The 72,089-nt window shown below is 41.0% G+C and overlaps 2 pseudogenes; both read right to left on the bottom strand.

The window, feature by feature from the left end:
* Window positions 1-45,725: 45,725 nt before the first annotated feature.
* On the bottom strand, window positions 45,726-47,058 carry LOC127430623 (transmembrane protein 17A-like; annotated as a pseudogene).
* Window positions 47,059-47,933: 875 nt separating this feature from the next.
* Window positions 47,934-52,047, bottom strand: LOC127430674 (selenoprotein M-like; annotated as a pseudogene).
* Window positions 52,048-72,089: the final 20,042 nt, after the last annotated feature.

Genomic DNA, 72,089 nt, shown 5'->3' with positions numbered 1-72,089 from the left:
TCTACCGTCTCTATGCCTTCACTAAAATACTGGGGAAAAAAACAGTATTTATTTATTTTGAAGAATTTGATCATTTTCCATGGCACACCTGGCAGTCTTTCACGGCACACTAGTGGGCACAGTGTTTGGGAAACACTGGTTTATGTAGCTAAATTGTATTACAGAAGATTTGACTGACATCTCTCAGACAGCCACAGTTTCTTCTCCTGTCTCCCGCATTCACTTTCTTGGAGTGCGTGTGAAGGGGGGCAGGGAGGGGTGACAGCCGTTAACAGTAAAAAAAAATTGAAATTAGAAATGAGTCAAGTTATTGCTTGAATCTGAAGCAGGAAGTTTTACATCCAATCACAGTAATGATGTTAACAAATAAATCAGACAATGCACAGGCAATTTAGTGATATCACCACAGTTGTGGTCTTGACCGGTCTTGAAATAAAATCCTGAGTCATCTTTGTCTTAGACAGAGTAAAAATGCGGTTGGTACCGAGACGAGATCGAGACATTCAAAAAGTCACGAGACCAAGACCGATCTCGAGTACTACCACACTGCCTCAACCTCCTAAAACCATGGAGAGAGGTGGTCCCCGTGACATTGGTGATGGTGGTTCCAGAGAGGGAGGAGCTCAGACCGGAGGTGAATTTAAAAGCCAATCAAATCACCCCAAATCACTTGTGGAGACCACCTCTCTCCGCCCCCAACTCGTGGACGTTGGTAGGTTGAAAAAATAATTAACTGACGTGTTCTCGCCTCTCCCCGGTCGTACAAATCTCATAGAACACCACATCAAGACAACCCCAGGGCTAGTGGTATGCAGTTATCCCTACCGCTTACCCAAACACAAAAAAACAGGTAGCACAGGAAGAATTAAAGGCCATGCTCGATATCAGAGTAATCAGTCCTCAGACCACACTCTGCTTAAGCCGTTGCCTATCTGGATGACATCATTGTATACAGTAATGACTGGCAGTGGCACATGTGGCATCTGAGGGCTATTCTCACAGCAAACCCTAAGAAGTGCGCAATTGGACAGGTGGAAGTACGGTATTTGGGCCACGGGCAGGTGCGTCTCCAAATTGACAAGACCACAGCGATTGCGGCCTGCCAGAGACCTAAGACCAAAAAGGAGGTGAGACAGTTCCTGGAGCTGGCTGGCTACTATAGAAGGTTTGTGCCTAATTATTCAGACGTTACCAGCCCTCCGACTGATCTCACTAGAAAGGGAGCCCCAGACCCAGTCCAGTGGATGGAGCCATGCCAACAGGCTTTTATGCAGGTGAAAGCTGCGCTTTGTGGCAGACCGTTGTTACATTCTCCTGATTTTGCTCTCTCTTTTGTTTTACAGACGACATGTTGGACAGGGGGTTGGGAGCCGTGTTGTCCCAGGTGGTCAAAGGGGAGGTGCGCCAAGTGCTGTACATCAGCCAGAAGCTTTCGGCGAGAGAGGCGAGGTACAGCACTACTGAGAAGGAGTGTCTGGCCATCAAGCAGGTGGTCCTCACCCTTCAGTACTACCTCCTGGGATGGGCTTTCTCCGTCTGTTTGGACGACGCCCCACTCCAGTGACTCCATCGCATGAAGTATGCCAATGCGTGGATCACCCGCTGGTATCTGGCTCTTCAGCCATTTAAGTTCGAGGTGGTCCAAAGGCCGGGGGCGCAGATGGCTGTTGTGGACTTCCTCTACAGAAATTGGGGGGGGGGGGGATACTGGGCAGGCTGGATGGAGGTATTTGGTGGTGGGGGCATGGTCGAGCGCCGGCTTGTGATTGAAGAGCAAGATCGGTAGATGAGAGTGGGAAGTATCATCACCTGTGAGTGATTGTCTCTATCAGCTGTTTGTCATTACAGTGAAAGTTGGATACGGATTTAAGAGTGAGCCAGACTCCAGTGGGGGGAGAGAGAGACACGAAACTGACTGTGTGTGTGTGCGTAAGCATGTTTGTTTATGGTTGTAAAATAAAATACCTTTTTGAGTTGGATTTCGCCATCTCCCACTTCCTCCTTACACCTTCACCTCGAACTTGTTACACAGCATAAACCAGCATAAACACTGCGACGTGTCCACCTGGAGTCATTATACTGATGCACATACCACAAACACACACAGCAGTGCTTTAGTGTCAGTGATAAAGTGATCGGGAACATAGCTCTTAATGCTAATTGTTGTAAAAATAGACATGCCTAGATGGAACTTGTGATAGAAATCAAGTATTTTTTTTAGCCTATGTAAGTCGCATTTTAATTACCACAGAAGCACGGCAAATCTTAACTATTATAAAAATGCAGAATGAGACGTTTTTGTCTGCAAGCGCTTTGCATGTGGAGTTCAAAGTGGTGCTTGACGCTGACGCTGATACCCTGATGCGAATCATGAACAATTGCTGTAACAAAGTGGATAGCCACAGTCTGCCGACTGATTAATATTGTGGAGGATGAAAGTTTAAGAGATTTAATGCCCATTGCATTGATATGCAACCTATGTGGGGACTAGTTCTTTTAATTAGTCAAACTCCCACTTAGATTTTGGAAAAGGTTTAATGTTACTTGAATTGGTAATATTTTAGTGTATTTCTATTAGAGTCCGACCGATATGGAATTTTTGAGACTGATACCAATTTTAGAGAGGGAAAATTCACTGATTACCGATATGGTGGCTGATATATTTCATTTTTGAGCTATGTGGATTTTTCACCGATTTTTCACCGATATGACTATGCAAAGGTACTCAGAAGGCTGCTTTCTTAAACATTTTATCAAAGAATATTTGACATTATTATTATACATTGTCAACAAATTTTAGAAATGAACACTGAGAAAATAAAGAATAAATAAAAATACAATAAATAGCATATAAACATCAGTACTGTATGTTTAGTATCAGTCAAATGCTGACAGTTTAAATAAAGAATAAATAAAAATAAAATAAATAGCTAAATAAACATCAGTACTGTTTAGTATCAATCGAATGCTTACCATTAAAATAAATAATAAATAAAAATAAAATAAATAGCTAAATAAACATCAGTACTGTTTAGTATCAGTCAAATGCTGACCATTATAATAAAGAATAAATAAAAATAAAATAAATAGCTAAATAAACATCAGTACTGTTTAGTATCAGTCAAATGCTGACTATATTAATACTTCTGAGTCAAGATAAACAGATAAGCAGCGGTGTTACACTGTATTTTGCTATACAAGTTCAGGGGAAACTTTCAACGGTGGAAAACCAGACTTTTAAATATTACATTTTATAAATGACACGACTGGAATTGTTCGGTTGAAGAGGGTACCAAATTGTGAATCCTGAACAAAACAGTTTGGTGAATACATGTTTAGTCATTAGCTTCCACTCAGCTGACAACAATGAAAGTAGCTATGTGATTAGCTAGTTAGCTATAAGCTCATTGTTACGGAGAGTAAAAGACAGACATTGTTTATTTTACTTTCCAGCACTGTGTCTCACCAACTAGGTAACAACATAGCATGAAATCAACACTCATTAGACACAATCCACCACCGCACCATTGTCTGTTGAGCTGCAAAAAGATGCTCTGATGTTTACCTTTCAATCTGCTACATTACATATTGCACTGACAAATTATAGCTGGCTAACAGCAAACAGACATGAGTGACATGGTTGTCAGGGACAAGGTTAATGTTATATTAGTTATATTGAAAAGAGAAAATGATGGGGTCATTGTTTAATAAGTTTCCAGTATGTATTTCACAAACTAGTTAACTTACCAAGACACCACTCAGCTCCGCCCTGTCTGCAGAGCCACCGTCAACTCAGAGTCAGCTCTGTAAACAATGGAGTCGGAGCGTGCTCTGCTGGACAAACTACGTAATGACACCAATTCTAAAGCATTGTTTTCTGCATTATATGTTCTGAAAAAAAGTTTTCATATCGGCGTATATTTTACCGATATGCGCCGATATGAAAACCTTTTTTCACCGATACCAATATATCGGCTAATATCGGCCGATAATATCAGCCAGCTGATATATCGGTCGGGCACCAATTTCTATATTTATACTGTGGAAGGCTTTGTTTGGAAAATGTTAATAAATCTATATTGTTACATATTGTTTTGTTTTAATTCCTAAGAAGGAAATAAATGCATTTTGACAGGAAAAGAAGTGTGTTTAGAGTCAAATTACATCACTTTTGAAATCTGTGATTAATCACAATTAACTGCGAAAAAAAAAAAAAGAATTAATCGACTGACAGCATTACATTTTATGAATAGTCCCACCCAGTTTTATGTGAAAAGAGACGTGGGGGCAGGGGGAGGGTGGTGGAACCAAACCCGGGTTCAGACCAAGCAATCGAACCAAATGTAAAAAAAAAAATAAACTAAAAACCACAGAATGTTATTTTCATCACAATTCTTGACATGGTTGAAACACACTTCAACATCTTGAAAATACTCCTCTTCATATGGAGGGTTGTGTTGCCTCCTACTGTAAGTGTGATAAATTATCCTGAGAGAAAAGCCCTTCATGGAGAATTTCAGTATCACCAGGATACTTAATGCATGAAGTCTGATGCTTGGCATTATGGTTGTTCTATCATGGTACTTATGTCAACAAAAATCTGAGCTGTTCATTCTGCAAATACAAGAGTCTGGTGTTTCAGGACTCAACTGGCACACAGGTTTCTCCATATGGGTCTGTAAATGGATATTTGCTCTTGTCTGCTGTCAAGCTAACATGTGTAGAGAGGACCATCTGAGGTTACCACCTGATCACGTATTAGCTTTTCAGAAGGAAAGTGCTTTTTTATTCCAGTATACTGCTGTGTGGGTTGTATGTAGACATCCAAGAATCACAATTCCTCGCTCTTGTGGAAATATCTTTTATTTTTATTTATTTTATTTTTTTTGTTACTCACCCTTATGATGTTCCAAACCCGTATTCTTCAGTGGAACACAAAAGGAGATGTTAGGCAGAATGTTAGCCTCAGTTACCTTTCACTTTCATTGCATTTTTTTTTCCATACAATGAAAGTGAATAATATGAAAGTGTAACAAGCTTCGTTGTTGTAGTGTGTGTTGGCCTTTATTAAAAAAATAAAATAAAAAAATAATGCCATGGATGCCTATGTTTTAATTAGGACTCTAACAACTTTATTCATTCAATACAGGTATGAATGGTGTCAGTTCAAAAGCCTTTGTCTGACAACTCCATAATTAGACTTCAATAAAGGCATTAATTGAGCTATGGAACTATAATAATGTATTGCTAATATTTAATATATCATTATGTCATAGCAGTCTCACTACTGACAGTCCCAATTATGATAACATTGTAAGTGTCACACTGTCAGCTTGTGTTAAATGGTTCAATATCTTTGATGCATTTAAACATAATCTCTAAAATAGCAGATTAACTGGGGTCCTGACTCTTTCTTCAGTTGTGTCCGTTTCTCAAACAACATCCTTCCCCCTTCCACAAACGCTTTTTCAGAAGTTTTTACGTGTATGAATGAGCCAGAGGACATTGTGACATTGTCTGTTAAAAAGTCAGTACTTCATCACCAGCGCACAGCAAAGTATGAAAAAAATTATAATTGCAGTTGAACATTTGTCAAGTATGGTTATCTGACTTGAATGTAGATAACATTTGTGAAAGAGATGGTGGGATTAGTTTAATGTATGATAATGCTCTGAGGTGTAATTATGGAGTCGTCTTTGCCCTTTATATTTGTCTCTTGCTTTCTCTCTTTCTTATGCTTCAATTGATTGCAGTGCATGAATTTGCTATGGAGTGGAGATGTTCCCCATGTAAAGCAGGCTACGTGTGTTTATGTATGTGAGCTCATTTGTGCACATGTGTGTAAGTGAAACATTTTTGAAGTCGATCTGACTCCAAAAGGTCCCCAGAGCATTGAATAATTAAATTTCTCGTACTCTGAATTATATTTTACTCCCTAAGCCCCCAAGAACACTTACCTGGCCACAATAAAAAAAGCCAATACCACTGGATTGCGCAAAATGTATGATTGATGATTTAGGCCTATCTATAGTAAACTAAAATCAATGATAAATGCTGAATTAATGTAAGCCTTCCCCAAATGTCAAATATAGAGAAGGGAAGTATACCTAATGTCCTGGTTACTTGCGTAACCTCCGTTCCCTGATGGAGGGTTTGGAGGAAGTCAACCAGGGAACATAGTTTGTGAACACTACTGGAAATTAATAGCGCATGTCTTCAGCTCAGAGGAGGTGAAAGGCACTATGTGCAAGCGATACACCCGGCTGGCTATCCCGGGCTTATCCGCTTGTATTGCGTGCCACTACCCGGGATGAAACCGGTTTCACCCGGAGGTTGTAGAACTTCGCAAAGGTGTTGGGTGTTGCCCAGCCCGATGCTCTGCAAATGTCTGTTAGAGAGGCACCCCTGGCCAGGGCCCAGGAGGCCGCTACAGCCCTGGTAGAATGGGTTCGTAGCCCTAACGGGGGTGGCACGTCCTGGGTGTGATATACCATAGCTATGGTGTCAATGAGCCAGTGGGCAATCCTCTGCTTGGAGACAGCACTTCCTTTCCACTGTGCACCAAAGCAGACAAAGAGCTTCTCAGAGATCCTAAAGCTCCTGTCCAAATCGACTCTAAATCAGCTGGACCACCTGAGGGTGGAGTCTCCACTCTCCCCTGAGGGTAACCTGCCGTGACAGCACATCCGCTGTAGTATTGAGGTCGCCCGGGATGTGAGTGGCTCGCAGTGACTTGAAGTGCTGCTTACTCCAGAGGAGGAGACGGCGGGCGAGTTGTGACATATAACGAGAGCGCAGACCGCCTTGGCGGTTGAAATATGCTACCGTTGCTGTGTTGTCTGTCCGAACTAACACGTGCTTGCCCTGGATGAATGGCCGGAACCTCCGCAGGGTGAGCAGAATTGCCAACAACTCGAGGCAGTTGATGTGCCAACGCAGCCGTGGGCCCGTCCATAAGCCGGCAGCTGTGTGCCCCTTGCAAACAGCACTCCAGCCTGTTTTGGAGGCGTCTGTCATGATCACGATGCACCTGGAGACCTGCTCTAGGGGAACACCTGTCCATAGAAATGAGAGGTTGGTCCAAGGGTTGAAGAGACGGTGACAGACCGGCGTGATGACCACGCGATGTGTCCTGCGGTGCCATGCCCATCTTGGGACTCGAGTCTGAAGCCAGTGCTGAAGCGGTCTCATATGCATCAACCTGAGCGGGGTGGCCACCGCTGAGGATGCCATATGCCCCAGGAGCCTCTGAAAGAGTTTCAGTGGAACCGCTGTTTTCTGTTTGAATGCCTTCAAACAGGCCAGCAAAGACTGTGCATGCTCTTTCGTGAGGCGCGCTGTCAAAGAGACTGAGTCCAACTCCAAACTGAGAAAAGAGATGCTCTGAATCGGGAGGAGCTTGCTCTTTTCCCAGTTGACCCGAAGCCCTAATCGGCTGAGATGTGAGAGCACCAAGTCCCTGTGTGCACACAACATGTACCGAGAGTGAGCTAGGATTAGCCAATTGTCGAAATAGTTGAGAATGCGAATGCTCACTTCCCTTAACGGGGCAAGGGCTGCCTCTGCGACCTTCGTGAAGACGCGAGGGGACAAGGACAGGCCGAAAGGGAGGACCTTGTACTGATACACCTGACCCTCGAATGCAAACTGCAAGGAGGGTCTGTGTCGAGGTAGAATTGAGATGTGAAAGTACGCGTCCTTCAGGTCTACCGCCGCGAACCAATCTTGATGCCGGATGCTCGCCAGAATGCGTTTTTGCGTCAGCATCTGGAACGGGAGTCTGTGTAAAGCCCGGTTCAGTCCTCGCAGGTCCAAGATTGGCTGCAACCCACTGCCTTTTTTCAGTACGATGAAGAAGGGGCTGTAAAACCCCTTCTTCATCTCAGCCGGAGGGACAGGTTCTATCGCACCCTTCCGTAGGAGGGTAGCGATCTCCACGCGCAAGGTAGCAGCATTTTCGTCCTTCACCAAGGTGAAGTGGACACCGCTGAACCTGGGCGGATGCCTGGTGAACTGAATCGCGTAGCCGAGTCGGACGGTCCAGACCAGCCATCGCGACAGATTGCAAAGCGCAAGCCATGCATCCAAGTTCCGCGCAAGGGGGACCAAAGGGACAACGTCGTCGGATGTACCGGCAGGTGGGGCCTCGTGGTGGGGTGGAGCTCGAGGTGCCACACCATGTCGTGGCCGTGTTGAGTCTAGGGACATCGAAGCACTTTCCTGGCTCTTTGTGACCACCCCCGGAACAGCCTGGGATGGGGGAGGAAGGGGCCTGTCCTCGCAACCTGTGGAGACTGTCACATCAGGGGCGGATGTGTGCCACAGCTGGGCGCGCAGGGGCAGGGAGACCGCCACTGGAGCACCCATCCTGTAAGGAAAAACCCATGGTCAGTGGTCATTATGATGACCGTGCACACTGGGTATGTGACCCAGGGAAGGAGGAAACCACTCTTTTGCTGAACTGTTGGGTACCGCAGCCACTTGGGCATGCGGCGAAATCAAATAAAAATACAACAAAAGATTCTCCACCCCGCCCTCCACCGGGGGATGGAGTGGACTTACTACCAGCTCCAATGCAGTGGGTTTCATCGACCCATGGTCGCTCGTCTCAGGGTCACTTTGATGACCTTTGTGGGTTCTTAGCGGCCGGTCATGAGATGGGTGGCTTCTGCTTCCTGTGGTGGGCTCCACGCTGGGGCCGGGCCAAAAGGGCGGGCTGCGGTGGAGCTGGTGCAGTCACCGCAGGGGGACGCCCTTGGTGACGAGTAGATGGGGTGCGGGATCTGAATAGGCCAGCCTGGGAGATGGGAGCAGCAAGGAACCGTGTCTTTTCGGCCTCACCCATCTCGACCAGGTTGAGCCAAAAGTTGCGCTCCTGGACCACTAATGTGGACATCGACATCGTTCGCTCGGAGAGCGAGGTCGGTCGCCAAGTGCAGTTCCTGCATCAGATCTGGGGTGGAACTAACCTCGTGCAGTTCTTTTAGCACCTTGGCTTGGTGGAACTGCAGGAGAGCCATGGCATGCAGGGCAGAGGCGGCTTGTCCAGCAGCGCTGTAGGCTTTGGCCGTCAGGGACGACGTGAACCTACAGGGCTTGGACAGGAGCATTGGGCATCCGCACCAGGTGGCAGCGCTCTGTGGGCATAGGTGCACCGCGAGCACCTTATCTACCAGGGAATCGCCGTATAGCCCCTGGCCGCCCCGCCATCGAGGGTAGTGAGGGCGGGGGAACTGAGAAATCGGGACCGGGCAGTAAAAGGTGCCTCCCACGATTTTGTCAGCTCCTTGTGCACTTCCGGGAAGGAAGGCACTGGAGCGGGGCGTGGCTGATTTGAGTGGGTTCAGGGGATAGCGGAGGGTTCCACTCTAGCCCGACGCTCACGGCCACCCAGGAAAGCATCTCTGTCATCTCTGCATCAGCCTGTGACTGGGCAATTGACCCCAAATGGGGAAGCCCAGCTGAGGCTTCTGCGTCCGACTGGACAAGCCCGCTCTCCGATGCTGCGTTCGAGAGCTCATGAGCTTTGCAGGCTCTGAACAAGAGGTCGAACTCACCGTGAGACGAGCCGGCAGACTCATCTGGAAGCACGATCGGGGCAGACGAGCATGCTGGGGAATGGAAGGTCCGCGGGAGGATACCCGGCAGAGGCAGTCCCATTGGAGTCCCCAAATTGCCCCCAGTGCTAGCCACGCTGGCCTTAAACCTGTAGGTAGAAGGACTGAGGCGGGGAGCTGCTGGGGTGGCTTGCTTTCTTACGAAAGCAAGTCACGACTGCAACGTTGCCATGGTCATGTTCTCGCAGTGAGAACATGAACCATCCACGAACACTGCCTATGTGTGGGTCGTGCCCAGACACGAAAGACAGCGATCATGACCATCTGAAGTTGAGAGGTAATGACCACAACCAGGAATAACACACAATTGGAAAGCATATTTAAAAAGACGCGTCTTTAAAAAGACGTTCCGTGTGTGCCGCTCTTTTAGAGAAATATACTCTTTCAGAAAAATATACTCTCTTTTTTCTGCCGAAGCGCCCAGGGGCATTCTCTGCAGTGCACCAGTGCAGAGGAGGGAGAAGCTGCTGAAATGCACCGTCAGATCCAGTAGAGGTAAATGAACAGTCGTGAGAATTCAGCTCAATGAGCATGACCGTTCGGCTCCGAAGAGAAAATCTGAATGAGTGGTTGCATACCAGCTTCTTTTATACCCATATGTCCGGGGGAGTGGCATGAAAATACCACTCTCTAATTTTCATTGGCCTTTTATCAAAGACCAGAGGTGTTTTGGGCTCCCAAGAGTGACCCCCTAGTGTCACTACATCGACACAACGTCGAGTGAGTGACAGATAGGGAACTAGATTTTTACAAAGAAATGTGCCATGATGCTAGGGGCAGTTGGCGTTTACCTCGGGGCAGCAGCTAAGGAATTTAACCTTAACAGTATAAGAATGATACAAATGGACCATTTGATTAATCAGAAATATGTAAAGTGGAGGGATTTGGCCATCTGAATAATCTTAAGGATTTCCTGAAATTCTGCTTAACCTTTAGAGCCTCTAACTTTATTATCAATACAAGGAAGACAATAAATTTTAATTACAAAAAGATAAAAAAGAATAACTAACTACAACTACAAAAAATGGAACTTATATGTTAACGAATGCTATGAATGGTGATGAAAATAAAGTGCATAGAATAGAAAGATGCAAGTTGTTGAGTTGGATGTAGTTATGGCAGAGTATGGCTACTATTGTTATCTTATGGAAATATAAACATCCTGGTTACTTTCGTAACCTCCGTTCCCTGATGGAGGGAATGAGACATTGTGTCAATGTAGTGACACTAGGGGTCACTCTTGGGAGCCCCAAACACATGGGAATTGGCAAGTGGAATTTGCATGCCACTCCCCCGGACATACGGGTATAAAAGGAGCTGGTATGCAACCACTCATTCAGGTTTTGTGCTGAGGAGCCGAGACCAGGTCCCGAACATTTCAGCGGTTAGTTCAGTGTTGTGGCAAGAGGGACACAATGCCTCATTCCCTCCATCAGGGAATTAGTCTACTTGACATTGTGTCTATGTAGTGACACTAGGGGTCTCCCAAGGGGAAGACACCGCGGAGACCACACCCCACTCAGAGAAGGGGGGGGGGGGTATTTTGAGTGAAATTACACCACATGGTCTTACCGAGTCTTGTTGGAAGTATGTCATGTGGAGAAGTCCCATGGTAGGTCCTACCCGAGAGGGGAGGAACTCTACAAACACGGTGACCGGGGCAGAGGAACCTCTGCCCAAGGAAGATGTAGTTTACCAACAGGGAAATGATTTAGCGGCAAATATACATCACATGGGGTCACCTATGTGGAACCAGCATATGTGGAGCACCTACCCCAGTACAGGGCTTAGTTAGCACATGTACTGGACCGGCATCGAGTTTCTCTGCACACTCGTCTGTCACAGGGCTAAGGAGGAAAGTCATCCAGGGATCACCACTTTGTGAACACTACTGGGAGTCAACAGCGCACATCTTCACCTCAAGGGAGGGAAAGGCACTATGTGCAAGCTGTACATCCGGCCAGCTGTCCCGGAACTTACCTGTTCGTACCTGACAAAACACGGGACGAAACTGGCTCAACCTGGAGATTGTAGAACAAAGGTGTTGGGTGTTGCCCAGCCCGCTTCTCATCAGATGTCTGCTAGAGTGGCGCCATTGGTCAGGGCCCAGGAGGCCGCCACACCCATGGTAGAATGGGCTCGTAGCGTGATATGCAGTCACGATGGCGTCAATGACCCAATAGGCGATCCTCTGTTTGGAGACAGCGCTTCCTTTCTGCTGTCCGCCAAAGCAGACAAAGAGCTGCTCGGAGTTTCTAAAGCTCTGCGTGTGATCCAGATAGATGCGTAAAGCATGCACCAGACACAGCAATGCCAAGGCTGGGTCTGCCTCCTCCTGAGGCAGTACTTGCAGGTTCACCACCTGATCCCTAAATGGGGTCGTGGGAACTTTGGGCACATAGCCCATTCAGGGTCTCAGGATCACGTGTGAGTAGCCCGGGCCATACTCCAGGCACGTTTCGCTGACAGAGAACGCCTGCAGGTCCCCTACCCTCTTGATAGAAGTGAGTGCAGTCAGGAGGGCAGTCTTCAGAGAGAGTGCATTTAGCTCAGCTGACTCCAATGGCTCAAAGGGAGCTCCCCGTAGTCCCCGAAGGACTACAGAGAGATCCCATGAGGGAATGAGGTGCAGTCTGTGGGGGTTCAACCTCCTAGCGCCTCTCAGGAACCTGATGATCAAGTTGTGCTTCCCCAAATACTTACCATCCACTGAATCATGATGTGCCGAAATGGCGGCTACATACACCTTCAAGGTGGAGGGGGACAGCCGCCCCTCCAACCTCTCCTGCAGGAAGGAAAGCACTGAACCGACTGCGCATCTCTGGGGGTCTTCGTTTTGGGAAGAACACCACTTAGCGAACAGACGCCACTTAAAGGCATACAGGCGCCTCGTAGAGGGAGCCCTAGCCTGAGTGATCGTGTCTACCACCGCGGGTGGTAGGCCACTTAGGTCTTCCGCGTCCCATCCAGGGGCCAGACATGGAAATTCCAGAGGTCTGGTCGCGGGTGCCAGATGGTGCCCCATCCCTGAGAAAGAAGGTCCTTCCTCAGGGGAATTCGCGGGGGGGGGCTGTCGTGAGGATCGTGAGGTCTGAGAACCATATCTGGGTGGGCCAGTAGGGTGCTACCAGGACGTCCTGCTCCTCGTCCTCCCTGACCTTGCACAGGGTTTATTTGCATAGTCCTGGGGGCCAGCTCTGTGCCAGCGTGTCTATACTGAGGGGTGCCTCGGTCAGGGCATACCAAAGCGGGCAGTGGGAGGACTCCTTGGAAGTAAACAGGTCTATCTGTGCTCGACTGAATTGACTCCATATCAGCTGGACCACCTGGGGGTGGAGTCTTCACTCTCCCCTGAGCGTAACCTGTCGTGACAGCATGTCCGCTGTGGTGTGAGGTCGCTCGGGATGTGAGTGGCTCGCAGCAACTTGAGGTGCTGCTGACTCCTGAGGAGGAGACGGCGGGCGATTTGAGACATGCAATGGGAGCGTAGGCCGCCTTGGCGGTTGATGTATGCCACCGTTGCCATGTTGTCTGTCCAAACCAACACATGCTTGCCCTGGATCAACGGCCGAAGCCTCCGCAGGGCGAGCAGTACTGCCAACAACTCGAGGCAGTTGATGTGCCAACATAGCCGCAGGCCCGTTGCATATGGCACCCCAGCCCATCTTGGAGGTGTCCGTTGTAACCACGACATTCCTGGAGACCTGTTCTAGGGGAGCCCCTGCCCGTAGAAATGTCAGGTCGGTCCAAGGGCTGAAGAGGTGGCGACAGATCGGCGTGACGACCACACGATGTGTCCTGCAGCACCATGCCCATCTGGGGACTCGAGTCTGTAGCCAGTGCTGAAGTGATCTCATATGCATCAACCCAAGCGGTGTGGCCACTACTGAGGATGCCATATGCCCCAGGAGCCTCTGAAAAATTTTGGGACCGCTGTCTTCCATCTGAACACCTTCAGACTGTTCAGCACCGACTGTGCATGCTCATTCATGAGGCACGCCATCATCGAGAATGAGTCCAACTCTAAGCCGAGAAAAGAGATGCTCTGAACTGGGGAGAGCTTGCTCTTTTCCCAGGTGACCCGAAGCCCCAGCCGGCTGAGGTGTGTGAGCACCAGGTCCCTGTGCGCACACAACACATCCCGAGAGTGAGCTAGGGTTAGCCAGTTATTGAGATAGTTGAGGATGTGAACGCCCACTTCCCTTTGTGGGTCAAGGGCTGCCTCTGTGACCTTTGTGAAGACGTGAGGGGACAAGGACAGGCCGAAGGGGAGGACCTTGTACTGGTACGCCCGGCCCTCAAAAGTAAACTGCAGGAAGGGTCTGTGTCGAGGTAAAACCGAGATGTGGAAGTACGCGTCCTTCAGGTCTACTGCCGCGTACCAATCTTGATCCCGGACACTCGCTAGGTCGTGGCGTTCTTGCCCTTCACGGAGGTGAAGCAGATTCCGCTGAACCTGGGCGGACGCCTGGTGAACTGAATCCCATTTGGCCATCGCGACCGGTTGGAAAGCACGAGCCATGCGTCCAAGCTCCGTTTGAGGGGGACCAAGGGGACAATCTCATAGGACATACCAGCGGGTGGGGTCCATCCTCACTCTGATTTTGAGAGCACATTATTTCTCGGTTTCAGCATAAATTAATGTGCCTCTCATCTGCATTGGTAATTGGTTTGTCTGAGTTCCTGATTGGATCGTGCCTGGTCGATTGTGTTGCCTTTCAAAGTATACTCATTTGACTGGGAGCAAATATGCATTCGACAATGTGCACAGACGAGGACTGCCTGTGTGTAGAGAAAATGTAGGCCAGTGTGGACAGTCCATGCAGACTGTGCTGATGGCGAAATTTGTTCCATGCATACTGTGCACGAAGTGATTAGCAACCCGGACAACCGAAGTATACTTTGGCCTTTAGTGCATCTCTGGATGGGAGACCAAGAAATTGGTTGATCTGTTTCTGCCTCCTACCTTTCCAGCCAGAGACCAGGTGTGCCTGTTGGAAGGATACTTTTATCCCTTTCTCATCAGGAAAGACATAATAATTACGTATAATGTTAACAATTTTCAGATTTGATGGACCCTGTTACAGCTGTCTTTAGCGTCATCCCGTTTCAAACAGATTGCCCAAAATACATCTTAGAATTACTATAACTAAATTCATTCTCAAACGCGCACCAGTTTTTGGCACTGATTTACACCGAAAGAGAAAAAATATATAAGAAATACAGCTGAAAATAAAAAAGACAGCGGGTATTATTATTATTTTTTGTCTACTGCTTCACAATACCTTGCTCTTCTCTTGCACTCTCTCTATATATCATTGGCTTTGGCTCACTGTAGGTCTCTTGCTTGCTCGCTGTCCACAGTGCGTACACCTGACGATAAAATGTCATCAAGCTGATTTCAAGCTGGTTCGAAATCTGTCATAGCATCTGCGACTGTGCGGGGCGTGTTGCAGGAGTGCGCACACTACACGACTGTTGGGCGAGAGATCTGAGACTTCTCGTCGCAGACCAGTTGCTGACTCGAAACATTGAAGGAAATGAGTTTGAGTCATGTAGTGTGCACTAGGCCTTAGGGTTGATGGTCAAGAGTGAACAAAGGGTGATCCAGTGATGGGGATCAGCTTTTCTGCAGGCCCCTTTGGCCCCAAAAGGTGCCTGGAAATTGTCTTTTTAGTCTTATCTGACAGCAAAAGGCATTTGTTTATTTAAGGCCTGATGGCATCAGAAACCTGATCACATCAACATGAATTTTCATCCTCTGTAGTGGATGAAAAAGCTTTGGAATGTCTTTGCCTCCTTGCTGTCTGCTACACCGCCCTCAAAGTCTCTGTAATATTCTCTACCTGGTCTCATAAACACTACTGTATCAATATTTTTGCTAAATGTTTTTTTACCTGGCTCGTTGTACATATCATGGCAGTTTCCTGGCAGTTTCCTAGTGTTTATCTGAAAAGTAATGGAAATTAATTGGTCAAAAAGAATAGGAACACTGTATATTTAAAAAATAAAAAAAATAAGCACCAAGCACTATAACAGCACTTTTTTCTAATATTTTGAAGTTGTTCTCTTCTCTTATCTCAAGAACGAATCATTAAACACAGGAATTTACCTTTTCATTCCTTAAAAAAAACATACTAGCCCCACAGCAAACACTTACCACAAGAACAATGACTTTTATTCACTTTCACACAAATCACAAGTAAAATGGCAGATTATCAGTTCATAAAAATTCTCCCTAATTTGGAATGCCCAATTCCCAATGTGCTTTTAATTCCTTGTGGTCGTGAAGTGATTTGCCTCAATCCAGGTGGCGGAGGACGAATCCCAGTTGCCTCCGCATCTGAGACCGCCAACCCACTCATCTTATCACGTGGCTTGTTGAGTGCGTTGCCACAGAGACATAGCATGTGTGGAGGCTTCACGCCATCCACCGCAGCATCCACACTCAACTCACCACGCGCCCCACCGAGAGCGAACCACATTATAGCGACCACAAGGAGGTTACCCCATGTGACTCTACCCTCCCTAGTAACCGGGCCAATTTGTTTGCTTAGGAAGCCTGGCTGGAGTCACTCAGCACGCCCTGGGATTCAAACTAGCGAACTAGCAAACTCCAGGGGTGGTAGCCAATGTATTTTACCACTGAGCTACCCAGGCCCCCTCACAATGCTATCTTATGATATCAAAACACTTTTACTGTAGTGCATTACTTGTAAGGTTATTCATTTAAACAGTGGACATTTAACCCCGGAACTGCCGTGATACATGTACAGTTACCACATAATACAGTTTTTCAAAAATTTCGCCACAGTCATGTAATTTTCATGAGAAAAGGTGGTGAATTGCGGTCTGGCACATTAAAGAGCACAATGAAGAAGTTTACATAGCAAGATGTGTTCACGGTCATGACGTTTCGTGCCATAGTGCAGGGTCGAATATTAACAGGCATGACCATCCTGACTCTGATTTTGAGAGCACATTATTTCTCGGTTTCAGCATAAATTAATGTGCCTCTCATCTGCATTGGTAATAAGCCAACCGTATGGTGAGAAATCAAGCTCTGGCCTTCATTAATGATTCATACAGAACCTCTCCAAATTTTACCATGACTCAATTAGTTTTTGAAAAGCCTTCTGCTGGGCCAGGCAACAGGAATCTATAATTAAGTATGCTGAGCGTATCCATGATGTGACTTATTTAAGTAATTACTGAAGGGAAGAACATGTCCGGATGATTATAGTTTCAAATATACACATTTGGGGTATGCCGACTTTTATATTGAAACAAATGACAGCTAGTCTGAAGGAGATGTTAGGCAGAATTTTAGCCTGAGTCACCTTTCAATTTCAGTGTATGGAAAAAAAGATGCAACAAAAGTGAATTGTGACTGAGGCTAACATTCTGCCTAACATCTCCTTTTGTGTTCCATGGAAGAAAGAAAGTCAAAAAAGAGAAAGAGAGAGAAGGCGAGAGAGACTATCTACAACTTGACATTAAGAATGTAACCTTTCAATGATTTCCTTCCCTATTTCACTGAGCAGCACACCTCTGAACTTTTGTCACGGTTCCCCGAGTGCTCTCACATGGATAAAAATCTGCTTCAAAACAAACTTGTTAGTGTGTCTGGAAAAGGTGTAGATTGAGACTCGGTGTGACCTGTAGGTCATGAGTGGACAGATGCTGTATGGAACTAGAAAGGTATGATGGCATTGTGGGCATTCATCATTGTCGGATCGTCTGACCGGGGGGGCTCAGAAAAAAAAGCAAGCCCTTCTGAATGCCCCCCCCACACACACACCTCACAAACACCCTTTTATAACACTAACTATTAATTTTCCAAAAATAACAGGAACATATCAAATAAAACATTTGCAGTAAGCTATATTTATATATTACATTTATGCAATAATAGAAAAATGTTTAAAGTGCACATTGTAATACAAAAATAAAAATAAAAAATACATTCAAAGTGCACTCAGGACTCCTTTTTCACTATTTCACAGCATCACTTGACACTTAGCCATAGTACGGGTCATCTGATTTTATTAAAGAAATCTGACTGCCTTCTGTTGTGGTGATGCTGCTAAAGAGTGGTGTGGGCTCTTTCTCTTTATGAGGTGTTGATGTGATGGAAGTACCTGCTGTTGTGGTACTGCTGATGGCACTGCTGGATGTGTGAAGATCCTCTTCATCATGAGCAGAGCAAGAGGCTGCACTGGAAGTCCATGGAACTGCTAAATAATTAAAGTCAATAATTAGATAAATTCAGATATCAGTAAATAATTATATACATTCAGACATTCAGATATTAGATACATTTAGCTTGGATATTCTCATTCAGCATGGATATTCTCATTGTAACAATTTTTGAGAGAAGGCCGTATCGATTTCAGTAATACCACATTGTGATACATTGAATGCACATGCAATATATGCTTGTCTGTGGTGTTGTAAAGACTTCAGTGATGATCTTAGAAAGAAAAGAAAGCATGGAGCATTTAAGCTACTATCTTTCACTAACAAGCATTATTTTTTGTAACATACAGTGCATCCAGAAAGTATTCACAGCGCTTCACTTTTTCCACATTTTGTTATGTTACAGCCTTATTCCAAAATGGATTAAATTCATTATTTTCCTCAAAATTCTACAAACAATACCCCATAATGACAATGTGAAAGAAGTTTGTTTGAAATCTTTGCAAATTTATAAAAAAAAAAAAAAAAAAAAAAAAATGAAAAAAATCACATGTACATAAGTATTCACAGCCTTTGCCATGACACTCAAAATTGAGCTCAGGTGCATCCTGTTTCCACTGATCATCCTTGAGATGTTTCTACAACTTGATTGGAGTCCACCTGTGATAAATTCAGTTGATTGGACATGATTTGGAAAGGCACACACCTGTCTATATAAGGTCCCACAGTTAACAATGCATGTCAGAGCACAAACCAAGCCATGAAGTCCAAGGAATTGTCTGTAGACCTCCGAGACAGGATTGTATCGAGGCACAGATCTGGGGAAGGGTACAGAAAAATTTCTGCAGCATTGAAGGTCCCAGTGAGCACAGTGGCCTCCATCATCTGTAAATGGAAGAAGTTTGGAACCACCAGGACTCTTCCTAGAGCTGGCCACCTGGCCAAACTGAGCGATCGGGGGAGAAGGGCCTTAGTCAGGGAGGTGACCAAGAACCCGATGGTCACTCTGACAGAGCTCCAGCATTTCTTTGTGGAGAGAGGAGAAACTTCCAGAAGAACAACCATCTCTGCAGCACTCCACCAATCAGGCCTGTATGGTAGAGTGGCCAGACGGAAGCCAGTCCTCAGTAAAAGGCACATGACAGCCCACCTGGAGTTTGCCAAAAGGCACCTGAAGGACTCTCAGACCATGAGAAACAAAGACTGAACTCTTTGGCCTGAATGGCAAGCGTCATGTCTGGAGGAAACCAGGCACCACTCATCACCTGACCAATACCAATACCAACCGTGGGGATGTTTTTCAGCAGCAGGAACTGGGAGACTAGTCAGGATCGAGGGAAAGATGAATGCAGCAAGGTACAGAGACATCCTTGATGAAAACCTGCTCCAGAGCACTCTGGACCTCAGACTGGGGCGAAGGTTCATCTTCCAACAGGACAACGACCCTAAGCACACAGCCAAGATAACAAAGGAGTGGCTCCAGGACAACTCTGTGAATGTCCTTGAGTGGCCCAGCCAGAGCCCAGACTTGGAACCCGATTGAACATTTCTGAAGCTCTGAAAATGGCTGTGCACCGACGCTCCCCATCCAACCTGATGGAGCTTGAGAGGTCCTACAAAGAAGAATGGGAGAAACTGCCCAAAAATAGGCGTGCCAAGCTTGTAGCATCATACTCAAAAAGACTTGAGGCTGTAATTGGTGCCAAAGGTGCTTCAACAAAGTATTGAGCAAAGGCTGTGAATACTTATGTACATGTGATTTTTAATAAATTTGTAAAGATTTCAAACAAACTTCTTTCACGTTGTCATTATGGGGTATTTTTTTAGAATTTTGAGGAAAATAATGAATTTAATCCATTTTGGAATAAGGCTGTAACATAACAAAATGTGGAAAAAGTGAAGTGCTGTGAATACTTTCCGGATGCACTGTACAGTATAGTTTCAAAAGCTGGCAATGTCATTTCACAACCACTTTTTTCGTGATCTAATCCATAGTAGAAGTTGCTTATCTAAACTTGACAGAACAAATAAACTAGCTGTGATGTAGTAACTCTCTTCTATATGTACCTCTCTCTTCTGTACATATGCAACACACCATGAGAGTCACATAATTTAGAGGGAAACTGAATGAAAATCCAATCTTTTATAAAGAAATGTAAAGTAAACATATGAGAATCCATAAAATTGTCTCTAAATGCACACATATTTGGACTACAGCTTCTAATGGACGTTGTTTACTGAAGCCTCGCAATGACAAAAAGACGAGAGCTTTAATGGATGTGTGTCTTTATTACATGTTTATGTCCGTAACTCATTTTAATTTTGCATGTCAGATGTGAACTGCTTATATAACTTAAGGAATTACTCTGACTGTAAAATTTATATCATAATACAGTGGTGAAATATCAAATCTGAAGATTACGCCTTTCTAATGATGTATAGTTTTTTGTGATTAAATAAGAATTGTATGTTGAATAACATGAAGTGAATGTAAACAATACCAATCGCGAATCGTGCAGCCGTTGGCAATCTTTTCATGAGAAGGGATAATTCAATAAACATTACAGATTCTGTCCCAGTCAGCACTGTCATGCTGCTTCTCCTCCTCCTCTTTCTTTTTCCCTCTTCTGACTCCCAGATTGATACATTGGATATCCACTTCATAATTCCTGCATCCCGCTCTTACTTGAATTAGTAGTTAAAGGGATGGGGGCCCTTCTAATGGGGTGTCACAGAATTTTGAACATTCAAAACATGCAGCCTAATCTCATGAAAATGTTGTGACTGTCGCAACATTTTAAATTCAGCTCTTACTTGAATTTGTAGCTAAATGGATGGGGGCCCCTCTAGGGTTTTCTTTTTTTTTTTTTTTTAAATGTTATTCTAGTCTGCTAAGCATTGCCAGTCATTGGTTTCAAGTGTCGTTGCACATTCTGTGTGTTCAAAGACATGCGGTAAGAAATATGGGGCTGAGCGTGTTCAGTGCTCACGCACTCTGCTGATGGCGAGATTGGCGATGGCGATGATCACTGTATACAGGCTCTCAGCGTTCGCGTGAGCCCTGGCAACCACCTAGAACACCCTAGCAATGTGGCGGTAAGTTTTGTCCAGGCAAGCACCACTCACATTTTCTTCAGGAAATGCTAAATTCTGGTTTATTGTGATATTGTATATTGATCAATTAACAAATTAAATATAATTTAGAATTATATTATTATTATTTTATTTTTTTTTGTTCTTGTGTCCAATTCATTTTAGTTTTCAGGGTTATATAGAGTGTGATTGGCAAACTGTTTTGTATTAGATTAAATTTTTCACTAACCTTACTGCTGGGCAGACCCTTGCTCATTTGTGTGCAATTTGTCTTTGAGAGTGTATGTATTGGTCAAGATAAGTTGTAGTGCTGTATGTGCTTGGTAGAGCAAAAGACGATGAAACAAAAGCCAGTTTGCAAGGCATGTGTAATATTTTGCTAATTAAGAAATGCATGTAACTGAGTAATGACCTGTGGTTGTGTGCTTCACAGAAACCATTAATGTCATATTTTGAGAGATGCAAATAGCCTTGCTTTTAAAAAAATAAGAACCTGCATTAATATGTCTTCACCTCTCTTACCAAACATGTATTTGTCAAATAATTTCTAGCACATGACCCATTTTCTCTCAAACATGTTTGTAGACATTAGATGAATAGATGCAAATTTTCTTTGGGAAAAAAGATCTTCAGGAACCCAAATATGTCAGAGGGGTGAACCTGGGATATTACACCACTCAAAAGAAAAATGCAGTCCTCAAAATATTTCTATGAATTTATGTATTTAAAACTAATGCACAAATGGCACCTCATAATAAAATACATGGAATGAGCAGACAGAGAGACAGAGAGACAGGCAGGCAGACAGCCAGACAGACAAATAGATAGATAGATAGATAGATAGATAGATAGATAGATAGATAGATAGATAGATAGATAGATACTTGTACTCACATATATTATTTGTAGCTTACATATGTATGCAAATAATTCATACAAATAATTTAATATTTCCGGTTTCTCATTTTCAGTCTAATGCTCTCCTAAAGGCAGCCACTGAATGACACCTGAATGCTTTAGGGACATTTTTCATTTTTCATCAAATGTAGTCTTTTATTCAGCTGCTCGTCAACACTGAGGCTAAAGTCATTAACCGTGGCGCGAGTTCACTAACAGGGCCCGGCACTCAAGGCTGTCACAAAATCCTGATATTAAACGTGAAACGGTAAGCCAAATTCATCAACGTCTTGAATAGCCGCTTATACCACCTGTAGGGCTCAGTTATTTCACAATTGCCTCTGACACAAATGGCCAGACAAATTGAAAATTAGATTTTCTTAATTGGTGTCTGGGCAGGGAGGCTATGTGGATGTAGCTAGCTAAATGAGACTCAATTCTCATGCCAGAGTTGAGCTCTGCTCGGTTTGGAGGGAAACACTTCTACCTTACATTGTTGTGACAATGGCTAGTTTAAAATCACACATTGCCTTGCCAGGTGCTGTTACTCTGTTGTGAATATGAATGTTTAGAATGGAATATTAGTTTACTGCTTACTACATACTGTCTGCTATTTTTTAAAACTAGTATTTGAAACAGAAAAAAGTATGATAGTATGACATACTGAACATATTGTATATCTTGAGACATGGTCTTACATCAACACTTTACCACACTTCACAACATTACTTTTTTCACAACTTTACGATATTTACATTTACATTTATGTAATTTGGCAGATGCTTTTATCCAAGGTGACTTACAGTGCACTTATTTCAAGGAAAATCTCCCCGGAGCAACTTGGAGTTAAGTGCCTTGCTCAAAGACAATGGTGGTGGGTGTAGGGATCGAACCAGCAACCTTCTACTGTGCTTTAGCCCACTACGCCACCACCACTCCTCAGTGATCACAGCAGTGCTGATTTAGGGCCATATAGCACGATTGCGAGTGTGATATTGCTTATGTACAACAGTTTAATGAACAAGAAAATAAAAAAAAAATTAGGAAGAACTGAGTACGGTCATAAAAAATATTTTTTTGCATGGAACTACTTTCTTTCGCCACGGATCAGAATCTGCTGTTGCTGGTTCAAAACAAATGATGTGTCCAAGCCTCTCAAAAGCAAAACTTTAGAACTACTAGTATCACGGCTTGGGCTGTTTCTAACATTTTATTGGAGAAACAAGGATGTTTGTGTGTGTGTGTGTGTGTGTGTGAGAGAGAGAGAGAAAGAGAGAGAGAGAGAGAGAGAGAGATGGAGCGTGTGCGATCACCTGTTGATGATGCTGTAGTACAGTGGTTCTCAACCTTTTTGACTCCAAGGCCCCCCATTGTCAGAGAAAATATCCGAAAGACCCCCATGTAGGCTATTAGATATTTATATTATAATATATATCTATTATAAGATATTTCCTTAAAACCTGTGATTCTAGAAATGTCTAGAACTGTATATTCTTCATAAAAAGCAAGCTGTTGAAGAGAGTTATTACATTTTTAGCATTTTCAGTAAGTTGAATTATAATAATTATATAAAAATTATAATAATCTATCATATTTTAAATAATTTTAAGAGATCTTTAGACCACCCTGGAAGTGTGCTGAGGCACCCCAGTGGTTCCCGAGCCCCTGGTTGTGAACCACTTCTGTTGTCTGTTAGTCAGCTTTCTGAAGATAATGTAATTTTGGTGAAATTCATCTTATTTTCTCAGTGAAAAAATAGCCGTCCAAGCAGGGATATTCCTCCCTATTTCGTGGTAGCTGGTGAGTCTTTCACTATATAAACTGCAATCTCCTCTGCCATTTTGAACAGTATGTCCTCTCCAATGTGGAAACTCTGGTAAGAGGTAAGCACCTTGAGTTTGAACAATTAATCAGTCTGTTGTGTCTCTCAGCTATGATGAGCCTTAATGCTGAAGTTGTTAGTTTAAAGCCGTTTAAAGCTATTTCCTAGCTTTAGTAGTGTAGTATTAATACAAGTGATCATGGAGTGCTTTTGAATATAAACACTGAGTGATGCTGACTCACTTCACTTCACCAACAGGCTTATATTACACACAAAAATGGTCTTTTGCCTCCATCTGCTGGCTAAAATATGTAATGTCAAAAAATGTAATGTAAAGAGACAGACAGCTCTTAACACATCTGCACCTGCTCTTACACTTTAGTTTAGAACGGCACGAACACAAGCGGTGTGATACACATAGTGAAGCGTTCGAGTGCTGATGGTATGAGACCTTCAGTACTCATGGAATGTCTCTCGTCCAATCAGATTCGAGGACCGGAACAAACTGTTTTGTGTGTGTGTGTGTGTGTGTGTGTGTGTGTGTGTGTGTATATATATATATATATATATATATATATATATATATATATAATACTGTATATATTGAGGATCGGTGGTGGCGTAGTGGTTTGTTCATCCCATGTTTTGTGCAATTCTAGAAATAGATGCTTCTATTATATTATATTTCCACAACTGTAAATAAAATCTATCAATCTTGTACAGAACAGTCCAAATGCAGTCCTCAAAGGACATTCTATCTGGGAAGTGTCAACATGTAATGAAGCCTTCCACCCAATGGCATCCATCACTTTCCCATTATTGCTTTTATTTTACACATCATATAGCCATAGATGGCAGAAAAAGTGCTGCATTCCCCAAAGATCTGCTAAATAGAATAGGTAGAACTCCCTGTTGCCTGATTTTCCCATTCAGCAACAACAGTTTCATTCTGTTCACTCACGGGAATACTAATGCAAAAATACAATGAACTTTGTGCCATTGCAATAAAAGTTTATCTTTAAAGATTAAGTATGTAATTTTTGCTGATGTTAAAATACTTTCTCCTATCCAAGCTGAATATGCAGAGACAACTATAAGTAAGCCATTCATAGGTTGATTCCTCTGAAAAGCAGAGGTGTGTTGTCCCAGCAGCCCAGCAATAAAACATGACTTAACCATTCATAGACTTGTCAACAGTTGCACCATACAGGACAGCCACAAATCTTGGGATTGGCTATGACGATCAGCTGAACTTCACGGACCACATCACACAGTCTTGTGTCTGGGGAAAGATATTGTATGGGGCAGTCTAACTGAACCATTTTTATATTTCTTTAAATGTGAGGATCTACCAACAACAAACAAAAGCAAAATTTATGCCACAACAGTGCAGCATACTGTTTGCTATAGTTAAATGGGCTGACTGACAAATAATGGAAGTATTTGTTCTCATTATGAACAGCTGACAACTCTATAATAACTCTATGGGCTTATTAGTCATTTTAAACTTTCCATGTCATGCCAGAGATGGTGCCATCTCTGAATTACTTTCACAAAATATTACAAACTTTCCATTCGTTTACAGTTTTTCTCGATCGATTTTACGCATATCTCCAAACTCAGGTCACTGCTCCCAAAACAATTAACACAGCCATCTGAAAATGTTGTAATTGTCCTAAACAAATCATGCATGTTTCTTGATTTTCCTCATTTTCTCGAAACACTGCATACAAATTTCTCTGATCCAAAACTCATGCTTTCAAAACAGTTAACAGGGACAACTATATTAAAGTCATATTCTCAAATGCACATGTCAGGTTGCCAAATCCCTTCAGATTAATATCGGCTGTGTTAGTAATGCACACAGCAAAGAAAATGCAATTTACTAAACTTTTCACATAACTATCATGACTCTGCTATCTATAAAAGGCGTAAACTATGAAAATTCAGAGCAAACAAACAATGAGGAAGAAGAAGATGAGGTAGAGTGGGTAAAGAAAGACAAAATCTGAGGAACAAGTGATGAGAAAAGGGGAAAGTTTTCTCAACTCTTTCAGGTGCGTGCATGGAAAGACTTCAGGAAAGACCAAATGGAGATGGTGTAATGATGGTGAACAGAAAGAGGACATCAGGGTGGAAGATTAGAGTAAAGAAGGCTCAAATGATCGGCAAGTCCCTCCAACTGATCATGTTATGAATTATGGTCTCTCTAAGACACACAGAGTGTTCGGCCTAATGTGAGCAGATCTACAGTGACTTCAATCTCAACAAAAAAGAAGAAGAGGGAGGAATGGCATTGGAAGATAAATTTTATGAGAACACATGGAAAAAGGTCTTTACTGTGGATTTTTATGATAAATGTGTTAATTCAATAGTAGAGTTGTGTGTCTATAGCTGAACATGTTATGAATTTAATAGAGAACACATCTATTGTTTTGATATTAGTATTTAGTTTTAATAAACACGTTATCAGAAAAGAATACATTGCTTCATTATGCAGTGAAATGTAATTGTTCTGCAAATTTGAGTGTCTGTTTCTACGGCTGTGTGAATTGTTTTGAGAGCACTGATTATAGTTTGGAGAAATGTATCAAATCGACTGAGAAAAACTGTATTATGCAAGGCTGGTAAGGCTGGGACTGCAGTGCACCTCATTGACCACTGCCTGCATCATCTTGATCTTAGTATGGACTATGAAGCAAAAAACTGCTATTGACTGCAATCCAATCAAACAGCAAGTTTCACTTCTCTTAAAATGGAATACATAGAAAATAAATTACCAACTAAAACCTTTATCAGCAAAATAACAAACAACACTGCATCTACATGCACTTCCGTGGTCAATTCGGAATGGATTTCAAAGACACTTAATCATTACAGTTTTTCTCAATCGCTTTGGCACAATCGTTGAATGACTATTAAACTACTCTCAAATGCAATTATACACAAGTTCATTGTGTAAATCCCACAGCCAACAAACACAATAACCTGTCACACATATATTAGATACATAATAGTTATGTGGTATTGTAGTAATAGTTGTCAGATGGATAGACTTAGGCTAGATGGGGCACAATTCAATTTCCTCACAATTTAGAGCAATGTATGTACAGGTTAGAATTCATCACTGTACAATACACAGTGCTGTAATCTCCTTGTCTTTCAGTATTGACATGTACAACCTGTATATGCAGAATATGTTACACAATGTGGGATATGTGTAACTGTATGATTTATAATATCTACTGTAAATTATTTCCTAAATTGCTTAATTGTTATACTATCTTTTATAGAGAGTGATGGAGCTGGAGGCTGATGAATCCCCACACATTTTGATGAGGCAGGATTCAACTTGACCAAAGTCAGGAGACGTGGCCATAATTTTATTGGTCACCAAGCCACTGTTGATGTGCCAGGCCAACATAGAGGGAACATTACAATGTGTGCTGCCATATGTGGGAATGGCTTACTCAGCCACATTCCCATCATTGGGCCCTATAACACACAATGTCTCCTCAATTTCCTGGAAACTCTTTACAGTGATCTCATTCCTGAGAATGAAAGGGGGTTGGTAAGAAATGACTTGCCAACGTATGCTATAGTTTGGGACAACGTAAATTTCCATCGTTCAAATACAGTCAGGGAATGGTTTGTTGCCCACCCACATTTTTTGATGGAGTGTCTCCCACCATACTCCCAATTCCTAAATCCCATTGAGGAGTTCTTTTCTGCATGGAGATGGAAGGTCTATGATCACCATCCTCACGGCCAGTTGTCATTACTGGGTGAAATGGATGCTACTTGTGAGGATATCACAGCAGATTGTTGTAGGGGGTGGCTGCGTCATGCCAAAAGATTTTTCCCTCGTTGTATTGCAAGGGAGGATATCAGGTGTGATGTAGATTAAATGTTGTGGCCAGACAGAGAGGAGAGATTGGAAGACCCATGAGGTTGACGGACTTGCAGCATATTTTTGCACATATTGTAGTTCCTGAATTTTGCTGTTCCCCTGCTGTCACTCACTCGACGTTGTGTCGATGTAGTGACACTAGGGGTCGCTCCTGGGAGTCCCAAACACCTTTAATCTTTGTGAAAAGGCCAATGAGAATTGGTGAGTGGAATTTGCATGCCACTCCCCCGGACATACGGGTATAAAAGGAGCTGGCTCGCAACCACTCATTCAGATTTTTCTTTGGAGCCGAGCGGTTGTGTGTCAGCGAGCTGAATTCCACTGCCGGTCCATTCACCACAGATAGAAGCGTATGCTGTTGGATATATGCCGCATTTCAGTGGCTTTCTCTCCATCTGCATGCTTAGTGCAGACTACGCCCCTGGGTGCGTCGACAGCGCTACTAAGAGAGTATATATTTCTGTAAAGAGTATATTTTCCACTATCAGAGCAACACATTGATGTGAACGTCTTTTTAAAGACGCATCTTTTTAAAGATGCCTTTCTGTCTTTGTGTGATTCCTGGATGCGGTCGTTAGCTCTCCGCCTCCAACGGCCACGGGCACTGCCTCACGTGTCTGGACCATGCTCACACTGAGGCAGCGTTCGTGGATGGTTCGTGTTCTCATTGCGAGAACATGACCATGGCAACGTTGCGGTCGTGGCTTTCCTTCCTCCGAGGGAAAGCCATTCCAGCCGCCCCCCGCGCTGAGCCTTCTACCTATGTGCATGAGGCCAGCCCAACTGGTGCTGGAGGTGATTTGTGAATTTCAATGGGCGTGGTCTCACCGGGTAATTCCCCGCGGACCTCCTGTTCCCCAGCATGCTCGTCTGCCCCTGTCGAGTTCCGAGATGAGACCAGTTCACCTCACGGCCAGCCTAACATCTCTCTCGGGGCTTGTGAGCAGGATGAGTCCTTGATCGCTGCGTCGGAGAGTGCACTGGCGATTTCGAATGCCAACACGGCAACGGTAGCATATTTCAACCGTCAAGGCGGTCTGCGCTTCCGTTGTATGTCACAACTCACCCACCATCTCCTCCTCTGGAGTCAGAAGCACCTCAGGTCGCTGCAAGCCACTCATATCCCAGGCGACCTCAACACTGCAGCGGACGTACTGTCACGGCAGGTTACCCTCAAGGGAGAGTGGGACTCCACCCTCAGGTGGTCCAGCTGATTTGGAGTCAATTCGGACAGGCACAGGTAGACCTGTTCGCCTCCCAAGAATCCTCTCACTGCCTGGTCTGGTACGCCCTGACCGAGGCACCTCTCGGTATAGATGCACTGGCACACAGCTGGCCCCCTGGACTTCGCAAATATGTGTTTCCCCCAGTGAGACTACTTGCACAGACCCTGTGCAAGGTCAGGGAGAACAAGGAGCAGGTTGTCCTGGTAGCACCCTACTGGCCCACCCAGACGTGGTTCTTGGACCTCATGCTCCTCACGACAGCTCCCCCCTGGCAAATTCCCCTGAGGATGGACCTTCTTTCTCAGGGATGGGGCACCATCTGGCACCCGTGACTAGACCTCTGGAATCTCCATGTTTGGCCCCTGGACGGGATGTGGAAGACCTAAGTGGTCTACCACCCGCGGTGGTAGACACGATAACTCAGGCTATGGCCCCCTCTATGAGGCGCCTGTATGCCTTTAAGTGGCGTCTGTTCGCTAAGTGGTGTTCTTCCCGATGCGAAGACCCCAGAGATGCGCAGTCGGTTGGGTGCTTTCCTTCCTGCAGGAGAGGTTGGAAGGGCAGCTGTCCCCTTCCACCTTGAAGGCGTATGTAGCCGCTATAGTGGCACACCATGACACAGTGGATGGTAAGTCCTTAGGGAAGCACAACCTGATCATCAGGTTCCTGAGAGGCACCAGGAGGTTGAATCCCTTCATACCATGCCTTGTTCCCTCATGGGACCTCTCTGTAGTTCTTCAGGGTCTTCAGGATTTGAGCCTTTGCAGTCAGCTGAGCTTTAGGCACTCTCCTTGAAGACTGCCCTCCTGACTGCGCTCACTTCCATCAAGAGAGTAGGAGACCTGCAAGCTTTCTCTGTCAGTGAAATGTGCCTGGAGTTAGGTCCGGGCTACTCTCACGTGATCCTGAGACCCCGACTGGGCTATGTGCCCAAGGTTCCCACGACCCCCTTTTAGGGACCAGGTGGTGAACCTGCAAGCGCTGCCCTAGGAGGAGGCAGACCCAGCCATGATGTTGCTGTGTCCAGTGCGTGCTTTACGCATCTATTTGGATCACACGCAAAGTTTTAGAATCTCTGAGCAGCTCTTTGTCTGCTTTGGTGGACAGCGGAAAGGAAGCGCTGTCTCCAAGCAGAGGATCGCCCACTAGCTCATTGACGCCATAACTATGGTATATCACGCCCAGGACGTGCAGCTCCTGGTAGGGCTACAGGCCCATTCTACCAGAGGTGTAGCGGCCTCCTGGGCCTTGACCAGGGGCACCTCTCTAACAGACATTTGCAGAGCAGTGGGCTGGGCAACACCCAACACCTTTGCGAGGTTCTACAATCTCCGGGTGGAACCGGTTTCATCCCGTGTAGTGGCACGCACAAGCAGGTAAGTCCGGGACAGCCAGCCGGGTGTATCACTTGCACATAGCGCATTTCACCTCCCCTGAGCTGAAGACGTGCACCGTTAACTCCCAGTAGTGTTCACATACTGTGTTCCCTGGTTGATTTCCTCCGAGCCCTGTGGCAGATGAGTTTGCGGAGAGACTCGCTGACAGCTCAGTACACGTGCTAACAAAGCCCTGTTCTGGGGTAGGTGCTCCGCATGTGGTGGTTCCCCGTAGGTAACCCCATGTGACGTATATCTTCCGCTAATTTGTTTCCCTGTTCCCATCTTCCTTTGGCAGAGGCCCCTCTGCCCTAGTCACCATGCTTGAAGTAACTCCTCCCCCATAGGGCAGGACCTACCTTGGGACTCCCCCACATGGCATACTTCCAACATAGCTCGGCAAGACCATGTGATGTATCCCCCTCCCCCCCCCCCCCCCCCGGGCGGGGTGTGGTCTCCACGGTGTCTTCCCCTTGCGAGGGACACTCCCCCGATTAGACCTGGTGGGACCAGTCAGTTAATCCACCCTTTTTTAGGGAGTGGGGTAAAAGGGGATAAGAGGCCACGACTGGGCTAGCCCGTCTCTATCTTTTGGGTAGCCGACTTGTCCCCAAAGGGCTGTTTGACACTCATAACTGTGTCGAGGTTACGTGTTGGCCTGGTGCGCTGGCTACGATTAATTCAAAACACTGCTACCAAAATGTTTAGAATAGGTTTTCAGATAAATAATTTGGAACTTTGTAAAATCACAGCACTGACTATCCAAATAACCCTTTCAGGAACACCCTGGTGAGAGAAATTCAAAACAGGATTGTAATACTGTAAATACCTCTCACATTAGTGGATTAGGGAATACTACTGTATATGCTGTTTTGGTCAAAAACCTGACCTTTGAAATGTCACACTAACAAAACATTTAAGGAAGAGTCCATGCACAGTAGAATACCCAATTTCCAAAAGCTTTATTTCCAAATGCAGTAAGTGTAGAAGTTACTCAACATCAGCATTCACATCAGCTCATCTCAGGTCTGGGTCAGGCCATAATATCTCATCAGCATCACACATTATGTTTGCTCTTGCCAGGTAGCATGGGAAAATGCCCTGGTGTGCCTTAGATAACCCTGGATAGACTCCACAGACACATCACCACAGGCGTCCACCTTTGCCTCCAGGAGGTTTTGCTGTGCGTAGGGGTTGCGGTCATACACTCTCCACTGCCATGCTGAGAAAAATTCCTCAATCGGTTTCAGAAATTGGGAATATGCTGGTAAAAAAAAGAACGGTGAACATGGGGTGGTCATTGAACCAGGTGTGAAACAGAGAAGCGCAGCGGAAACTCACGTTGTCCCAAATGACAATATATTGGGCTTGCTCTGGTTGACCTGGCTCCCCTTCCTGTTTAAGAATGTTATTGTGCAGCTGATCTAGAAATTGAAGGAATTGTGCTGTGTTTTATGAACCCACTTTGACATGACTGTGGAGGACGCCATGATTGCTGATGGCTGCACACAGGGTGACGTTGCCTCCCCTCTGGCCAGGTGTGATAGCACGGTGACCAAGGATGTTGCGCCCCCTATTACGCCTTTTTGTTAGGTTGAACCCTGCCTTGATGAAGATGTACTCATTTGGGACAGCCATGGCATCCAGCTCAAATATTCTCTACAGAAGTAAAAAAACAAAAAACACACATTTTACTCTACTACAAATACAGTACTGTACTACTGTACTGGAATGAAAGATTGTGTACTGCAGTTACTGTAACATTACTATACAGTACTGTATTGATATGCTGGAGAGATGGGCCATACTCTACATACTGTAAAAATTATGTACAGTATAGCAATTACCTGCACATATTGGTATCGTTCATCCTTATCTCTGTTTGAATTCCTTTCAAAAGGCACATGGTACAGCTGCTTTGTCCTTATGTGGTTCTTCTGAACAATCCGGTCAATGGTGGAAATACTGATGTTGTCAGTTCCTTGGAAGACTACCTGGTCTTCAACTGTTTGGGTTTGAATTTCCCTCAAATGGATGGCATTATTGGCAATCACCATATTCACCATGGCAGTCTCCTGCTCGGCTGTGAGAAGTCTCCACCTACCTCCAATAGATGGCTGCCTCTCAGTTCTGCAAAAATGAAATTTGATCATTATTGACCTATGGCCATCCATTACTGTGGTAAAAACTACACTAAGAACAAAGTCCAGCTTCTTTCATAGTCCTCCCATTTATGAGCACATGATGAACTAGAGTGGCACGGATTTCATCTGAGATTACTTGTCTTTGTCCTCGTCCTCGTCCTCTTCCTCTACCTTTCTGTTGTCTTGCAACTTCGGCATTGTTAGAATCCATTGTTCCAAAGCACATGGACATGCCTTTAAGCTCTATTTATTGACCCTACAGTTCTGATTGGTGTGTTAACAATTTTGAAGCTTAGTGTTTGCTGAATGAACATATAGTGCAATGAATGATTTATTTGGCCAATTTTGTGTAAGTTTTTGCAGAAAGAGTTTTGAATATTGAAATGTGTGGAAACAGGTGAATAGAGTTTACGGTTATGGGAAATGTGTGTGTGTTTTTGGGAATGATGTAAGGTTATGGGTTTTTGTGCTACAGGAACCAGTTATTGTGTTTAAGCAATCGAGAAAAACTGTAATACATTTTGGACTGATTGATGAATTCAATTGCAAAATAGATTGCTGTGAACTGTAAGTCAATGATAGGCTTATGTTCATGAATATTAATATGAATATATATATATATATATATATATATATATATATATATATATATATATATATATATATATATATTGCATTCTAAAGACACTTTTTAAAGCCACTGTACTGTCTTTTTGGTAACACTTTACAATAAGATTCCGTTAACATTAGTTAATGCATTAGGTATCATTAACAACAATTAACAATGTATTGTTTAGAGGGTTTATTAATCTTTGTATTAATATATGTTGAAATGAACATTAAGATTAATAAATGCTGTAAAAGTATTGTTCATTGTTAGTTCTTGTGAACTAATGTTGACAAATGGAACCTTACTGTAAAGTGTTACCATATTTTTTAATGCTTAACTGGTGTGCCACAATAATGTAATGCATTTTAATTATCTGTGTTATTTTTTGTTATAATTAATAAATATATGATTTATAATTTTTTTAATACAACTGTTTATAATGATTTAATGATTAATCATTATATATAGAATTATTGTTATTTGAGGGGCTTTCTCAGCAAATATTTATATATGTGATTAATTAATTAATTAATCAGCATACTATGTAATTAATTTGATTAAAATTTGTATGCTATTGACAGCCCTATTAATAACTTAAGTTAATATAGACCTTATTCACATAGCGCCATCTTTGATTTTTGACGATAATGAAAATGAGGCTGTGAGTGATAAACTTGCCGTCTTTTCAATGACATGCAATTTATAAAGCTTTCAGAAAGCTCCTAGATCACATCTAATTTTCCACAACTCATGTTGTTTGGAGTTTTTTTGTCTTCTGAAATCTCTTGGAAAGATATTTTTTTAATGTTTTGTTAGCAGGACGTTCGAGAAACACATTAAACAACTGTACAGCCCATTGAAGACGGTACGTTTATCTCTCACAGCCTCGTTGTGATTCCTGTCAAAAATTAAAGATGGCGCTGCTTTGAAGAAGGCCTATGGCAGACGTAGAAAAGGAAGTCCCGCCTTACATGTAACAGACCATTTAGATACAGACATCGCCTGTCAGTCAGCTTGAGAATGTGCAAGCGCATTAGATAGTCCAGTCTGAAAAATAGCGTTTTTTTAGCAAGACTTGCTTTGAAATGGACTTTGGTGATTACTGGTTTCTGGAAAATGTAAATTCTTTTTGCAATTACATTTGGTGACACTAGTGGCACAGAATTATACACTTTACATTTATATTAAATACTGTACGTAATAAAATTCAGATTAGGTTCATATCGAATAGTAGGATAAATGTTGCCAGCTAGATGATCTCCTGAATCTTAGGAAGAAAGAAGTAAGCTGGATCTCCTTAAAAAATTCAAAGGAGATTTTCCAGTCTTTATCTTTTCCCAGCAGCCTGATGTACTGTAGAAACTCTATACTTTATGCAGCGGTGTACCTACCCAGCCTAAAAATCAACTGAGGTGAGATGCTGCACAATACAAAAGGACTCATGGGAAGGGAAGCCAACGCTCTGTACTATAAATAGTACACCACTGTACTCAATACGTTTATAGTATTAAGACTCTAAGTCTCTGTTAACTTTGCCTATTACTAAATTAGCTCTCAAAAGCCCTGTTGTGACAAAACAGGAGCTCACTAATGAGGTAAAACTGTAATAACTTTCCAGTCATAAATTTCAAGTCATACAATATAAGTGTGTAATTTCTGTTTCTCTAGTGACACCAATCGGAATTACAATCAGTTTGTTTGACTGGCTGTAGATAACAGCATTGGCTTAACAAATGGTGTGAGTTCGGGGTGGGACTACCTGTTTGCCCGAACAATGGAAGTGTTTAAGAGGAGAAGAGAAGAGAAGAGAAGAGAGAAACAGAGAGCACTCTCTTGGCCCCCCTGCAGAATAAACCATAACTTAATTTGACAATTTGCTTTTCAGTAGTTATAATATATGGAAACTTCCAAGTGTTTGAAGCAATGTAGCATTTTAAAATATAAACATGGACAGGGGAAAATAAATTAATGCTGTGAAGGCAATTTAAAAAAAAAATAAAATAAAAAAAAAAAAAAAAAAAAAAAAACATTGTAAGCTCGACTGCTAGACTTTATCTTCTTAATTGACTGTGCTGCAGATTCAGACACTGTTTAATGCAAATGGAAAACAACACAACACCTGGAGCAACTGCCAACCAGACTGTCTCCCTGAGAAATATATTTTTAGAAAAAAAAAAAAAATATCTGTAATAATCTGCAAAATCATCCATTACTCTGAATAAAAAGTAGCACTGACAGAAATCATAAGAAATGTAATCAGAGGCAAATGTCTCATCTTGCCAGTATTTTTTGTTTAGCATTAAAATCTCCCAAAATGTTGTTACGGAATATGTTGACAGGTTGCCCATCTGTTCTAGCAATAATTAGATGTGTATCAGTGCACAGACAGAAATTCTTGACGGTGTGCAAAATGAAAATCTCTTTCTCTCTCTCTAGGAACTGCCAATTACCGCTCACATATAGGACGCAAGTCAACATGGTGCATAAGTTACTTTTATTTTCTTGCTTATCATAAGCCCTCAGATCCACAGAGCAATTTGGGAAGGGAACATATGTGTGCGTATGGCACCTTCCAGCTGGCAGAATTTATTCTAACAAATAAAATTTGATTAATGATATGTAATAATGGTAGTAATATTCAGGTAGTACTATAAATTCATGTAGTACTTTACTTGAGGCCTGTATATAAATTGCAGAGTAAATGTACTGTATGGTTAATTAATTGTAATGCATTTATAGTGTCTTATAATACACCTTATAATCAGTTGGTTATAATCAATTTACATACTGCAAATTATAGCCTAAATTGTAAACATTTCAAAGTCATCTGCTATATGTCTTTTTGACATATGAGAGCAAACGTCTTATAGACAAATGGCAGATGAGCAAACAATCTAAACAATACGTATTCCAGATGAAAACAAACACATCAAGTAGATGTCTGGGCGATGCACGTCTGCTGTCAGGGCCATTTTCTGTGTTATAATTGAGTCATAAAATTATTCGGCTGATTTATTAAAAGCAACTGAGTCGGGGGGCCTGGGTAGCTCAGCGAGTATTGAGGCTGACTACCACCCCTGGAGTCGTGAGTTCGAATCCAGGGCATGCTGAATGACTCCAGCCAGGTCTCCTAAGCAACCAAATTGGCGCGGTTGCTAGGGAGTCACATGGGGTAACTTACTCGTGGTCGCGATTAGGGGTTCTCGCTCTCAATGGGGCACGTGGTAAGCTATGCTTGGATCACGGAGAGTAGCATGAGCCTCCACATGCTGTGAGTCACCGTGGTGTCATGCACAACGTGCCATGTGATAAGATGTGTGGATTGAATGTCTCAGAAGCAGAGGCAACTGAGACATGTCCTCCACCACCCAGATTGAGGTGAGTAACCGCGCCACCGCAAGGACCTACTAAGTAGTGGGAATTGGGCATTCCAAATTGGGAGAGAAGGGATAAAAAAAAAGAAAATAAAAAAGTCAGAGTCCTTCACAACTGAAATAATGGCAGTGAACGAGAACAATTTGTTCACGGAAAAGATTCATTAAAACACACTGATTAATTCACAAACTAAACACTACTTGTGTTTTAGGCATATATTAAATTGAAGTAAAAACGGAGTATGATGAACAGTATGTAAAATACTGTTTCACGTGCAACGCTACATAACGTCACTTGCAACATAAATAACGCTATATAACGCACTTCCACAGAGTGTTGTATGTTTGTAGGTGCTTGCAAATGACAATTTAAAACTGGTGGAACTAATAAGACACTTTTAAACCAAACACCTGACGAAGCCATGTTTTCCATTCACTCTCATGAAAAAAAGTGGTGCTCACGTTTATTGACAGTGGAGAATTATTACGACTGTGTCGAGTATTGTCATATATGGGACATTCCGTACTGTCCAGTAAAGTGTGCTTGGTTTCTTGTGTGTCTTTTATTTTGAAGTTCTGCCCTTGTTTCCTGTTTCCCTGTTGTTGATTTGTCCCAGGTGTGTCTTGTCACTACAAGACTCAAGCTCATCTCATTTGATGTTTTGAGGCAGCGACTGGTCTGCAACGAGAAGTCTCGAATCTCACGAAGAAATGTCTTGTTGTGTGCGCACTTCTGCGACAGGCCGAGATGAGTCCCAGATGCTATGACTGTTTTCAAAACTGCCTGATATCTAGATGTCTTGTCGTCATGTGTGTGCACTGTCCCGACATGTGAAAGACAATGAGCCACAGCAAATTAAATAAAGAGAGAGTACAAGAGGAGGGTAAGGTATTAGCAAAAAGAAGACAAAAAATAATTATAATATAATACAATTAAACTTCACTCACATCTCCTATACTCTCTGTCTTTATTATTTTAATTGTTTTTCTTAAATGTTTCCTTTTGCAGATAGCAAAATGGGCACAAGCCATTCTTTCATGTTTGTTGAAAGAGGAGAGCAAGATTTGGGTAGCAGGAGACAAAAAAATAATTTGAAAATAAAATACAAAAATCAGCCACTTCTCCCTATCCCGCTGTCTTTATTATTTTCAGCTGTTTTTATCATAATTTTTCCTTTGCAAATTAGTGCAAAATCACGTAAAACGTGAGTGAGCCATTCTTTAATGCTTGTTGAAAGAGAAGAGCAAGGTAGTGGTTATGAGACAAAAATAATAATAAGATAAAACCACACCCACATCTCTCTATCCGCTGTTTTTTATGATTATCAGATATTTTTTCCTTCGCAAATGGTGCCAATAAAGCACAAATATGTGCGAGAGCTACTCTTTCATGTTCTTTTTACATGTATCAAGAATAAACTGCGTCTGTGAATGAATTTCGTTATCTTAATTTTAAGATGCATTTTTGGCAATCTATTTGAAATGGGACAACGCTAAGGGCAAATGAAACGGACAGTTTTTCGCTGGTTCCATGCAGATATCAAGGGAAGAAGCATACGATCTGACATTTTAAAAAAGCAAATGCATGAACATATACAATAGGGACACAGATACGAGCAGCATAGACACTAGAAGCTCAATTACAGGTACTGCACTAAAATAACTCAGAATTCTGCACTAAATGTCATTTTTGGGAATATTAAAAGAAACTTTGCGCCTGTATTTAGCGGTTTTCTAACTCGTCTTTTACTTTTTTGCACTTTATTATCATTCAGTAAAACACAGATGTAATGATTGATGTATGCCCTCATGAAACGTCTCGGTTACTGTCGTAACCTCCGTTCCCTGATGGAGGAAACGAGATGTTGTGTCGATGTAGTGACACTAGGTGTCACCCATGGGAGCTCCCAAACACCTCAGATCTTTGAAGGCCAATGAGAATTGGCGAGTGGAATTTGCATGGCACTCCCCCGGACATACGGGTATAAAAGGAGCTGGCTCGCAACCACTCATTCAGGTTTTGTGCTGAGGAGCCGCGGCCTTTTCTCTCCTTTCAGACCACATCCTGCCCGGAGGGGAGGTAACATGTGGCAAGCACGTCATGTGGGCTCAGAGCCGCACATGGAAGAGGTGCGGTGGTAGGTCCTGCCTGAAAGGGGAGGAGCTCTACAAACACTGTGACCGGGACAGAGAGGGCTCTGTCGAAGGGAGATCCAGGTCTGCTGACAGGGAGACCGTACTGCGGAAAATGCATCACAGGGGGTTACCGGAGTAACCAGCACCTATGGAGCATCTACCTCAGTAAGAGCAAATTAGCACACGTACTGGTTCCGGCTGTGAATTTCTCCACTGAATTCATGAGCCACAGGGCTAGGGAGGAAGGACATCCAGGGTTCACAGGTTCGTGAACTCGCATGGGAAAAGAAGCGCACATCTACGCCTCTTTGGAGGGGAAAGGCGCTATATGCAAGCGATACACCTGGCCAGCTGTCCGTTTTCCCGAACTTACCTGTTCGTACCTGACAGAACACGGGACGAAACCGGCTCAACCCGAAGATTGTAAAATCTTGCAAAGGTATTGGGTGTCGCCCAGCCCGCTGCCCTGCAGATGTCTGCTAGAGAGGTGCCATGGGCCAGTACCCATGAGGATGCCAGACTCCTTGTGGAGTATGCTCATATTCCCGAAGGGGCGGGCACGGCCTGGGCCTGGTATGCCATAGCGATGGCTTCCAGGATCCAGTGGGCAAGCCTCTGTTTGGAGACTGCTTTCCCTTTCCGCTGTCCGCCAAAGCAGACAAACAGCTGCTCAGAGCGTCTAAAGCTCTGTGTGCGATCCAAGTAGATGCGCAAAGTATGCACCGGACACAGCAACGACAGGGCTGGGTCTGCCTCCTCCTGGGGCAGCACTTGCAGGTTCACCACCTGATCCCTGAAGGGGGTTGTGGGAACCTTGGGCACCTAGCCCGGCCGGGGTCTCAGGATTATGTGAGAGTCACCCTGACCGAACTCCAGGCAGGTATCGCTGACAGAGAACACTTGCCATGATGGTGACCTGATCCTCGTCCTCCCTGACCTTGCACAGGGTCTGAGCAAGTAGGCTCACTGGGGGGAACACATACTTGCGCAGCCCCTGGGGCCAGCTGTGTGCCAGCGCGTCTGGGCCAAGGAGGGCCAATGTCAGAAAATTCCAGAGCAGGCAGTGGGAGGTTTCTCGGGAGGTAAATAGGTCTACTTGTGCTTTGCCGAACCGACTCCAAATCAGCTGGACCACCTGGGGAGTCTCCACTCTCCCTTGAGCATCACCTGCCGCAACAGCAAGTCCGCTGTGGCATTGAGGTTTCCCAGGATGTGAGTGGCTTGCAGCAACCTCAGTCACCGCTGACTACACAGGAGGAGACAGCGGGCAAGTTGAGACATGCGACGTGAGTGTAAGTTGCCTTGCCGATTTATATACGCTACTGTTGCTGTGTTGTCCGTCTGGACCAACACATGCTTGCCCCGGATCAACGGCAAAAGCCTCCACAGGGTAAGCAATACTGCCAGCAACTCAAGGCAGTTGATGTGCCAACACAGTCGCGGTCCTGTCCAGGAGCCAGCGGCTACGTGCCCGTTGCACACAGCGCCCCAGCCTCGCTTGGAGGTGTCTGTTGTAATGACAACGTGCCTGGACACTTACTGTAGGGGAACTCCTGCCCATAGAAATGCAAGGTCTGTCCAAGGGCTGAACAAGTGGCGGCAGATCGGCATGATGGCGTGATGTGTGCTGTGGCGCCATGCCCATCTCGGGACTTGAGTCTGAAGCCAGTGCTGAAGTGGTCTCATAAGCATCAACCCTAGTGGCTGAGCACGAGGTCCCTGTGTGCGCATAGCAACTCTCGAGAGTGAGCTAGAATCAGCCAGTAATCGAGGAAGTTGAGTATGCGGACACCCACTTCTCTTAACCCTCTGGGGTTGACGGACGCGCCGGCTCGTCCTGCTGGATTTTTTCTGCATAACAGCGGAAACAACTTAAAATACTCCACCATTTTTGGGTATACAGATAAGTGTAAGACATCATTAGAAACTATAAAGAGTCTACTTTTATTTGTGCACACTCACAATAACAACAAAGCCTTGTGCATTTGTAAAATAAAGAAAATAAACAGGGTGCGCTTTCAGCCGTCTCTGTCTCCGCGAGCATCTTTCTGAAATACGTCACAAAAATGAACTGAAACTCTGCGAATATTTACCACACAAACATGAAACATATGTCAAAAGAAAGCGTAAAATGTCTACTTTTAAATAAAACAAATTTAAAACAAATATTCTCCTGCAATATAATCTATATGAAACAAAGCGATGTACAGTTTCTCCTGGCTCAGCTAATTATCGCTAATGTGATCCCACCGACCAACAGAGCATGCTATTCATACGGTAATGTGCTGAGGTGATCAATGCAAATGGTAAACGCCCCCAACAATGCCTTAAAAAACATCAAGTTCATTCATTCACTTTCCTGCACGTTTGGAAGATGGCACGCTACACAGGTGATGAAGCTCTACAGATGGTCCTGGATAGTGACGAAGAGTTCACATTTTCCTCAGAAGAAGAGCAGGTTGAAGAGCGACTTGATCCAGCCGAGGATACAATTCCGGATGAGTAAGTCATTTAGGTTGACATGCTATTTTATATAAACATGTACATATTTTACTAGTTGGACTATTTCTAGACTTGCCAGCCAGGATTCAGAGTATTGACATTTGAAATATGTCCTAATAGGCAAGTTTTAGTTAAATTTATATGTTGTTTCGGCTAAAGCAGGTATTTAAATTGTATGCTGTATGATATAAATATGATATGTAATATGATATAAAAATAATATGAATGTTTAGATTATATTTTAACTAGTGTTTATGCTGCCTCATTATCATCAACGAAGCTTGTTCTTGCAAATATCTGTTCGGGTGTAAATTTGTAAAATGTGCTGTAAATATGCCCATATTAGAAAATCATCATATTAGAATGATTTCTGAAGGATCATGTGACACTGAAGACTGCAGTAATTCTGCTTTGATCACAGGAATAAACTGCATTTGACAATATATTCAAATAGAAATTAGTTATTTAAATTGTAAAAATATTTCACAATATCACTGTTTTTGCTGTATTTTGGATCAAATAAATGCAGCCTTGGTGAGCAGAAGAGACTTCTTTTAAAAACATTAAAACATCTTACAGATCTACAAACTTTTAAATGGTAGTGTAGGTCTAAAATTTTTAAGTAAAGTCTTTATGTAAAGAAAATGTATAGTCAGATAATACATTCAATCATTAAGTCTCCTCACATTCATTCTCTCTCAGGGGAGGGGTCTTTGTCTCCTCAGGTGTGAATCGAAATGAAGCGGACACCGCTGAACCGGGGCAGGCGCCTGGCGAACTGAATCACGTAGCCGAGTCGGATGGTCCTGGCCAACCATCGCGATGGGTTGGAAAGCGCTAGCCACGCATCCAAGCTCCGGGCGAGGGGCACTAAGGGGCGATCGCATTTAACTTTCCTGTGGCTGGGGCCTCTTGGTGGGAAGGAGCAGGGGATGCCACGTCGAGGAGCCTTGCTTCGTCTCAAACTCGTGGCTGCACTGAGGGGACCCTTGAAGCACTGACCTTGCTCCATGTACCCGGTGTCGGGGGGGTTGGCGACGGGGGATGAAGGACTTTTTGACCATCCTCGTAGTCAGTCACAACCACCTGGCCGTGGGTGTGAGTGTGGTGCGACCGGACATGCGTTCGCGGCGTCTAAGTCGCAGGTGCTCAGTGCTCGGTTGTCATGATAATGGTGGTCGTAAACACTGGCTATGTGACCCAGGGAGTGAGGAAACTGCTCTTTTGAAAATGTGGGTACCGCAGCCCATTCAGGGTGCAACAAACATAAAAGATAAGGAAACCAAGGATTTACCTCCCAGCCCTCCACCAGGGGATGGTGCGGTCTGGATACCAGCTCTGGGTTTGCAGCAGACATCTCGCTCCCTGGGTCGTCTGTCTCAGGGGCTCTTAGGAGCCTTCTGGTTCCTCGTGCTGGCCCTTGAGGCAGGGGGGTCAGCTTGCTCTACGCTGGGGCCGAGAACTGGGCTCGGGCTGAGGCAGAACCGCCTGGGCTTTCGCCACCGCAGGGGGACGCCCTCTGCGAGCAGACGGATACAGGATCTTGAGCCACGCCGGGGCAAGATGTGTTGTATAGCCTCCGTCTGCTTCCTCACCACCGAGAACTGCTGGGCGAAGTCCTCGACGGTGTCGCCGAATAGGCCGATCTGGGAGATGGGGGCGTTGAGAAAGCGAACCATGTCCGCGTCCCTCATCTTGACCAGATTCAGCCACAGGCTGTGAGCGGTGCCCCAAACCCAGGAACCAATCATCTAGCCACGAGGGCTCAGGGAAGGGTGGAAGGTTCACTACAACCCGACACACGCGGCGGCCCGGGAAAGCATGGCGGTCATCTCGGCATCAGCCTCAGACTGGGCGGGCAGCCCAGTTGAGTCCTCTGTGTCTGACATCACCAGTACGCTCTCCGATGCAGCGATCGAGTACTCATCCCTCTCCGGAGCTCCGAAAGGGACACTAAGCTGGCCCTGGGGTGAGCTGGTCTCCTCTCGGAACTCACCGGGGGCAAACGAGCATGCTGGGGAATGGGAGGTCCGCGGGGATTTACCCGGCGGAGCCACGACCATTAAAGCCCCCAAATCGCCTCCAGCGCCAGCCGGACCGGCCTTGTACCTGGAGGTAAAAGGCGAGGCGTAAGAGGTGGCTAGAGTGGCTTTCCCCCAGAAGAAGGAAAGCCGTGTTCGCAATGTTGCCATGGTCATATCTCGCATTGAGAACATGAACCATCCATGAATGCTGCCTCAGTGTGATCGCTGCCCAGACACGTGAGGCAGCGCCCGTGGCCGTCAGAAGCGGAGAGATAGCGACTGCATCCAGGAATCACACAAAGACAGAAAGGCATCTTTATAAAGATGCGTCTTTAAAAAGACGTTCAACGTCAATGTGTGTGCTCTAATAGAGAAAATATACTTTTTTTTTCTTTTTTTTTGCAGGAATATACACACTTTTAGTGCTGTCGAAGCACCCAGGGGCAAAATCTGCACTCGTTATGCAGAAGGAGAGAAAGCCACTGGAAATGTGGCGTATATCCAACAGCATACGCTTCTTAAGAGGTGAATGGAACAGCAGTAGTATTCAGCTCGCTGATAGTACAACCGCTCGGCTCCGAAGAAAAAATCTGAATGAGTGGTTGTGAACCAGCTCCTTTTATACCCATATGTCTGGGGGAGTGGCATGCAAATTCAACTCGCCAATTCTCATTGGCCTTTTCTCAAAGATCTGAGGTGTTTGGGGCTCCCAAGGGCGACCCCTAGTGTCACTACATCGACACAACGTCGAGTGAGTGACAGAAGGGGAATCAAAGATTTTCTCCTCGAAATCTGAACACAAGTGGTGAAAAGAAACGACCAGGTGTAACGGTGATGTCTCACTTGTACAATTGTGATCAGATCACCCAAAACTTATCTTAATACCAGGTGTACACATGGTCTCAGTCAGAGACGAATGGTCATGTATAACTATTTTTGTGTATAACTATTTTTTATTTTTTATTATTATCTATGTCTTGCTGCTGTTTTTGTATTGTTTTTGTATTGTTGTACACTGGAAGCTCCTGTCACCATGACAAATTCCTTGTATGCATAAGCATACTTGGCAATAAAGCTGATTCTGATTCTGATGTAGTTGATACATTATAGTCCTGAAGTGTTCGCACCAGCACAACGAAAAAAAACGGACTGTGAGTTGCAGGACGCCGACTGCAAGTTACACTTTCTTCTATGGTAAAAGTGTGGAGGTTGTTATCTCTGTATAGAAGATCTCTGATATTATGTTCTAATGTGCTCGTCAGTTCTTGTCCTAAGGTAAGACTGTAAAATCAACAAGGGAAACAGGAAACAAGGGCAGAACTTCAAAATAAAAGACTCAAAAAACATAGAGTCCTCTTTACTGGATACTAGGGAATGTCCTGTTTTTGACAAGTAACCACGGATTGGCGCAATGTGCTCTCAGAAACTGAATCCAGTTGGTTTTGAGCCCAAAATACAACTCCTTTTTCACTGTACATCTTGAAACAAGTCTCCTTGGCAATCATGATTTCAAGCTCGATTACACTTCCTACAGTGCCATCTAGCGCTCAGCACATGGTAAAGCACTAGGAAGTGTAATCGAGCTTGAAATCATGATTGTGCCTAGAGACTGAAATGACAGGATGTACAGTGAAAAAGGAGTTATATTTTGGTCTTTTCTCACCCAAAACCAACTGGCTCTCTTCAGAAGACATTGATTAAACCACTGGAGTCTTATGGATACTTGTATGGAGCTTCAAAGTCCTGGTCACATTCACTTGCATTGTATGGACCTACAGAGCTGAGATATTCTTCTAAAAAATCTTTGTTTGTGTTCAGCAGAAGAAAGAAAGTCATACACATCTGGGATAGCATGAGGGTGAGTAAATTTCACTGTCCCTTTAAGTGTTACCTGAATGTCTTTTGTACTAATAACTTATATAATTTATTTTTATAAATAGGTTTATTGAAACACAGTTCCTCATGTCACAAGAAATGAGAGTCTAAATAAGTTATCTTATTCTCCCCAAGAGAAAGATGGTCTTATGGTCCTCCTGTATGAGAGTTCATTCTGATGAGTCATTCTCTCAGTGTTCTTTGCACCAATGATGATATGTGAGGGCAACAGTCTCAGAGCTCCACTATGTGGTCATAAGATATATTGCACACTTTTTTAAACATTTGTTTGGTCATATTAATATTAATATGAAGTTATTTAACCTTATATAATATAATATAATATAATATAATATAATATAATATAATAAGGGGGAAAAGTAAGGGCATTAAATGCATTAATTATAGTAGTCATTCAACAAAGCCACAGTTTAGACATCATACAAAAATATTTGATCACATCATTATAGAATTGACATATATTGACCCATCACAATCAAGTATTCCAGAGAGCCCTTTAATAGTATTATATTATATTATATTATATTATATTATATTATATTATATTATATTATATTATATTATGACAGTTCTCATGTTAGAAGTTCTTTGTACAAAGCTAGGTAAGGGAAAACAAGTTTATTTACAGTATAGAGCACATTTCATATAGCCTATAATGGTCATTCAAAGTGCTTTACATAGGCATAATAAAGAAGCTTTTAAAAATAGAAATGCATTATTAAATAAAAACATAAAAGTCTAGTCAAAATAATTTAAAAACATAAAAAAAAATACAGAAAGAAAAAATAAGTAAATGTTTAATTTAGAAATGATTCAAATGAATAACAAGTATAGAAGATGTATAAATAAAATTACATGAATTGAATTAAAATACATCTACTTATTAAAGTTTTGTAGTTTTTCCACATAACAGTACCCTTTGCAGGATTTAAAACTACAACCTTTTGATTTGCAACCCAGATCTTTAACCATCAGTTACATGATGTATCAGTGTGGTGGGATGTCCTTTATAGGCAGCACACTCCTGCCCCCATATGGCAATGCAAACAGATGCAGAGCATCTTCGGTATGGAGACTCTGGACAGGGCCAAACTGTCTCATGTGAAACTGCAGAGCAAGTTTACGAGTCATGACCAGCAGGGCGAGAAACGATGCCAGCAGCTCATCCAGGAGGAAGGCCATGTAGAGAGAGTGAACGGCCCACTCAAGAGGAAGAATGATGATGTACTTGATCAGTAATGAAGAAGAGGAGAATAGGCAGCTGGAAGAGGAAGGAGATAAGCCAGAATCCAATATATATATATATATATATATATATATATATATATATATATATATATATATATATATATATATATATATATATATATATATATATATATATATATATATATATATATATATATATATATATATATATATATATATATATATATATATATATATATATATATATATATATATATATATTTTTTTTTTTTTATTGTATTTTTTTTTTTTTACTTTCTTGGAGCTTGACAGCCATGCTCATTATGAACTGTCATGTATGGAAAAGAAGTATGTGTACATTCTTATCATTTTCTCCTTTTGCGTTTCAGGGAAGATGTTTCTTTTTTGGGTGAACTATTACTTAGTTACTTTATTACTTACATCCTAATATAAATATATATGAAAATATATAAATCCAGCTATAACGAAATTGTTTACTTAATGAAGGTAAATTATGTATTAATATTTTTACTAGTATATATTGTTATAATATTTGAAAACGTTTTTTTGTAAATTATTATAGCATAATAATATAACATTTAGAATTTTGGTTTTTACATAGTTTAAAATGTCTAATTTTCTAATTCTGATGTCTAATTCTACTGCAAGAGGAAGACATAAAATATGAAGCAGTTAGCATTACCAAAGGGTGAGTAAATGTAGCATTTATTCTAAAGATTAACTATAGGCCATAACCAATATTCTAATGAATGATTTATACAGTAAAGTTTATTTTGTATTACCTTCTCTTTGAGGTTCCCCACGTAACCAACACTTGCAACACTCTAGACAGGGTGTAAAATACTTTGCATTGGCTTGGCTAGATGCCTTACCTTCATTATCCTGATATGGATCCCTTAAGTCTCCACTGTCTCTCGTCCTGTTATTTATAAACACTGACCTGCTTATATTAGCCAGACCCACTCTCAGATTCTGAGGAATGGGTGTGTAAAACACAGGCATGGCAGACTACATTAAACACTCAAACACTCCGTCACGCAGCCTCCCTTTGGTTTGTGCAGTTTGAGATTAATTGGAGCCATCCAAGAGCTAACCAGATTAAATCCAATGAAACATATGGAATCTGACAGCAGATTAAGGCTTTCACTCTAAAAATTGACCATGGTAACCACCATACTTACAGTTATTGCTGCTTATAAAAATGTAATTAAATAATTACTAGAATCAATCAATACTATATAAATTGATAATAATATATTTGAATATAATTTTATAATGTAACTAATGATAATATATAATATGAATATTATTGAATATAAAAACAAACATGTACATGGTTATTTATTCATTTATTTTTTTAATTTTAATATTTTATTTATTCATTTAATATTATTACGTATGTATTTACTGCTATAATAAATAAAATAAAATGGATGTTAATGTTAAATTATTGCTTATAAATACATTAATAATTAATTAGTTCTTAATAATTATTTAATCATTACTTTTTCATTATTATTTATGTATTTAATGCTTGAATACAATATAATAGTTTTACATTGATATCCTCGGCTGAATTAACTATGATATTTTGGCAGCAACTAAGGTAATCATGGTAAATTTTTGTCAGTTCTACTCAATTAGTATTTCTTTTTGACAGCTAATTTTGCAGAGCCAATTTGTTTAAGACAAAAAAAAACATTTACATTTAGTCATTTAGCAGACGAATTGAAGATTCGAATTGAAAATCCAACAATTAGGCTTATCATTATTTGTGACAGCTTCAACGATTAGTCACAAATTTGTGTCATTGCTTTCCTTTGTGAAAATGAAGTAGACTCATACATGTTTATGAAAATGAACACAATCACACACCATTCAATGAGTCTGGAAAAGTTTAATGTAAAATCTATAAACTGTTGAGATTAGGACAGTGGTACGCCAGAATGCCTGCAGCCATCTGTGTGTCAGTCCAGAGTCTGGATTTGTTTCAAGCCTTGAGATCCTGGACGTCATTGGTGCCATGCTGCACTACCGGCAATGACCGGCTGGTGTCACAGTTCGTCCCGAGGCGCTCTGAGAGGGAAATGTTTGAACTCCTCAGGGACCTCCTCGCCTTTCTGTGATCTCTTATAGAAACCAAGAGAATCCAGCAAACTGCTGATCTCATCTGCCTTCATATTATTCACAGGAATAATCTGAGAGGAATTAAAGATAATAAATCAATTTACAACTTGCACAATCTCTGAATTGTTCAATTCAGTCTCTGTCAAACAAAAGCTGTCGTAATTATTGCTATATCATTATTACACAATAATATATATATATATATATATATATATATATATATATATATATATATATATATATATATATATATATATATATGGGGGGGAGGTTCAAGAAAAAAGCCTCTGCTCTCATGCAACAACAAATTCAAGCATCTTCAGTTTACCAGACACTGCTGGAACTTAAAATGGGACCAGGTTCAATGGTCAGATGAAACAAAAATAGAGCTTTTTGGCAGCAAACACCAGAGATGGGATTGGCGCACACAGAGAGATATATGGAAAGTTTAGGGTATGGAAAGGTACCCCATGCCCATTGTTAAATAAGGTGGTGGATTTTTAACGATGTGGGGCTGTTTTTATGCCAGACGTCCTGGACATCTTGTTCGGATACATGGCATCATGGATCGAATACCAACAGCGTGTGCTTTGGCACAGCCATTGACCAGGAAAATAAAAAAATGGCACTCCATGTCAAAAAGGTTGCCTACCCCTGCATTAGAGGATAGAATTTTGTGAATATTTTGAATGAAAGATCAGAAGGATATGCTCATATCATAAGGGTGGCAATATTTTTGGCCACAACTGTGTATATATATATATATATAGAGAGAGAGAGAGAGAGAGAGAGAGAGAGAGAGAGAGAGAGATTGTGGAAAAAATATATTGTGCCCTATATAAAAAGATTAATTGTGCAAAAAAATATAACATCATTTTTATTTTCATTTTTTTCCAAAAACCAGTAAGATAACATGATACTACATCTCACCTTGACCTCCTCGTCCTTATCGTTGTAGAAAATCAGGCGTGGATTTTTACTCTCTCCTGAATCATACTCCAGATTATGACTTTAAACAGTAGGCTAAGGTTAACAGCGCTAGGAAAATGACCTTTGAGGTCACGAAACACATGGCTGTGGCCTCTAAATGTTTAAACATATGGCAGCACAAAACCAGCACACCAGGCTTGTTTGAATTAACATTTATGCTCTTGTAAAATGCTGTCTTACCAAATCAACTAAACTGAATATGGGGATACTGATGATGACAAAAGCTGACTTAAAAGAAATATGCAATAAATCTGTCACACCTTCCCTCCCCCAAACAAAATCTATAAGACAGTAGTCTCCCATCTCAAGTATGAGTTACAGGAAAAACAAATACATTTCAATGGATTTTGATGGTAATGCATGGAAATGTCAGGATACTATAATGCCCATCGCTCCATCAAGAAATTGTAGAGCTCTGGCATCTTCTTTATGGATCATCCGACCACACTGGGAGCCTGGGAATGGACAGAGCAAAGATGTATAATCAGCACTCCATTCAAATCAAAGCAAAATAGAATAAACAAAAGAAACCTTATACATGTGCACTAAGGCCATGTCCACACTGATATATTTGCATTTGAAAACACATTGATTTTGCTACTTTTACACCTCTCATCCTCACTGGAACGGTATTTTCCTCCACTGAAATCTGAGACTTTCAAAAACGCTCTCCATAACTGCATACTTTGGAAAACTACGACATTAGTAAACTGAAAGTGGATTAAAATTGCCTAAATGTTTTTTAAAGCTGCACTATGTAAGATTTTTTTTTCTTTAAATTGCCATTATTGATTGAGTACATATACAATCAATGTTCAAAACAATGTCCTTACCTTTCCCTGATTCACTACGGTAAGCCTTTAGGCTGTCGGGTTTGATTTTTGCACGAAATCGCTGCATTATGACATTCATCTTTGTGCCATTATGTCATATCCACATACACAGGAAAGAAGTTCTGGCTGTCTCATGTCAGGACAGCATCGTTGCAGTCTAGATGGATGTTTATCTGTTATCCATTCAGCAAAGTTGTTTATCTGCTATAATGCTTGGATATGTTTTCTGGTAGGGTTGTTGAAGCTTATATTGCTTATCATGCTTTTATGAATCGAACATTACTCGTGTGTTAACCGATCGCGATGTATCTATGTTGTCTGGTGAAGTTACTGTGACATGTTTAATATGGATGACTTCTGAAATTGACTTCTTGTAATTGTTATAATGCATATTTAAGCTTATTATTTTTATGTTTAATAAAGTATATTTTATCCCCATCATTATTTAATCCACGTTTTATGTTTTTAGTTTACGGACATGATATTGCAGTAACTGAGAATGGACAGTATAGTATAAAAATAATAAAGTCTTCTTGAATTAAGTTTCTATTAGGGATGTGCACAAATAATCGATTAATTGAGTACTCGTTCAGCTTTAAATATTTGACTAATAAAAACATAACTCCAATATTGTAATTCATTTTTTGTTTTTTTTGTTTGTACCTTTCTCTGCTGTGGGCAACATTATAAATGCTTCTTTTACCCAAATCTTGCCGTTAGTTCTCCTAAATAAAATTCTTCCATTATTTAAATTGATTGTATCGCTTCAGAAGACTTGGAATGTACAGTGTTACTGTGTGAGTGAAATGTTTATTTATTTTGTATTTTTTTATTTATTTTTTTAATCTAAAACAATGCGTGGCGCTAAGTTTGTCATTAATAAAACATGTTAAAAAATTGAAGGTTGAACTTAAATTCAAAATTTCAAGTAATCGATTACTCATTTACATCCCTAGTTTCTATGCTAATGTAACCGCAGTTCTCTCAAGATGAATGTGGTTTGTCTATGAACTTTTTTTTTTTTTTTTAAACTGCATCAAGATTGTGGGTTAAACTGATATTAATGTGTAATTAAAGTGTCTATACTCTAAGTCAGGCCTATTCAACTGGTGGTCCGTGGGCCAAATCTAGCCCGTTTTAAATTTTCAGTGGCCCGCTTGAGGTTGTCTGCTGTCTACGTTTTGAATCTGTTCTCACTGTTTTTCAGTTGTTCTCCTATGCCAACTTGTGCTAGAAGGACGTCACACCACATCTTGATGACAAGCGTAAGATCATTGCATCTATAATAAACGTAACTGTTATTGTTCAATAAAACATTTTGTTTGAGATTTACTCATTCTGTAATGAAGCAGTTTTGAAAGCACTTTTTAGATTATATTTATTTAAGAAATGTTGTCTATATAGTGAACAGTATATTTTATTTATATAGTGAACAAATATTATAAGTCTGCTATAACAGAATATCTGTAGATAGAAGCTTTTCGATGAAAAAATATCCTGGCTTGGCCTGCGAACCCCGAAGATTTTTCCTATCTGGCCCACTTGTCGATGAAGTTGAATAGCCCTGCTCTAAGTGCATTGTGCTTTCAACATTTTAATGACCTTAAATGTTTTTGCCTTCACTATATTTAAAATAGCCCTGCGGTGTGTGACATGAATTTTTAAAATGTACAAATATTCATTGTAATCTCTAAATGAATACATAAATAATTTTTATAAAATAATTTACAAAATGCTGTTTAAAGGCAGTTTTAGATTGAGTATAGCTTGTCACACTGCAAAACATCTAAAGTTCCTTAAAGTGTTTCATGTCAGCCACCATGTATAGGTTTCAAACTGTCCAAACTTTCACTGAGCACTTACCAGCAGTTTACCTCTGGCTATAACAAGCTGTTCCTCCTCAGCACTGCTCTCTGAAACATTTTCAGCACTTCTGCCTGTGGCACACAGAGTCAACAGGGCCACCAGTGTGATCAACATACCGCTGGGGTGGAAGACCTCCACGTAGCCAAAAAGATTGAGGTCCTTTGGTGAAATGAGGGTCTTTTCAGTCGATATGGGCAGGCTGATAGAAATCCGCTAGCATGTGGCAAAGTCTGATTGGTCGATTTGTCGGATTTTGGTTGATGGAAATCAGGAAAAACATTAATTAAAGGAAATGATTGATTAAGCAGGACTTGAAGTCAACAAATACATAACAAAAGAAGACATAAGACTGTAATTTGCTTGAAAAAAGTCTCTAAAGTTTTGTTACATTTTAAGTTTTTTTTTTTTTTTATTATTATTATCAGAGTGTTGTGGCCTCTGGGCAGCTGCAGCTGTGTCAGATTCTCCCACAGTTTACTGATGAATAACTAGCAAAGGCAAACCTCAACAGCTGCTGTGTAATAATGTTCTAATGGAGTAGAGTCACTGAATTCTTATATGAATTCACAGTGCTCCTTCACATAGCAAATATAGTTTTATCTTATTTTATTTGTTTATTTTATTTATTTATTTATTTTTTGCATTTAATGGTAATTTAAGACCCACTTTATATTAGGTGTCTTTAACTACTATGTACTTAAGCATTTGATATAATGTACTTATTATGTGCATATGTGCAGTTGCATTGCACTTACATTTAAAATACCTGTATTTAATTACATCTGTAGTTACACTGTTAACCTTAACCCTGAACTTAACCCTACCTTAACTCTTACCCTAAACCCTAATCTAAACCCTAACTCTACCCCAAACCTACCTGTACCTCAACCTCGGTAGCAGCAAATGTGAATCTTGTGAGAATTTTATCAATGACTCCAATCTTTGTATTAGGTTTTTAAAGGTATATTGCAAAGTGTGAATCAGTCAAGTCAAGTCATTTTTATTTGTATAGCGCCTTTCACAACACACATTGTTTCAAAGCAGCTTTACAGAAAATCAGGCATTAACAGAAAATGAAACTGTAATATCTATAATGTCTTAGAGTCATCATTGTATATTTTGATAAAATACAATGAGTATGTATAAGGTTTTAATAATATGGTGCATGAGTTTTATGGACCTTCATGATATTGTTATGTCCCTTTTGGAGTATGTACATTCTTCAGAATTTCCCCTTCTTTATTCAGTGGGAAAAAATAACAATATATGAGTTTGGAATGACATGACATTGAGTAGTATTTATGGACCTCATTCAGAGCAGCACCTTATTTAATTTTTGATAATGGAGGCTGTGAGGGATAGACTTACAGTCTCTTCAGTGGGTTGTACTGTTATTAAAATGGTTTTTAATCATTCCGCTGATGAAACATTGAAAAAAAAATCTGTCCAACAAAAATTCAGTATACACAAAACTCTAGTTGTAAAAATTAAATGTGATCTAGGAACTTTATACAGCTTTATAAAGTGCATGCTTTATGAAGTGACTGTAAGCCTCAATTTCATTCCTGTCAAAAATTAAATATGGCGCTACACTGTGAATGAGGTCTATTCGGGTTTTTTTAAAGGTAAAAAAGCTTGGGAGTCGTGTGGCGCCATTACGGGGGTCAGACGTGTGAACGGTGAGCTCTGCGCACTTTGCTAGTTTTTAATACTTTTTGTGTCATAAACCGGTGAGATTCAATACACCCTGTTCCATAACTGTTCTATGAAGACAATATGTCAAAGAATTCAAAATCATCGGTCTCTGGAGACATTAAAAGACACTTATGTGCTCAAGCTAATACCCCTGACAGGGCCACAGACCAGGGACTCAGTTTGGACAGTGGGGTGGGAGAGATTCAGCGTCAACTGTCAAGCATGTTGGTGATGCTGATGAAGGTCGTAGAGGACTTGGAGGATCTTGCTGTAATACGTTGATCAATTACGGCCATGGAGACGAAATTCTCTGAGTTGGTTACAAGAATGGGGGATGTCGAGAAACGGATTGATTATCTGGAGTCATCAGAGACGGAATTAGCTGCTAACCCGCTAGCGACCAAGGCAGATTTGCAGTGCGTCTTGGAAAAGTTGGAAGACCTTGAGAATCGTAATCGGCAAAACAACATCCGAATTGTTGGATTTTCTGAGAATGAAGAAGGCCGAGATATAGTGAAATTCCTAAACGAGCTCTTCCTGAGTCTGCTCGACATAACAGGCCATAAGATGGAAATTGAGTGTGCACACAGAGTCCAGGTTCGGAGATCCATAGAGGGAGACAGGCCCCGAACAATTCTGGCCAAATTTCTGAGATCATCCGATAAAGATCTCGTGTTACGCGAGGCGAGGAGTAAAGGAAGGCTTTCTTGGAAGAGCCAAGTATTTTCTTGTTCCCAGACTTTGCGAATTCGACAAGAGAGAAATGTGATCGATTCAAGGAATGCAAGAAACTCGTACATCAACGGAAGATCGCTTTTGCACTGATGTTTCTGCCCAAACTGAGAATAGATACTAAGGATGGCCGCAAAATATTTACATGCCCACAGCAAGCAATGTCCTTCATAAAGACAATGGAGTGAGTAAGCCATTTGGTGATTTTCATGTTGCTGCCTAGTGGGCCTGACTCACTGAACATACACTTGACTGTCCGAGGAAGCTAGGAACCTTTTTCGTTTCTTTTTGTGCTGGTTCCGCCTAGCGGCTGGAGTTTGTTTTGTGGAATAACACTCCTTCAAGAAACTTTTGCATCAACGTAGGGTCGCTTTTACACTGAAATTCCCGGCAAGATTGAGAATAGATGCTAAGGATGACCGCAATATATTTACTTGTCCCCAACAAGCATTGTCTTTTATAAAGTCAATGGAATGATTAAGTCATTGTGTGGCGCTCGCTTTGCAGCCAAGTGGACCTGACTCACTAAACATTCACTTGACCGTCAGAGGAAAATGGGCACCTTCTTTATTTCTTTTTGTGCTGGTTCTGCCTAGCGGCTGGAGTTTGTTTTTTGTAGTAACACTCCTTCGGGACAGTTGTGGATGAATCTGCATGTTCTTTGTGCTTATACCTCCTACTGGATGGAGTTTGTTTTGTGGAATATTTTTTGCAGGACATTGGAATGATTAGGTCATCTGCTGCACTTATGAAACAGCCGGCTCACTGAATATTCATTATATATATATATTTTTTTTTTGTTTTTTTGTTTTTTGTTTTTTGTGTGTGTGTGCTGGTTCCGCTAGAGGCTGGAGCCTGTTTTGGGGAGGAACACACCTTTGAGACAGTATGTGGATGAATCTACACATTCTTTGTGTTTATTCTGCCTATTGGCTGGAGTTTGTTTTATAGATTTTCTTCTATTATGTAATTCTGTCTCACAAAATTTGTATAGAAGCACCGGTCTTGAGCAATCCGACGGCAAAGTTGTCGCGGGGGCTCTTGTAGGCGTACACGGACTGTTTGAGTTTAGAGGGATGGACGACAGTTGCCGCTGTCGTGCGTGGGGAATAATGCGCACGTTTTTTTTTTTTTTTTATGTTTGTTTGGTTCGGGGGGAAGTTCGGGGTTTGATTGTTTCACTAATGTTGGAAGGTGGTCTTTACAATCTTGTTTTTGACACACAATCTATTTTTTCTAATATGTTAAAATGTTAAATGTTAATATGAGTGGATTGTTTCTCTCCATGTGGAATGTGAATGGGTTGGGGCACCCCATAAAAAGAAGGAAGGTTATTTCTTTTCTTAAACATAAGAAATATGATATTGTATTTCAAGAAATGCATCTGTGGCAGGGAGGAGGAGGGTGGGACCAGGTCATGATGCTGCACACCCAGCCCCTAATCAGGCTAATCAAGCCCTCAAGAGGGATAAAGGCGACCGGAGGTGGCATGTGTTTGTCTTTTTGTTTAAGTTTATTATTAAATTATTATTTATATTGTCAAGCCGGTTCTTGCCTCCTCCTTTCCATTGAACTTTGTTACACTGGTGCCGCAACCCAGGAAGGAGGAGGGATGCGCTGTCATGGAGTCCTCGCCACTGCCATCCACCCAAAGGAGCAGGGGGACGGAGGAGTTGCTGCCGACCGCCTGGATGCAAAGTAATGGCCGCCATCAGTGAGGGGAGGAGGGGCTCGCTGCCGGCCACCTTTATCCCTCTTGATGGCTTGATTATCCTAAATAGGGGCCTGGTGTGCAGCATCACGACCCGGCCCCGCCCTTCTCCCTGCCACAGCAACTTTTCCTGCAGGAAGCTGAAAAATTTGGAAAGATATGGGGTGGACATGTTTTCTTTAGTGCTGGCTCAAGTAAGAGCAGTGGAGTCATTACACTGATAAGTAAACATCTACAATTCAAATGTCTCAAACAGATTAATGATAAATTAGGAAGTGTCATTATTGGTCATAATGACTCATGTTTTGGCATGTTTTGGCAGGAATTCGGGGGCAAAGGTTGATTTTAGCTAAAATTTACGTACTTAACGTTGATGATCAGGGCTTTTTTATAGATCTTGAAGGGATGTTGCAAGCCGCTAGCACCCCTCATGATATAATATTGGGAGGAGACTTTAATCTTTTGATGGACTCAGTCCTTGATCATAGTGAAGCAAAACTGTGCAAGCCCCCTAGAGCAACATTGACACTCACAGGATGTGTAAAAATCTTGGTCTTACAGATATTTGGAGACTTTTGAACCCACCTGGTAGGGAATACACATTTTTTTTTTTTTTTATATCTAAGTCTCTAATTTCATCTATTGTGGATTGCTCAACTGGAAACATCTTAGTCTCAGATCACGCCCTGGTGAGTAGGGGTGTTGCCACATACGGAGAAAAAGAAATCATATAGTTGGCACTTTAATATATCCCTTTTGCAAAATCTTGAATTCCAACAAATGTTAAAGGCTGAATTCAGTGTGTATATGTAGACCAGCTGGTCCTCAAGTGTCCTCTGTAGGCATGGTTTAGGAGGCACTTAATGTGGTTCTTAGGGGTCGGATCATATAGTATGCCTCATTCATCAAAAAGTCCAAAGCACGAGAACTCGTGGAGTTGGAAGGGAATATTAAAAGTGCCGAGGCAGAGCTGAAGCGCCGAATGTCATCTGATGGCCTCAGAGAATTGACCCGATTGATATACAGATATAATACTATTTTGTCACGAAAGGTGGAGTTTTGGCTATTTATGGCATGACAGTCATACTTTGAGTTGGGGGACAAAGCAGGGAAGCTTTTGGCTAGATATATAAAGAAGAGAGAGTCTTTTTCTACAATTCTCTCAGTGAAATCTGCTAGTGGTGAAATTGTTACCTCGGCCATTGATATTAATAATGTTTTTAAAGAATTCTATCTTGATCTTTATAGTTCCACGTCTTCGTCTACTGATGAAGATATTAGAAACTTTGTGGAACCATTAGAACTCCCTAAACTGACAACTGAGCAAAAAAATTATCTTGATTCTGAGATAAACTTGGAGGAGCTTGGTGAGGTAATTAAGGTCTTGCCTACAGGCAAGGCTCCGGGGCCAGATGGCTTTGCCGCTAAAATTTTTGGGATCTTATGCTACAGAATTGGCTCCACTTTTGCTAGAAGTTTATACAGGATCATTAAAGAATGGAAAGCTTCCGCCAACCATGACACAAGCCCGGATCAGTCTGATACTTAAAAAGGACAAAGATCCAAGAGAATATAAGAGTTACCATCCAATTTCCCTGATCCAGCTAGACGTTAAAATATTGTCAAAAATTCTGGCTAACCGATTAAGTAAAGTTATGACATCTATTATACATACATATCAGGTGGGGTTTATTCGGGGCCACAGCTCTTCTGATAACATTAGGCGTTTCTTCAATATCATGTGGTCAGTGGCGAATGATCAGACTCTGGTCACTGCCATCACACTTGACACCGAAAAGGTGTTTGATATGGTAGAATGGGATTATCTTTTTAAGATTCTGGAAATATGCAGGTTTGGGAATACTTTTATTGGATGGATTAAGTTACTTTATAGACACCCGGTAGCAGCGGTATAAACAAATGGATTCATTTCAGATTATTTTACTCTGGATAGGGGCACCCGGCAGGGATGCCCTCTTTCCCCATTATTGTTCTGTCTTGCCCTGGAACCATTGTCAGCCACAATAAGAAGGGAAGGTAATTTTCCAGGAGTGGTGGCGGGATGTATGGTGCATAAGCTTTTGCTTTACACAGATGGTATTTTATTATTCGTCTCTGACCCCACTAGATCTATGCCTTGCCTCCACAGAATTATGAATTCCTTTTCTAAATTCTCAGGATACAGAGTCAATTGGTCTAAATCCGAAGCTTTGGCTCTGACAGTGTACTGCCCAGTAATGGCTTTTCAGCCGGGGCGCCTTTCAGTGGCCCAAACAGGGCATTAAGTATTTGGGCATTTTATTCCCAGCAAATTTGTCTGATTTAATTAGAGTTAATTTTGACCCCTTAATAAAAAGTTTTTCGAGTGATGTGTGCAGGTGGGCTTCATTACATTTATCTATGATTGGGAAGGTTAATGTTATTAAAATGAATTTTATTCCAAAATTTAACTACCTGTTACAATCTCTTCCTGTAGATGTCCCCCTATCTTATTTCAAGCAATTTGATAGTATAGCAATGTCTTTCATTTTGAATGGTAAGCATCCCAGATTGCATTTCAATAAGTTACATAGGCTGATTGACAAAGGTGGGCTAGGCCTACCCAAAATTTTGTTTTATTATTATGCATTCAATCTCAGACATTTGGCTTATTGGTCTCTTCCACCTGAGAGAGCCCCTCCCTGGTTTTGTATTGAACAGGAAGTTCTTGCCCCTATTTCGCCATTGCAAAGCCTTTCTTTTAATCTGAACGGAGAAGTTAAGTTACACCCCATTGTCTTGCATTTGCACTCGGCGTGGACAAAAGTGTCCAGAGTGTTTAATTCGGACATTTATTTAAATGTTGCCTCAAGCATATGGCTGGACCCCAAATTATGTATTAATAAGTACCCTTTTTGCTGGTCAGAGTGGATCGTGAGGGTGGTAACTACACTCGGTGTCCTATATGAGAGTGGAATGTTGAGATCCTTTGAAAATTTGGTTCAGCATTTTGGGATTCCCAGATCTCAGTTCTATAAGTATTTATAGCTGCGCCACTTGCCCTGTACTATTTTTGGGAGTAGTTTACACCCCCCTAAAGTGGCAGATACTCTGGGAGTGGTGATTACTGCTTTTGGAAAAGGTCATGAGGCATCAGTGTATTTCTACCTGCTAATTCAGTGTCTGGGGGACAGAACTTCAACTTCTCTTAAGAGATTATGGGAGAAAGATTTAAACTTTGTATAGGAGGAGGGAGTGTGGGCTAGGATTCTGAAAAACATCAAGTCTGCATCTATAGATGCAAGGGTGCGCCTTATGCAATTCAAGATTTTACATATATTCTATTGGACCCCCTCTAGATTGTAAAGGCTTCGTCTTAAAGACACAACCACCTGCTAGTGATGTCAATCAGAAGATGGAGACACAACCCATATCTTTTGGGGGTGTGTTAAGATCCAAGAATTTTGGTTGAAGATACAGAGTTTAATGTGTTAGGTATTGGGCACTAAAATTTTATTTTGCCCCAGACCTGTATTAAAGGTGATGGGGCGGTCATTAATATGGAGAATAAGCACATAAAAAACTGGGTCCTAACTAGCGTTATGATTGCCAGACAGATAGTTTTAAGGGGTTGGAAGTCGGGGGCCAGGGTAGCTCAGTGGTAAAATAAGCTGGCTACCACCCCTGGAGTTTGCTAGGTCAAATCCCAGGGCATGCTGAGTGACTCCAGCCAGGTCTCCTAAGCAACCAAATTGGCCCAGTTGCTAGGGAGGGTAGAGTCACATGGGGTAACCTCCTCATGGTCACTATAATGTGGTTCGTTCTCAGTGGGGCGCATGGTGAGTTGAGCGTGGTTGCCGCGGTGGATGGCATGAAGCCTCCACACACGCTATGTCTCCGTGGCAACACGCTCAACAAGCCACATGATAAGATGCACAGGTTGACGGTCTCAGATGCGGAGGCAACTGGGATTTGTCATCCGCCACCTCATGAGGCGAATCACTACACGACCACGAGGACTTAAAAGTGTATTAGGAATTGGGCATTCCAAATTGAAAAAAAAAAAAAAAAAAAAAAAGGGTGTTGGAAGTCAGCTGGAGCGCCCCCATTTCAGGAGTAGTGTTTGGAGAGGGGCAGGGTGGCAGCATTTGAAGAGGGGTCATCCAGAAGACTGGGGAATTTAGACTTGTTTGTGTGGAAATGGAAATATGTAACTGACTTTTTTTGAGGGATCTTGGGGAGGGACAGTGGAGAGAGAGGTGTAGTGGATGAGTGTGATTATTATATACTGTATATATTTTTTTGTTTGTTTTGGTTTGTTTTTTTGTTTGTGTGTCTATAATCATGTGACCACTGGGGTGTTGTTGGGGGTCGGGCTGGGGTGGGGGGTGGGGGTAATAGTGGGGGTAAATATTGATTCTGTTGTATATGTTTTGCTTTTCTTTGTTTAATAGATGAATCAATAAAAATGTTAATCACAAAAAGGTAAAACAGCTGGAACCCCGAACACTACAAAAATAAACTTAGGTTATAAAGTTGGTTTTTGGGTGAGAACAGACCAAAATATAACTCCTCTTCCACTTTACACCTGGTCACTGCAGTCATCTAGCGCTGTGCACATGTGTCAAGCACTAGGAAGTGTAATTGAGCGTGAAATCATGATCGTGCCTAGAGACTGTAATGACAAGATATAAAGTAGAAAATGAGTTATATTTTGGTCTGTTCTCACCCAAAAACCAACTGGATCACTTCAAAAGACATTAATCAAACCACTGGAGTCTTATGTATTACCTTTATGCTGACTTTATCTCCTCTTGTTTTGGCCACCATTCACTTGCATTGTATGGACCTATAGAGCTGAGATATTCTCCTAAAAATCTTTGTTTGAGTTCTGCAGAAGAAAAAAAATCATACACATCTGGGATGGCATGATGGTGAGTAAATGATGAGAGAATTTTAATTTTTCTGTGAACTTTCCCTTTGAGAGCTGGGCTGCATTGTTTTTGGTCACCTAGAGAGGGCGACAGTGTTTCAGGGTGGACTTTTGGCACCATTTGGGTAAAAGTGCTACCAAAACTCTTGCCACAGGCAATTATGCTTCCAATGAAGAAAAAAAAAAAAATACATTCTCCATAGGAATGCTACAGCAAAACCATCATGCTCATCATCCGCAGGCAAAGCTGGGGCCCCGTCTCTGTGTCTCTCTCTATTTACAGCTGTGGCCAGGCGCTGATGTGTCAGATGACAGAGTACTCTCCCTTTAAAAACCCAGATTTCCCGTCTGGACCCATGTATATCTGTGAAGATGTAACAAAATGATCAATCTGAGTCCGCGGACTAGGTGAGCTTAAACATGGCTGTTATTTGGTGGGATAGATTCTTAGTTTTAGCAATAGAAACACTGTTGTGCAAGTAAGTGTCTTTTAGATTTTTCAGCAAACATTTAATCCATACTTTTATTTAAACCATATATAGTGGCGCCAAAAAGGATTTGGACACTTGGGACACACTTTATGTATGAATGTTTGAATGTTGTGTTTGCATGATAGATAAGAAAATATCAAACAGAGTGGTATTTATTTATTTATTATAAGACAGCACAAGCACACATTTCAAGCAAACATTTAACTATAAGTTATTTTTTTTATTTTATTTTATTATATTTTATGCTAAAACAACAGTTATTCTGTCCAAAATGAAGACCAAAAATATTTGGACAATTTCTGGTTTTCAAATGTTAGTGGAACATTTCCATTGTTAATGTGATGAACTACTTCTGTGGTTACTCTTCTAGGACAACTGTGTGAACTTGAGAGGAACTGACTTCATACATCCACTAAATTCACCTTGATTCCAGTCATTGCAAAAAAGACATAGAAAAGTTAAGTTAGTTCTGAGAAAAGGTCTGGCATCATTTGCCTGCAGATTCCATTTGCATACTTTGATATCTAAACCAATGATATTCATATATTTTTAAGTGTGTCTCAAGTGTCCAAATGTAGTTCAGAATAAATTAAGTTAATTTACCATTCATTCTTCCTTTAACACAGGACACACATATATAGTACGTTTAAGTCATATGCCTCTGGCTAAACATAAAAAAAAATGTTACGACCTCTTCCGCTCCTACACAAGAGCGCTACCGTTGCTGTACACACGTCAACATGCACGTAAGATCTGTTGCACACACACACTTGTCAGCATGTGGTTTTTCAGCAGCACCTATATGAGAGTAAGCCATTTCCTCCATCGGATCCTTCGGGCTCTCGTCCTCTCTCTCTCTCTCATTTTCCCCTCTTTATCCCCCCTCTCTCTTGTTTTTCTCCACACTCAGCATTTAGGTAGTGCTTCCTCCTGTTTCCAAAACAAGCTCAGTTTGATCCTGGACATCTGGATCCTTAGGGCATAGACACACACTGACTGACAAACACTCTTTCTGGTTGTTTTAAAGATCTATTGGGTTTTTATTTATTTATTTATTTTCTTCTGTGTTTCTTCTTTAATTTATGATTAGATTGTCATATTTTCTGAGTTCATTTTAAATAGTATAAATCCATTCATTAATACCTAAATAAACACTGAGACAAAACTTTTAAGTAATTATATAAAATATAAATTATTATGGTAAATCTTTACAATAAGGTTGCATTCATTAGCATTAGTAAATGCAATAGTCAACATGAACTAACAATGAGCAATACTTTTAAAGTATTTATTAATCTTGGTTAATGTTATTTCTACATATGCTAAAACATTTAGTACATTTAAAGTTGTATATTTAGCTAATGCATCATGAACTAACAATGTACATAAGTATATTGCTAACCAAGATATATGAATGCTATATCAAATAATTGTTCATTTTTTAATCATGATGTCTAATACATTAACTAATTTTAACAAATAGAACCTTATTGTAAAATGTTAGCTATTATTATTTATAAACATTAACGATATTGAGTAAACAATACTTTGGGTGCTTTTCAGTTATTTTAGCCAGAACATTTGGAAATTACTGTGTAATTTAAACTTGTCTGGTTAAATTGTCACAAACTCACTTACATGCATGCACATTTTGTTTACATCTTTTGTTGCCAAAAATTGTCATTATTTTCTTTTTTATTTATATATTTATTTTTTGGCAATGCAGAATTGGTTAACCCATGATTTTAGGTTCTGTTTTATTGAGATGATGATTAAAAAAGGATTATGGGAGTTTCAGTTTGTATATTTAGATTTTTGGGGTAGATTTGCACTTGTGGGGGTGACATCATCAGGCTGGATGCAGACTGCAAACTAGCTATACGTCAATCATAAATTGAATTCCTAAAGCTGATCACATATGAGATAATGGAGGGAAGGCAGAAAAAGAGAAAAGTGTGGATTGCCACCACTGCAGATCTACTCTTGTGCTGTATTTTAAGTCTCCTAATGAAAACCACATGCTTGCTGAAATAGTAGGGGCCCGGAGAGAGAGAGAGAGAGAGAGAGAGAGAGAGAGAGAGAGAGAGAGAGAGAGAGAGAGAGAGAGAGAGAGAGAGAAGAGGGGGTGTGAAGGATAGAGCAACAGGATGTAGACACAGCTTTATATGAATACAGACACTTTTTAATGAATCCAGACTGTGGCCCTCTTAGATCCTGAGAGAAAGGGAGATTCATCAATGGAAGAATGATTAAAACAAATAATAATAATAATAATAACAACAAAATAAATGAACTCCTTAAGGAGTAAAATTGAGGTTAAAATTGAGGTCTCTTAGTTTAACTACTAGGCAAGGTCATTGTTGGATTACAGGAGAGGGATGGTAAATTATCTTGGGTTCACTAAAGTCTGCCATTCAGATTTGTTTTGTTTAAGTCTCTTTCAGTTGATCTGTCATTTCCACGCTAATGCTGAAAGGATTTACCTTGCTATTTCAATAATTTTAATTTAATATTCTGTTACTTGTCTGATATTGCCATTCTGAAAGATAACCTTTTTAATTTCTTATTATGTCATAAGTGAACCTTTTTAAAGCTGAAGTCTGTAGCTTTTTCAATGTTTTCAATGTCGTAGGTTAATTTTCTCTAAAACTGTAAACTGTGGCACTATAAAAGGTTCTCTGTTTATTTGAGCGGCCCGCCCAGCCCGACACAGCAACACTGAATCAACCAATGGCATGTGTTTGTGGCAGGACTATCTGTTTGTTTGATCAAGAGCAAATGGGGGCCATATTCGGAACGCTGTTTAAAAACAAAGTTTAATTTTGCAATTCCTTTCGGTGGCGCAGAAATGACACACTTTAGCTTTAAGTTCCTATGATGTCATAAGAAAACCTTTCTAAGTTCTTTTCAGTGTCATTCACAAAAGTACCCCCATAGTGACGTCATCTAGTATCGACCATTTTTCTTCTGACGTTGTTCCCATGCGCGATTTAATAGCAACAACAAAATCAACAACACTGATGGAGGACGCCAGGATCAGAGCTACAATTTTATTAGGGCTGTTTTATACTAAATTTGGCTGCATCCCAAAACGTAGGCAGCTGTCTTAATGCCTGATCAGTTAATGGTTTAAACGACTGCGTTTCTGGATGAATGGAACTCTTTGAACAGTTTAAAAAGCACATTATTTCATCCTACCTCCTTAAACAGCCTCGAGAGGCAGCATTTTTCAGTTTTTGGATGCAGCCTGTGTCTTCAGGTTACAGTTACTATAAACGTATAATCACAATCTTTTACAATAAAGGGTTTTATGACTCAACATAAATTACTGTACTGAAATATGCACTCATTTACTTAAAAAAGATGTCTTGATGCAAGTTAACCATGCAGTAACAGGCACGCAATACTTCCCTCATGCAAACTAGATTTCATGACTGTTTAGTTTATAATAGAGTTTCATTATCCATCATTCCAGGGAAAATTTGACGCAGTAATCCAGAAATCACTTTATTTTCTGTATAGTCACAAAGTCAATAGTGCAGATGTGATGAAAACTCAAAGCATGTCTCCCGATGAAGCCACACACACATATGTGAAACAGGTGATCCTCTTTGGATACTTTGTTTTTTCTGTTAAGGGAATTGTAAAATTAGTGCAGTCCTCTGAGAAGAAGGTTAGCAGCTAAAATGTTTGTTTACAAATGGCAGCTGCGGAGGCCTGCACAGGCTGCAGCACCTCCAACAGTCCCTATAAGCCCCAAAAGTACCTACCCCAGTGTATGAGCTAAAAATATCCCCTAAAACGGCTCTGAGGAATTATAGTTCCTCAAGTGCGAAAGCGACGAAAAGTACCAGTCTTGGGGAAAAGTACATAAAACGGGCTTCAGTACCTGCAGTGGGAAAGGACCTAATGATGTCATAAAATAACCTTTTAAGTTCCAAAAGGCCCTTTCCCACTGCAGTAACTAAAGCCTGTTTTAGGTCAGGACTACTACTTTTCGTCGTAGTTCCTCTTATGCAGTTTAGTAGGATTTTAAAGGGACTTTTTAGATCCTAAAAAAAAGGTGCTTTTTTGGGACTTTAACGGGAGACGCGGTTTGAGTTTCTACTGTGTAATCTACTTATCTAATGTGTGACTATACAGAAAATATTGATTTCTGTATTACTACATTTAATTTCTCCTGGAATAACAGACATAAATAACAAGATGTATATAGGGAGTGGGTAACTGAACTCTATTATATACTAAATGTCATGAAATCTAATTTACATGAGGAATGTAATTGCGTGTTATTGCGTGGTTAACTTGCATCAAGACCAAGAACTAAAACAAAATGTTTTTCATTTTTGTTCATTATGGGCAAGAACTTTATTTTTTTAGTTCCGGTTCCAGCATTCCGCTGCCTCCTTTCCAATTGGCAACAGGTAAGAACTAAATTAAAGAATGGTTAATGAAGTTCTTTAAAAAAAAAAAAAAAAAAAAAAAAAAAAAAAAAGAAGAAAAAAAAAGAGTACTGTGTGCTAAGGGTGTGTGATGTACCAATTGCAGTGTTATCTCTCAAGAAAAAAAGGGACCTGGTCTGGAACAACAGGCTCAAAATGAATTGCCTCAACCAAAATTACTGATTTTTCCCTATGTGGGGGAAATCATAACAAGCACAGTATACAGAAGCCTAAATAAAATAACATATTTTCAATAAACTTATACTTAATATTAAATATATCCCCAAACTTTTAATATATCTCAAAAATATATCTGGCCATTTAAAGTCAATTAATAGTTAACATCTTTCTCTCCTGCATGCATGCACACACTGCTTGGGCGTGTTTGGACTATAAATCATTTTATACGGGACGAATATTTTAATTTTAATTATTTGTTTTAATTACATATCTGCTTCTCGGTCAGAACCCGGCAGCATCAAATCTGTATCAATGCATCATATCTAACAATAATGCAGTGAAGACTTCGAAACAACTGAGAAATTTTATTTTTACTTAAAAAATGTTCCGTAGAAATTATATATAGTTGTCTAAAAGGTCTCCAGCATGTCACAGAAGGCTACATCCACAATGTGCAATTAATCAAAGAAAAGTGTGATGCAGCAGTTTCCTTTAGAATCAAAGCATGTTCAACTAAAAAGAGAGAAGACTAATTTTGGGGGGAACAGGAAGTGGTGTAATTCCAAAAATGTATGGTAATAAACCATTTAGACTTTGGTTTCATGTCTATATATATATATATATATATATATATATATATATATATATATATATATATATATATATATATATATATATATATATATATATATTCATTCCTATATCATTATATATATAGGAATGAAATTAACTGGTTATTAACTGGTTACCAACATTTATAAATAATGTTTTCACTCTGGAACAATTGAAAGGGACCATTTTCGGTTACACTCTGCAAAAAATTTCTTTCATTTTCATTTTTTGTTTTCGTTCTTTGGAGCATTTTCAGTCCCTGATCAAGACATCTTTTTTTAATCAATGGGTGAGTAGTTCAGTACAGTATTTTATGTTGAGTCATCTCTCCTCTCACTGCAGCTTCAAGTATGCACAGGGGTATAGATCTACATCCTTGGGTACGCAGCACCTCGCGAACAGCTCAAGCGCCCAGTGTAAAGACTGTAACCTGAACAAAAATGTAGCTCCGATACTGGAGTCCTCCACGTTACTCTTGTTGCTGCTGCTAGTGAATTGCGTGTGCAAACAATGTCAGAAAAAAATGGTCGAAACTAGATGATGTCCCTACGGGGGTTCCTTTGTGTGTGCGAATCCAAGAGAGGGACACGTTTTCTTGAGTGTGCCGTTTCTCTTAATAGATCTAGAAATGTGGGAAAGGGGCTAATAATATTGTCATAAAAGAACCTTTTTAAGTTCCTGTGATGTTTTGAAAGATCCTTTTATGTACCTTTATTGTCAGAGGGAAGTCTTTTTAAGTTTCTATGTTAATATAGAGAAGTTTTTGAAGTTCATGTAACGTCAGGGAAAACTTTATAAGTTCCTATGATGTCATAAAAGAACATTTTTAATTTCCTATGATTTAATAAAATACATTTTAAGTTCCTAATATGAGATGAAAACCTTATTAAGTTCCTATTATGCCATAAAAAAGACTTTTGATATTAGTCAGATGAGTGAATGAATTTTAATGAGTTTTCTTTCCTGTACATTGCATTATATCTGAACTAACCAGGTGCAGCCAGTCACTGTTGCAAGTGGTTTGGACAGTAACATAGTCTAAATGAATAAATGCAAAGGAGCCGTTTGTTCTCCTTTTCAATGGCTCTTTGCTAGCCAATAGTCTTACGAAAGAGGAAATGAGCCCGTGAGCTGTTTTCCATTTTGGTCTAATCTGCATCACTTTATTTTGCTATGATAGTTACAGAAGCAGCTCTCCCTCTCTCTCTTCCTGAGATCCAGTAAAAAAAAAAAAAAAACATCTTTGGTCTGTAACCTGAGCCCTGAATAAACCGTACTACTTCCTCCTCTTGCAAAAGAGAGAGGGAAAAAGAGGGCGAGAGTGGCAGAGGAAAGAGAGAGGATAAGAAAGAGAACGAGGGAGGGAAAAGAGGGCAAAGGGGGTGGGATGTGCGGAGGGGGAGAAATACAGAAAAGTTTTCCGTTAGACGCAGATCTGCTTGCATAAACTTGACACAAAAATATGCTGACAAAGGGGGAAAAAGAGGTGTACAGACAACTGTTTGCTGACCATGTACATCTCTCACACAAAGAGGAAAGTTTAATTACAAAATCTATTTAGAAAGTCATTTATACGTCACGGCACAAAAGCATGAAAATGGGTGAGACGATGCTCGAAATCTTTTGTTGCAAATTAAAAATAAATAAATAAAAAATAATTATTACCAGTTGAAGGCTTAGTATAAAAGAGGAAATACTGTATCATGTCTTTGATATTTTAGTGGTGTTTGCAAAGACAAGCATCCCTATTATTTTTGCTTAAACTTAGGGTTAGAGATTTGAACAAACTTAACCCTACTGTAAGTATTAAAGGAATGTTCCGGGTTCAATTCAAGCTGAGCTACAACATTTGTAGCACAATGCTGATTACCCCAAAAAATATTTTGGACTTATGCCTATTTTATAAAAAAATAAAAACAAAATCGTAGTTACAGTAAGGCACAACAATGGAAATAAATTGGACCAGTCCATTAACATTAAAATACACACTGTTTCAAAAAATAGCCAAAAGACGAAAACATTATATGTTAACATGATTTTAGTGTGATAACATCACTTACTAACCATATCTGTGTAAAGTTATTTGCAATATTACAAATTAGTTTCCATGACGACACAACTCTGTAAGCGATGTTAACATGTATAATGTTTACGTCTTATGTCTTTACTTTTGAAACAGTGTGTATTTTAACGTTTATGGACTGGCCCCATTCACTCCCATTGTAGGTACGTACTTGTGACTGCAATTTTTATTTTATTTTTATAAACAAGAGACAAGCCATAAATATTTTTTGTGGCAATCAACATTATTCTGCAAATGCTGTTGATTAAGCTTAACTTGTATTGAACTTGGAACATTCCTTGAAAATTTTCAGTACATTTATTTGACAGACACTTTTATCCAAAACGATTTGCAAGCATATACACTCATCATAGTGTTCCTAATAAAGTGCCCAATGTGGTCTTCTGCTTTTGTAGCCCATCTGCCTCAAGGTTCGACGTGTTGTGCATTCTGAGATGCTATTCTGCTCGCTACAATTGTACAGAGTAGTTATCTGAGTTACTGTAGCCTTTCTGTCAGCTCGAACCAGTCTGGCCATTCTCCAATGACCTCTCTCATCAACAAGAGTCCCCAGAACTGCTGCTCACTGGAAGTTTTTTGTTTTTGGTACCATTATAAGTAAACTCTAGAGACAGTTGTGTGTGAAAATCCCAGGAGATCAGCAGTTACAGAAATACTCAAACCAGCCCGTCTGGCTCCAACAAACATGCCATGGTCGAAATCACTGAGATCACATTTTTTCCCCATTCAGATGGTTGATGTGAACATTAACATTAAATCCTGACCTGTATCTGATGATTTTATGCATTGCACTGCTGCCACACGATTGGCTGATTAGATTGTCGCATGAATAAGTAGGTGTTCGGGTGTTACTGATAAAGTGCTTATTTGAGTGTATATTTATATCTATATGTAGGGACCAGAAGACCATGGAAACTTGTAGTGTAGACAGTGCTAGGTGGATTGCTTGTGAATTGTAATCAGGTACTGATTACAAATTACATGACAAAAAATGCAATCAGTAGAAGAAGAAGAAGAATCAGTAATGTAATCTAATCAATTACATTTTTGTGTAATCTAATCCAATTACTTTTGGATTACTTTTGGATTACTTTTAATCTAATTCTGTTTTATTTTATGTGACATGCATTTTAGTAGGATAATCATATTAAAAGAAACGTACAAAGTGGAAGAAAATGTATTCCATTCTTTATTACTAACAAAAAGAGCTCCTTATGACATTTTTAAAAAGTGCATTAAACATTACATTAATGAATTAAACATTAAATCTAACAGTAATGACAGTGCATGGCCAAAGTTTATAATTGAAAACACAGAGCCATCAAGTTCATTTTAAGTGCATAAACCAATAGCAGCATTATGAACATTAATGACCATAAAATCAACATAAAGCGATCATAAAATGAACAAAAATTAATTACCATAAAATCAGCAGCAACAACGTTGCCTAGTTCAAAGCATTCATCTTAAAAACAGTGAAACGCTTTTAACCCTTACTGCTTACTGATAGTCCATTGCCTATTCCAAAGCTGAGGTTTACAATATTATCTTTTGAACAGCAAGAATATTCTAAAAGAGCAGAATATTTTAAAACACAGAGTTCCACCGAGTCACACAAGGAACAGCTGTGTCAAGTTTGATGTCAGTTTCATGCAGTGGACTTCACTGCATCAGCAGCAGCAGTAGAGCGATGGGCTTTGTTCCATATTGCAGCACATTTTGCAGTTAATCTATTGTGTACCCTGTGGGCAGGACCCTTATGGCATCGACTAGATCCTTTGAAGCAGTTAAGTTCAATGTGTGAGCTGCACACCATTGGTGAGTTTGTAAGAAATAAAAAATAAAAAAAATAAACCATATCTATTTCATTTTAGGTGCATAACACAATAGAAACATTGCATGAACCTGAAATCAACAGCAATGACATTGCTAGGTCAAAGCTAACAGCTCAAAACTCTGACACACTTACTTTTAATAGTCTTAGTACTTAGACTACTTAGTAATAGTCCATCACCAATTCCTTAGCTGAGGTGCATATCTTACTGTTGTAACATAAAAGGAGCACATGCTCAAAATGTTCATCTGTGAGACTATTGCACTTCAGGGTAAGAATATGATGATATTGATATGAAAATTATCAATAAATTATTAACAGTTTACTGCCGTTGCCTTGTTAATATGTAATCATGTAATCTATAAAAAACTAACTGTAGTCCGATTATGAGTATTTTAAAATGTAATTTAATCCAATTACAAATACTTTATTTTTGTAATCTGATTACATGATCTGGATTACATGTAAACCGTTACTACCCAGCACTGAGTGTAGATCATGGAGTTTGAGTTCTTTTGACTTTGACCAGTAAGCAACCAATTAGCAACCATCTAGTAATGCCATGAAGAACACCCTAGCAAATGCATAACAATGACCCAGCAACCGTTGAGTTGCATAGTGAATTTACCAAGCACCACTCTTATTTTCATAAGAAAATGTAAAAATCTAGTTAGTACAATTGACATTGATTTATTAGGTTTTGTCTGCTTTAGAACACAATATATTACAATTCACAAATCATCACCAAACTGGTTAACAGATTTTGTGAAAGTGCAGTAATTCATTTTATTTTTAGCCCTACATCTCATTAACTATATGATTAACTGCTCTGTTATCACCTCAAATCACTCAGACTTATATCACAGTGTGAGTACAGTAGATTTAGCCTGTAATAATATATTATACACACATATGATCTCAGCGCTGTAGCGGTACAGCGAGAGCTGAGCTCAGCATCCAGTGGTTAGCGGCAGTGACACGTGCCAAGCGTCTTTCCAGTAATAACCCACATATGGCAAAGACACAGACACGTATGAAAACAAAATGGCAAAGGATTGAGCTAGAGCATTTTGTACAAATCGGAGAATACAGTGGCCCTAAAAAAGTATTTGGACACTTAACACTTGTTTGAATTTTATAGCTTACATAAGAAAATTTCACAATTAAGTGGCATCTGCAAATAAATAATGCTAAAGCTTTTAGAACTAACTTCACTTTTCTGAGCCACATTTGTAGCCACAGGTGTAGTTCATCACATTGACTGTGGACATGTTCCACTAGTTTGACAACCAGAAAGTGCCCAAATATACCTTTTGTGTTCATTTCGAACATTATATCTATTGTTTCATCATTTAAAACCTAAAAAAAAGTATTTTTTGTTACATGTTTTGCTAGGAAAAGTGTGCTTGTGCTATTATTATTTTAAATGAAAGCCAATTTGTTTAATATTTTATCTAATGCAATTAAATTCATACACTACCATAATGGGTATATGTCAAACAACCACGGTTTTACCACTTGATAA

Source organism: Myxocyprinus asiaticus, chromosome 3, assembly GCF_019703515.2.
Source record: "Myxocyprinus asiaticus isolate MX2 ecotype Aquarium Trade chromosome 3, UBuf_Myxa_2, whole genome shotgun sequence".
Taxonomy (NCBI): Eukaryota; Metazoa; Chordata; class Actinopteri; order Cypriniformes; family Catostomidae; genus Myxocyprinus; species Myxocyprinus asiaticus.
This window is presented reverse-complemented; position numbering and strand designations above follow the sequence as displayed.